The sequence below is a fragment of the Hylobates moloch genome, unplaced genomic scaffold (assembly GCF_009828535.3).
Source record: "Hylobates moloch isolate HMO894 unplaced genomic scaffold, HMol_V3 SCAFFOLD_3, whole genome shotgun sequence".
NCBI classification, from domain to species: Eukaryota; Metazoa; Chordata; class Mammalia; order Primates; family Hylobatidae; genus Hylobates; species Hylobates moloch.
This window is the reverse complement of record NW_026652278.1, coordinates 124,817,076-124,889,164: the sequence shown is the minus strand read 5'-3', so window position 1 is coordinate 124,889,164 and position 72,089 is coordinate 124,817,076. Positions and strand designations below refer to the sequence as shown.

At 33.7% G+C, this 72,089-nt stretch overlaps 1 long non-coding RNA gene across 1 annotated transcript; it reads right to left on the bottom strand.

Moving 5' to 3' along the window:
• Nucleotides 1-30,059: 30,059 nt before the first annotated feature.
• On the bottom strand, nucleotides 30,060-69,596 carry LOC131382972 (uncharacterized). Its single transcript, XR_009212609.1, has 5 exons — nucleotides 69,380-69,596; nucleotides 35,798-35,883; nucleotides 33,604-33,716; nucleotides 32,933-32,967; nucleotides 30,060-30,208 (listed from the first exon to the last, which is right to left on the bottom strand). It is a non-coding gene; the product is annotated as an uncharacterized LOC131382972 (long non-coding RNA).
• Nucleotides 69,597-72,089: the final 2,493 nt, after the last annotated feature.

Genomic DNA, 72,089 nt, shown 5'->3' with positions numbered 1-72,089 from the left:
TTAACCAAGTCTGCCTTTTTTCAAGTGTTTGGCCTATGGCTAAGTTAATATTTGTTCAAAATACCACTGAAAAAAGAAACAGCCACAAAAACTGCAGCCCAGATGCATGCCAATGGCAAAAATTGCCAAGAATTGAAAGCATGGTGCAAAAAATAATATCTCACAAATGAATACCTATCATCTGTGATTTTTATGCTGTTTATATTTACATGTGACCAGCCACCACGCCAAATATTGTATGAATTATCTGTAAAAATATAACTCAATAATAGAATACTCTGTCTGCAACTTACTGTCAAATTATTCATAAAGCAAAATAGTATGATAGTAAGTTTTAAATTTATGTATATGTGTGTATACATAATTCCCCCAGACATATGCATGTGAGAGGAAGAAGGGAGAGAGAACAGACATATGTATGGGAGAAGGTGTTAACAATGGGTGAGTCTGACTGAAATATATATAGGAGTTTTTAAGTTCTGTACATTTGAAATTATTTAAAATAAGAATTAAGAAGGAATGTTACTTGCAATATTTTCATTCACATTTCTGTATCTATGGATTATATATATAGATAATTATTGCACATATTCAACAATGTTTTGTAATCCCAAAATTAAAAATAAGGCTACAGTGAAGTTACTGTAAAACATATTGCATTGTATGATCCATAGCAAAATTTAGATCAGTTTCTTTTTTATGACTATTAAATAATCTACATTTTCATTCTTACTACCACATCCAAATGTATCAATGAAAGCACTTTATACCACTTAAACCATTTTTTAACAAGAAATTAAAGCAGAAGCAAAGGCAAATTATAGAGAACAAACACTGGCGACTTAATTCAAGACCTAACAGTTGATTTGTCCTTTACAGTCTTGATCTGCATTTTCCTCTTAGAGGAAAGAGAGTAAAACGAACCACATTTCACAGGCATAGGCATGATGAAGAAGTCTCTGAATATTTGCTTTCAGTAATACATTTCCAAAATTATTATCATAAGTATTTTGCATAGTTATTCCACCTAACAGATCTCTCAGGTATTTATCTGAATGTTCTCCATTGCTGTTTCCTCTGATTCTTTCAAATACATCATCTAAAGAAACACTTTTTTGCAAAGGTGAACTATCACTTCATATTCACTGCCTATTTAGCCTTGATGGAACATTAAAGTTATTTGATATGCTGCAGCTGTAGAAAGATAAACTAGACCACATAGCTTTATTTGGATAAAAATCCTAAATAGTTTTATTATCACTAGGTCTTCATAAAGTCACTATAGATATTGAAATAAGGAGCAGATTGTGCTATAAGGTTCTATTTCAGAAGTTACTAGGAAAAAATGCCATTTCCTTGCTTCAGAATATGCAGTTTGGTATGATGAAATATTTTAGAGTACTTCAAACTCTTTGTAAATATATTTAAATAATTATTTTTAATTATATTATTTAGTTTTATTAAGTTATTGTTTAGCAATAATTTTACATATGTATGGATAACATTTTGTGTTATTCAAACGCATGTATATTTAGTATTTCAAATGATTTTTACAATGTATTTGCAACATTAGCAAAACAAGTCTTTCTTGCAATACCTAGTAACTTATAATCCAAAGTAAAATTTCAAGAGCAATGATTTCAGAGCAGTATTCTGACATATCTGAATAGTACAACTAAGTAGCATATTTGACATAGCAAATTTTTAAATTAAATATTTCACATTAAGGTCCATATTATTTTGAATAATATGAGCAAAATTAAAAATCAAAATATCCCTCATTCTAAGATTTTCACTTCTGTCCAATTTTTCTGAAAATATATAGCACTTTTGAATAGTACTCCACCTTCAATTTATTCATTTTGCATTGTTTGTAAGAGAAAATTAATGAAATAAGATAAATAACCAGCAGTGAAAGTCTATTTAAATAAATAATGACATATCTATGCCATGGGATATTTTTTCAAATTTAATAAAGTAAGGAAAATTAAAGAAAACTAATAAGAAGTAATTTCTATCATATGTTATTAGGTAAGGCACAGAACTGAGTGTGTAGCATATTACCATTTTGATATTTATGTAAAACAAGAGAAGAGATAAAAATATTTCTTCTCACTACTATTGTTTGTATGCATATAAATATAAATATCAAGTAACAAATATGTAATATATTTACAGTATGTATTGCCTTGTATATTATTAGAATATCAATGGAAAAATCATAAACAATTTTAATGTGTTATCTATAAGAACTACAGAAGTAGGAGAAAAGCCCTTTATACTATACTACTTTTTACCTGTTATATCTCAAATAATATATATTACTTATTCAATAAAGACATATATAAACATGAATTAAAATAAATAACATTTAAAACTGTTGTCTCTATCATGTATTCATATCTGTTTAAATAGAAATAGATTAAGATAATGTTTGATATAGAAATATAGACACATCACAAAATTGATTACTCATACATTAAATTGCCAAATATTACCTATTCAACAGCATAAAAAGTGTTCTCTGCTGTCTACTGAACCCACATTTTTAAAACTCACATATTCAAAGCTAATAGTGAATATACAAATAATGTGATTAAATTTAATTGCAATAATGAATATGTAAATATTTATGAATAGATAAATAAATAATAGGCACAATGTAATTTTTGTTTTAATATTTAACATAAGCACATTTTCAAAGCTGAAACTTAATAAACAGTTATTTAAAATATTTCACTGCATAAAGTTTTATGGTATTATCAGGCACTAATTTTAATAAATTGGGCAAGAGAAATGAAAGCAAATTACTGGTTTATGCTCTCTAAATCCTATGTGAACTTGCGGAAATAAAGAAATACCTCAGAGACATTGCAGGTTCACTTTCAGACCAGTGCAATGAAGTAAGTATTGCAACAAAGCTAGTCACATTAATATTTTGGTTTCCAAATGCATATAAAAGTTGTGTTTACACTATACTGTAATTCATTTAGTGTACAATAGCATATATCTAAAAATACAATGTACAATGTTTATACCTTAATTTAAAAATACTTTATCACTAAAATACTTTATCTAAAAATCTAAAGCTCAAGGAACTAAATGAGATAAAATATATATTGGCTGGCACTAAGCTAAGCACAAATCATATTTGTTTATCTACATATTTGTATATGCATACTGTATTAATCTGTTCTCACACTGCTAATAAAGACACACCCAAAACTAGGTAATTTGAAAAGGAAAGAGGTTTAATTGACTCACAATTCCACATGCCTGGAGAGGCCTCACAATCATGGTGGAATGCAAATTAGGAGCAAAGTCACATCTTACATAGTGACAGGCAAGAGGGCATGTGCAGGGGATCTCCCCTACATAAAACCATCAGATCTCGTGAGACTTATTCACTATCACGAAAACAGCACGAGAAAAACCCACCCCCATGATTCAGTTACTTCCCACTGAGTCACTCCCACGACACTTGGGGATTATTACAATTTAAGGTGAGATTTGGGTGGGGATGTGTGTTTCTGTGTGTATAGTCATAGATGTGACACTTTAAAATGATTAAATGGTGTTAGCGTTAAAATAATTTTGGGAAAATTATATCTTTCCCACTGAAACAGCAGTTCCACAGTCAATTATAATTTCTTCATAAATATAGTACTAAAAAAGAATACTCTTGCAAATATAATACACATGTCATGGAAAAAAGATTAAGAAATTGTACTAATATGAGCAAAACGGCATGAAAGAAAGGCACATTATATTAAAAATCATTTATATAAACTGATGCATTTTGAATGTGAGGAACAATTTTAGTGAATACTAAAAGGGAAAAAATATTCCGCAAAAATTAAAGCAAAAGCATCTTTGGAGCAATTCAGGTTTGAATATTTAGGAACAGTGAAATGCTATGTTCAGCTGACCTATTAATTCTATTTTCAAATAACTTTCATTTGAAATACCCATGTTCACTTATTTGTACTTAAAAATTATTATCACAGGCATGCACTGACACTAACAGATGCAACGGGCTTCTTATTTCTTATTTTTAGAAGATCTAATTACAACATTGGCTGACAGTTAGCCTCTGCTAATCACAAGTTCATATAATTGAACAAAGCTAATTGAAGGTACCAAACCATGTCAGCATGCTGGCTAATAAAAAGAGGTTGAGACCCCCTTGAAAATTAAGTCAATGGAATTCAAAATGGCACTACGTTATTAATTAAATTCCAGATTATTTTCTTACTAACAAGTATAAAATGAAGCTACATTTGCTTCTCTTTTTTAATCCCATAAAAATATGTCTCACAATAATGTTTGGGTAGTGGTAGATTTAACTTTTAGATTTCTTATTTACATTTTTTAATAATAAATAAATTATTTTGATTGTTGTTGATATTCTACCATAAACTGTTTATGATTGATACATAAAAAACAAGGCAGTGCACATGTTTAAAACCTAAAATTATACCGTATTGACAAGTTTTTCCCCATTACATGCAAATATGTTACTTTCTCCATGTATTTCTCAACAAAATATTTTCAAAACTGTTTTGAAGTTGCTATTATACACATCTACTATTTTAAAAATTATTTTGTAATGCATGTTTAACATACTTATGCATAATAATTGGTGAGAGCTATTTTGACTGAATTTAGGCATCTGTATCCAGTATCCTTTCATTTCCAGTTAATAAAGTTTACTGAGGATGACATGTGGATATAATCTCAGGAGAAGGAAATAGGGATGGCTTTGCACTCTATTGTAATGGAAAATCATTTTCCAGTAAGACACTTATTTTTCCATAGGTTTGTTTAACATGGTCATCATGTATTAGTTAAAAATAGAATCTCTCTCAAATAATAAATCTAATGCATTTTATACTGCCTTACCAATTATCTTGCAAATGTTTTAATCTGTCAGGAAAAAACAATCCCTATAAAGATGGAGTTTAATTTATTTCATGCTTTCTAAAGAGTGAACTGAAAATCATTCACAGTACTATATATATATATATACACACACAGATATAATGTCAGAAAAATTTTGAACTGTATTTTTCCATTTTGAAGATTTATTAAAGATTTTAACTGACTTTTGAGTAAGAATAACAAGATTTTAATAATAATAATAATTGTGAAAGCCATAGGTCATTTGAAGGTAAAGTCTAGAGTTAGAAATGAGGTGTTTGAGGCTAATTACTCAGGAAGTAAGTCAGAGGGGGTAACATTCCCCACACCTATTGCCATCAGATAAATGAAGCTGTCTTCAGTTTCCCATCTTTCTCTGAGGTAGTCAATCAATGTTAATTGTTTCATTTTACCACCTGCTAAAGAAGTTGTTTTAGGAAAATGTTTCTCAGTTTCTCCAAAAGATCGTCTTTTTAAATTTTTACATACAGCATTTGAAAGGACAGAGAAGGTAGTTTATCCCGTAGAAATCACTGAACTGGAAAAAGTTTTCAAAGCCATCTTCTGCAAACTAGGTTACAGTTTGAGGCAGATCTCTACCGCATCAAGAAAAATGTGTTGCTGTTAAAGAACTAAGATAGAAACCTAGTTTAAAAGTCACATACAGCTGTGAAGAGATTAAAAGAAATATCAAACACAGTTGGCACAACAATAAATGTAGTATACCTATACACAGTTGGGTGCTAAATCTATTTTATATAACTATAAATTGTTAAGTATGGGAAGTAAATTATAAGTGAGTATGTCAAAGGAAATCACAAGTACTATAATTCTAGTTCACGGAAACTAGGTAAAAAGAATGCTTATTATTTGCTTAAAATATTAAAATAAAAGAGAAAAATGAGTGGCATCAGTGATTACTAACTCTAGAATTCTGAATAATTCCAATTAACTTGATGTTATAAGGGTCAAACTTCTTGCTTGAAAAATAAATTTGTGTTTCTTGAGCAAGCTTACAACAAACTCCAAATAACCTCTCATAAGCATTTTTAAACATCTATAATGCTCCTGGGAAATATGCAAAAACAAATGAATAAAAAAATAAAAACCTGCCCTAGAGTTTCTAATAGAGCTCCTAATGCAGCTCACTGAATAATGTAGAGTGTCACAGGTTAAACTGTGTCCCCACAAAATTCATGTGGTGAAGTCTCAACCCCCATGAACTCAAAAAGTGACCTTATTTGTAGATAAGGTCTTTACAGAGATAATCAAGTTTAAGTGAGGTTGTTAGGATGAACCCTAATCCAATATGACTTGTCCTTATTAGATAGGGGAAATTTAGAGAGCAACATGCACATACAAGGAAAACACTGTGTGAATGTGAAGGTGGCCATCTACAAGCCAACAAGAGAGTCTTGGAATAAATTCTTCCCTCACAACCTTCAAAAACTCCAAACCTGCCAACTCCTTGATTTCAGACTTGTAGCTTCCAGAACTGTGAGACAATGTATTTCTATTGTGTACGTTACCCAGTTTATGTTTGTTATTGAAGCCCTAGAAAACTAATACAGACAAAGCATATTAAAATACAAAATAGTAAGATATTTAGTATATCAGATGGTGAAAATTTAATTATAAATTGTATCACATAGCATATTTTGAGCCTCATCTTGTAAATTTCTCTCCATCTTTTGAAGGACAGATCAAATATCAGAGCTCCCATCAAATTCTTCTAAATTTTTTTCCATTCTTTTCCCTCCATTGTTTGTGCTTTTCTAATGGAACTCATTGTTATTGACATTAGTCATTCTTCCATGTCTTTTCTCCCCAGAAATATGTGAATTGCTGAGGGCATATACTGTGTGTAATTACATCTTTATATCTTTTATTGACCTTAGTAGAATCTATTACCATAATACGTGTATAATTTATTTATATAATAAATTTGCTCCAATCATACCAGATATCCCTTTTCAGTTAAAACTCAATTTCATCACGGAAAATTGTGCCACTATTTATATAAAGTTGTTTATTACTGTCCTCTTAAAATATATACTTGTTTAAAATGTTGTCTAGTATGCTTTAAAATGCTAATTCGAGATTTTAGTAAAATGCACAAATCTCAGACTTTCATTTATGGGAGCTATAAATTATGCTCTAAACATATTAATTTACTTCTAATTACTGTGATCACCATGATTTCCATATGGTTAATTTTAAAAGTGGATAACATAAAATAACTCTTCAAGTATTTTAATCAATATATGCCTGGAAGATACTGTTAGCTATTTAAATGTACCCAGTCCTGTTACTTTTCTTTTCCCTGGAAAAAAGATCCAAGTTTAGGTTCGGAATCATGCAATACCTCTACAGTCTATAATAGTGAGTATTTATCTGAGCTAACCATTTTCCATTATTTTTTACAGAGATATGCAGATTGATTTAGCAATTCATTAAACAAATATTTATTATACACTTGACTACGTGCTTGGCTTGGGATACAGCAAACATCCCTGGCCTCATTCTGTCCTTGTCCTTACTACATTCTAGTTAGGAAAGAAAGCAATAAACAGAACAAACAAGTATCTTAGTAATTACCATTCATAAATAGGGATATTATCTATTTAAAAAGTTAAGTAGAGAAGTAGGATAGGAAACGTAGGTGAGACCAGCTGTTTTGAAACTGTAGATAGGATGTGAATGGCCAAGAAAGGCCTCTGTGAAAGAACTATTTGGGTAAGATCTGAAGAAGTGAGGCAGTAAGCAGTGTGACTATTTAGGGGGCAATGGCTTTAGGAAGAAGGCATTCCTAGACAGTAGGATTTCTTGGCATGTTGGAGGATTAACAAGGAGGCAGAATGAATGAGGGATAGAATGGTAGAAAATGAGGCTCTTTAGGTAATGTTGGGCAGAAGAAAAAGTAATGTTTGTATAATGCTTTATTAGCTGTTTTAAGACTTTTTGTTTTGCTTTGTTTTAATGAATCAAGAATCCTTGGTAGGGCATGGAACAGTGGGCTGATATGGTCTGATTTAGGTTTTTCCCAGGACCGCCCTGGCTGCTTTGTTAAAAATAGACTAAAGAGGGCAGGATTGGAAGCAGAGAGAACAGAGATATTGACGGTTTGAATAGGAATAATAAAAGTAGAGGTAAAGAGAAATGTTAAATTTTGCATATATTTTTAAGTCAATTGCAATGTGATGTGGGAAAGGACAGAATATGAAAAAGAAATCACTGATAATTCTGAATTTTATGCCTGTACAACTGGAAAAATAAAGTTGCAATTTATTGAAATGGGAATATTGTGAAGGTAGATGGCATTGCAGTGAATATCAAATCAAATGAAACATATGAAACTTGACACAATTATTAGCCATACAAAATGGGATGTCTAACAGAAAACTGGATATGTAAATTTAGATTAAACGGGGAGTTACAATTTAAAGTTACTGGTGTGTGGAAGGATATTTTAAACCATGACGTTAGATAAGATCACCTACTGAATTTGTTCATGGAGAAAATGTAAAAGATGCAAGAGCTGAGTCCTGGATACTCTGAATGCTTAACAATCAGAGAGATGAGGAAGAACCAACATAGGCAAATAAGAAGGTGGTATGATTTGGCTGTGTCCCCATCCAAATCTCAACTTGATAGACCGCTAGCAAGACTAATAAAGAAGAAAAGAGAGAAGAATCAAATAGACGCAATAAAATATGATAAAGGGGATATCACCACCAATCCCAAAGAAATACAAACTACCATCAGAGAATACTACAAACACCTCTATACAAATAAACTAGAAAATCTAGAAGAAATGGATAAATTCCTTGACACATACCCCCTCCCAAGACTAAACCAGGAAAAAGTTGAATCTCTGAATAGACCAATAACAGGCTCTGAAATTGAGGCAATAATCAATAGCTTACCAACCAAAAAAAGTCCAGGACCAGATGGATTCACAGCTGAATCCTACCAGAGGTACAAAGAGGAGGTGGTACCATTCCTTCTGAAACTATTCCAATCAATAGAAAAAGAGGGAATCCTCCCTAACTGATTTTATGAGGCCAGCATCATCCTGATATCAAAGCCTGACACAGACACAACCAAAAAAGAGAATTTTAGACCAATATCCTTGATGAACATCTTGCAAAAATCCTCAATAAAATACTGGCAAACCGAATCCAGCAGCACATCAAAAAGCTTATCCACCATGATCAAGTGGGCTTCATCCCTGGGATGCAAGGCTGATTCAACATACGCAAATCAATAAATGTAATCCAACATATAAACAGAACCAAAGACAAAAACCACATGATTATCTCAATAGATGCCGAAACGGCCTTTGGCAAAATTCAACAACCCTTCATGCTAAAAACTCTCAATAAATTAGGTATTGATGGGATGTATCTCAGAATAATAAGAGCTATCTATGGCAAACCCACAGCCAATATTCATACTGAATGGACAAAAACTGGAAGGATTCCCTTTGAAAACTGGCACAAGACAGGGATGCCCTCTCTCACCACTCCTATTCAACATAGTGTTGGAAGTTCTGGCCAGGGCAATAAGGCAGGAGAAATAAATAAAGGGTATTCAATTAGGAAAAGAGGAAGTCAAATTGTCCCTGTTTGCAGATGACATGATTGTATATCTAGAAAACCCCATTGTCTCAGCCCAAAATCTCCTCAAGCTGATAAGCAACTTCAGCAAAGTCTCAGGATACAAAATCAATGTACAAAAATCACAAGCATTCTTATACACCAATAACAGACAAACAGAGAGCCAAATCATGAGTGAACTCCCATTCACAATTGCTTCAAAGAGAATAAAATACCTAGGAATCCAACTTACAAGGGATGTGAAGGACCTCTTCAAGGAGAACTACAAACCACTGCTCAATGAAATCAAAGAGGATACAAACAAATGGAAGAACATTCCAGGCTCAACTTGAATTGTATCTCCCAGAATTCCCATGTGTTGTGGGAGAGATCCAGGAGGAGGTAATTGAATCATGGGGCTGGTCTTTCCTGTGCTACTCTTGTGATAGTGAATAAGTCTCATAAGATCTGAGGGATTTATGAGGAGTTTCCACTTTTGCTTCTTCCTCATTTTTCTCTTGCCGCCACCATGTAAGAAGTGCCTTTCACCTCCCACCATGATTCTGTGGCCTCCCAGCCAAGTGGAACTGTAAGTCCAGTTAAACCTCTTTGTCTTCCCAGTCTTGCGTATGTCTTTATCAGCAGCATGAAAGCTGATTAATACAGAAGGAATAGCCTCAATGATAGAAGATAAAGCAAGAGTGTGGTGTATTAGAACCCAGAGGAAGAAAATGTTTACTATGTGAAAGAGTCATCCCTACTTTTAAATATTGTTAATACATCCATTAAAGGGAAAAGATCCAAAATCATTGGATTTGTTGTTGTGAAGATCATTGATGTCAGAACAAAAACAGTTCTGGCATCATGGTGGAGTGAAAGCCTGAGTGGAGTGGCTTCAAGAGGAAATGACAGGAGTGAAAATAGAGGCAGTGAATATAAATGAAGACTTCAGAAGATTTACCCAAGGAGACAAATGGAACTGTTAGTGGTGTAAGTGGGTTTACAAAATAAAAAAATAAGCATTTTTATAAGCTTGAATTTTTTTATTTGGATTTGTTTTTGTTTTTCTAGATGGGTAAAGTAACTTTTTGTTATTGGGGAAAATCTTGGGGAGAACATATATGGATGACGCAAAAAACAACAGTACCCTCCTGAGGTCATGCCCTGCTGAGTAGGTGAGAAAGTTGAGACTATAAATGGAGGATCTGGCTTTAGCTAGGAGAAGAGATGGCTCATACACAACAAAACATTGAAGATATACTATATTGGCACAGTGGGTGGAAAATACGGTGGAGAAAGCTGTGTTCTTTGTGTTTGGCTTTCCCATTAAGTAAGAAGAGAGATCATCAGCCCAGAGGGAAGATGGAGAGGAGTTGAGTGAAGTTAGAATAAAGATAGGAAGTTATGAACTGGTCATTGATAATAGTGGAGTAATAAGAGCATAGGGAAATACAGTAAAATTTCTGGGCAATTTTAGTTATTTAGATTTTAGTAAGATAATATTTATTTTAAATAAATATTAAAGTGACATTTTTACTGTTGCTTTGAGCTTTATCTAGCCACCTCCCTCTACTAGGTACTGAGAAGAAGTAGCATGAAGCAGGTTCACTGTGCACTAGTTACCAACATGTCTTTGAACATTCAGACAAAATGCAGTCATATACAACAAATTACATGAAACTGATTTATAATATCACTTACATGTAGGCAGCATGAGACAACAGAAGCCTAAGATTCAGGGAAAACTTGTCTCCCAAAGATCTGGAAAATGCTCTGCACAGATGGGGTTTCAAATGAGCATGCCCCACTTGTCACACAGCAGAGATTCCAGAGAGCAGCCTGCCCTGGGTCACGCAATTCTCTGAACTACAGGGTTGAAGGACATTGTGTTTCTGGAAGGGATCGGGGAAGGGACTGGAACACAACCTAGGCTGTTCTGGCCAGTTCCTCTTATCTTGGGATGTTGTACTCCCAACACAGTCTATTGTTATTTTTGAGAACCACAAGCCAGGAAGCAAGGGAGAACTGGATGGGCCAAAGCCACTTGGAGAACTGTCTTGCAAGTAGGTGAAGAGTTCCTTCAAACAATGGATATGATGGATTCAAGGAAATAAAAAGTATAGAAAGTCAAGAAAGATGATGGTAAATTCAAGGGAGGGCTAATGGCTTTCCTAGAAATTTAAGATGGGTAAATAGAAAAGTGAGAACATACAGGGAGTAATAAACAACGATCCGCTGCCAGATCAGCAGATTGAAGGTGCTGGTGAGATTGAAGTATTATTTTAATCTTTAGCAATCTTTCAAATCTTTTGCTATTAGAATACTACAGCCAAGGAGCTGAAATGATTGGTGGTAATGGTGAGAGTTTGAGATGTTTGACACTGAAATGATGGAAAGGTTGTTGCTGAAAATGACGAATTTGAGTTTAAGATGATGGCAGTGAGTGGACAAATTGAGTATCAAAGAAGACATAATGGGTTTGCTAAAACTCCTTTTATTAGGGAGCAGTTAAAAATAGCCTAACCTAGAAGCACAGTGGCCTCTGAAAACATGATAAATTTTTAAAATTTTGTCATAAAGTTGTTCTTAAATCTCCCTTGTTATTTAGTTATATGTAGAAGCCTTTCCGTTGTCTGCTGTTTTATTTCAGATATAGAAAATTTGTGCTCCTTTTCTATTCTTTCCTAGCCCAATTCGATAATGGATATATCAATTTCACTTGGTTTTTGAAAGACTTAATAATTGATTAGTTCTCTATTTTATATTATTTATTCACTATGTAATTTTCTACTTTATTTTCTTCTAATTATGTAAATTTTGATGAACTGTTTCTAATTTCTTGAGAAGAATATCTAATTTTCAATAAATTTTCACAAGAATTATCTATGTAGGCTTTTAAGATTTCCTGTTTAAAATAAATTTATAGATGTAAGCTATTTTGTCAAAAGGTATGCCTTTGTACATTTTGACATATTGTGAATATATTCTTAAATTGCCCTGCAGAAGTGACATTGCTTTTTCTATATCTCAAAAATACTGTGTAAATCATTATTGAAAAAATAAAAATATTTGCCAATATGATAAATGTCAATGAAGTTATATTTTTTATTTATTTAATTGTCTCTGAGGTGCAATATTTATTATGTTATGGCAATTTTATATAATTTTATAAATTATTTATTTTTCTTTTTCACTGTTATCCTTTGAGTTGTTCATTCATTTCATTGTTTTGGAAGGCATTTTTATTGATAAAGAATATTCTTCTTCATATACATCACATGTATGTTCTTCCAGTTAGCCATTTACATTTTAATATTATTTATGGTATTTTAATACATCAAATTAAAAAAGTTAAGTAATCTAATATTTCAATATTATTCATCTTTTCTGTTTTATACCTTTAAACTTATAGTTGAGATTATTTTCCACCTCCCAAAATATATACTAAATAGTAACCTACATATTTGTGATAAAATAGATTTTAGAACATTTGAAGTTTTAATTCATTTATTATGTCAGTTACATAGTTGTATAATCACAATAAATATCCGATATTTTCCTAATGTATGTTCCTTTCACAGTCCATGAATTGAGAGAAAAGTTGAAAAATGTTCATTAATTTAGAAAGAGAGGAGATGAATAAAAACTACCTTTCTAAAAGTAAATATGTGAGTCTTCTTACTTGTTCACATCTAGCATCAGTACTATATCTAGATGTATAATATATGGATGTAATTTCTTAGTAATCACTTATTACTAGTATCACTTGTACTGGAAGCACAATGGCCTTTGAAAATATGTTAAATTTTAAAATTTCATCATAAAGTTGTTTTTAAAGTTCTCTTGTTATGTAGTTATTTGTAGAATCCATTCTGTTGTCTGCTTTTTTATCTGTTATTATTATTACTCTCCGAGAATAATAAAAATACATGTAAAACCTAAACACAATCATACATATTATTTATAAGTAGAGAACTATAGATATTTAGTTCAATTTAAGACAGAGAAGTCCAGAAACTAACGAATGCTAAACTAGTTTAGTCAATATTCACTATAAAAAGTATAAAGTCTATGTGATTTTGAGAAAATATTTTCTGGTTTGCTTTTTGCTTTTAATATGTTTAAACAAATTCATTTTTAAAATATTAAAATATGCTTAGATTATTATAGATGTGCTTACTAGCTAAATTATTTTTATGTGTCCTTCACATTGTCTGCTAAATCATTATTAAATTACCCTATGTTTATGAGAAACTTACTATTAAATTATATAAAGAGAAAAAAACTAAGTATAAAACAAGGAGCTGAGATAACCTCATTTTAAAAGAAAACCTTATTTATTCAGGGCACACTAGACTTGTAAAACTCTGAGTTTTATCAATTGCCTTGTCTTCAATTTGGGGAAATCATATTATAAGAAAATCAGCAACAATTCTTTTCATACAATATTGTACATTGGAAACTATTTCATGAAACTAAAGACCAGTTGTTACACTCAAAATTAAGGAGATACTTTTTTTTATAAATTTAGAATTATATCTGGTTGTGCAAATTATTTTGCTGTATTACAAATGCACAAAATTGCAAATAACTTTTGCATAAATTAGCATAATCTTGACATGAAAGAAATGCAGTCATTGGGCCTAAATCTAACAAAAATAAATGTTAAGGCATAGTTGCAAGTGAAAATTAAAAATTACAAGATGAAGGACTTAAAAAGAAAATCTTACCCATATATTCACCAAATTCAAAATTTTATCAGCAATTCATTAGGAAATTCTTCTATAAAATGACTTTTTATCTCTACCACTCCACTGAACATATTCTTATATAATCAATGATACCCTAATTATCAAATAAAATTAACTGTTACTGGACTTATTTATAACATATCTCAATTTTGGTTATGGGAATTTTTTTAAAAAGTTTCCCTTTGCTTCTGGGATATCATTATCCCTAGTTCTTCTCCTATCCTTCTAACAATTATTTTGAGTTGCTTCACAATTTTCTTTCCATTGTCACCTGGAATCACATGGTTAATAAATGAAAGAAGGAGGCTACAACTTAATATTATAAATTCCAAACCCATAATTTTCCTCCTGGTCTAAATTGGCATGATAAACAGCTATTGTTTCTATTTCTCTGTGTCGTAGTTGTCATCACATTAATGCAGGCCATTTATTCATTTATTTAAATAGTGCTCACTGAAGACCTATTATGCAACTGATACTGTTCTAAGTATTACGGATGTATCAGCGAACTATGCAAACAAAAATCCTTGGACTCCTGGAATTTATATTCTAGCAGTTAGAAAGACAATGAATAATAGACATAGTAATAGATAATGTATGTTGCATGGAAGAGATGGTTTCTGTTGTGGGAAAAACACAAACTGCCAAGAAGAGTGATTGGCGAAGGAGTTACAATTCTTAGTGATCAGGGGGAGGCCCCCTTGAGATGATTGACTCCTGAAAAAAGACTTACAGGATAAGAGAAAGTTAATGAACATATCTAATGAAAAAAACTTTCCAGGCATTAGAAAGAGCTGATCAAAAGCACTAAGACCAAGAATCCCTGATGCATTTAAGAAATAACATGGAGGTCAGTGTGTCTGAAACAGAATGAGCAAGAATAATTCACAGTTTGGGGGCTAATTATGTAGGATATAGGAGGCCATTGCAAAACTTACAATTTTATTCTAAGTGAAAGAAAAGGTCTTAGAATGATTTTGAGGATGTATAATTAACATTTTAAATGAATCATTCTGGCTACTGTGTTGAGAATACAATGTAGAGGGGCAAGGATGGAGGCAGAGGGACAACAAAGGGGCTCTTCAAGTAATCAAAATGAGATGTTGCTGCTCAGAAGAGGCTGGTAGCAGTGGCATGTGAGCTGTCATCAGATTTTGGGTATACTTTGATTAAAGAATCAAAGTATATGTAAATGTAAGAACTATTATAGGACAATTCCAAATTAATGTTTTTCTGAGAAACAATGAGGGATTTAGAATCAGCTGAGACAGAAAACTGCGTCTGGAGGCGGTATTTTAGCTAGAGTATGTGGAGAAGACGCAGAGTTCAGTTTTTGACATGGTATGAGATAGCTACTATATAACCATGAGGATGCACAGATGAGGCAATTACACATAGGAGTATGAAGTTCAGCATAAATGTCTGGATACATGTGATATCATTCTTTAAGGTCAGATGAGGTCATGTTCTGAGTGTAAACAGAAAAGATAGCGAAGAGAATCAAATTTAAGACTGGGACATGCCCTCATTACTTCTCATTCGAACTATTGAACATCTCCTAACTCTTCATGACTTTAATCCCTATCACAACTAATCTAATCTCTCTACAATTATTATAATTATTTTTATACAACACAAATGTTATTGTACACCCCCGAGAGAATAAGAAAAAACAAGTACAAAATCGAACCTTGATGCATAAGATGCTTACGATTCCACGCCATGTTAATCTAATGTCTCGCCTTCTTATCCTTCTCTTCCCATACCATTCACCTGTACTTCAGTCATATCACACATATCAGAAATATCTCATATTCCTATTTCTACACATGCTATTCTATCTTAGAATGTCCTTGCTAAGAGTTGATTCAATAATAAACTCTTCATTCATGATTCAAGTGTCACCACTTTTTGGTAGATTTCCCTGACATCAGTAAATAAATTTGTTCTTAAGTTCTCCTATTTTAATAATAATTACATGTAGTATCTTAGTGAATACATGCATGTCTGTGTTCCCCTTGTCCTAATAATTTAAGATAAATTCTATATTGATTCAAATCTGTATCTTGAGCATCCAAAATAGCACACATAATATACTAGACACAGACTGAATAAAATAATAGTTAATAAGAAAACATTACATTATTGGAGTATGTATTAGTAATCAAATTAAAATTGCACAGAACCTGGTTATAAATATATTTGCTTATTTTTTGTCACATGATGTAACAGCAAATATCATTAATGTCTATGACTAGGAATGTGTACATTTTATTGAATCTATATACAAAGATTTTATTATCTCTTTGGGTAGTGAACCAGCAAAAGTAATCTGGGACTATGCTCATGCTGGAAGAACTACCTTATAACAGATGTAATATATCAGGAATGATTGATATAGTGAACTACATTTTTCTAAATATCAAGAATTAAAAGGAACATAGACTCAAATGAATAGACTGATTCAATATAAGACAAAAAAACATCAGTCTGTGTCAAAGAAAGTCTTTACTACAAAGCTATTTTCATCAGGTCATTTTTAAATGACAAAATAAAATTTATCATTTGAAAAATAATGGCATAAACAATAACTTTATTCTAACTGAGGATATTGTTTTCAAATTGTTCCTGATTAACCATGGTGGGGACTATTTGAAGAGACCAAAACAATCAATTTATTTGACAAGAACTATGAGTACTATAAAGTATTTGACAATATGTTTTGATATATTCAAAACTGTAGACGGATATAATAGCATTGCCAGGACCTGAGATGAGTTATTTCCTTTTAAAACATTTTTATATGCCATGTTCTAAAAACACATAAAATAATTTACCAAGAAAAAGTGTCAGTGATTTATTAGACCCAGTGACCACCAATGCTTTCAAATATTACTTTTTATTTTTTGGGAAAAGTACTTGAGTTGTTGTTATTGCATCAACTTTACTATATTGCATAAAATCATTGTTAGATGACTTTCAATGAGTGGCAGAATATCAACTAATTGTTTTTTAAAAGTCTCATGAAGGTCTTATCCATTCTTTCCTTTCTTCCCTGCCTTCCTTCCATCATTCATTTCATCACATACATACTGAACATACAATTTAGAATGCTCTTGGGTATGTAAACAAAATAGATGGCACAGTCCCACTTTGGTGAAGTAATAGCATACTTAAATATAAGGAAAAATATAAAAACACATTATAAGACAAAAGTCCTATAGTTAGGTACATAACAAGGATCATAGGACAAATATATTCAATGAGCTACCAATTTCAGTAAATGTGGATATCAATGTAGGATTAAATAGCAGTAAAGTCTTAATGGAAAATAAGAAATATATACGCTCTTGAATAATTGGTAAGATTTCTATATGAAGAAAGAGTATACCACACTAGGCAAAAGAAATTTGGAAGGTACATGTTTAAGTATAGTCATGCACCACATAACACTTCAGTCAAGAGTGGACTGTATATACCATGATGGTTTCATAAGATAATAATAATGTTGAAAAATTCCCCTCGCCTAGTGACATAGCTATTATAACATCAAAGCACAACACGCTATCTTTTCTATATTCAGATATGCTTAGATTACAGAAATACCATTGTGTTAAAACTGCCTATGGTATGCCACATACAGTAACAAATTTGAAACATTTTAGCATATAGGTGAAGGTAAAAAATGCACAGTAAAAGATTTTTTTTTAAAGGGGAAAATCAATTAAGGTTTGAAGAAAGGAGAGATAATCATCATCTTTAATTTGAGAATAAAAGATGTTAGACAAGAACAAAGTAAAGGAGCAAGTTTTTTGAGGTATGCATATTTTGAAAAATTGTTCAGGTGTGTATAGTGTTGAAAACAACATTCAAAAATTATCTGTCTTTGAATCTTATGTTGTATGAAAAAAAAGGTCTTTCCAAAGAGGTAATTAAAGAAATATTAGGTCAGAAATATCCTTTTTTGGTATAAAGCAGTTTTCCTTTTCTATGCAACTTAATATTTTTATTTAATAGTAATAATAATTATTATTATTTGAGATGAGATTTCACTCTATCACTCAGTCTGGAGTGCAGTGGTGTGATCTTGGCCTCCCAGGCTCAAGCAATCCTCCCATCTTAGCCTCCCGGATGGCTGAGACTACAGGTGCACATCGCCACACCTAGCTATTAATAATTTTTGTATGTTTTCTTTGTAGAGACAGGGTTTTGCCACGTTGCCCAGGCTGGTCTCGAACTCCTGGACTCAAGCGATCCACCCACCTAAGCTTCCCAAAGTGCTGAGATTACAGGCATGAGCCGCTATGTCCAGTCTTATTTTAATTATATCTAAGTCTTTGAAATTGGGTTTTCTAATTTAGCTTATGTCTTTATTTATTTTGAATCTATTTACTTTGTTTGTTCTACTGCCTAAAGTGTCTAGCATTTAAGTTAACCTAAATTTACTGTCCCTAAGATATGCTAAATTGAGTTTCAATCTCTATTATTGCTTTGGTATTACTGCCTTCAGTTGATAAAAATCAATTAGATTCACTTCAAAATGAAGGAAAATTTTATCTTGCAGTATCACATCAGGAAACCAATTTTTGATAAATAGTATTCACCTCACAATGTTGATCAAGGCAGAATATCTAACTGCTGAGAACAGAATAATATTTGTCAGGAAATTGATGTTCTCAGTAGAAAGCAAACAAACAAGACCCAAGAATTTGTGTACAATAATAAGGTATAACCATATACCTTTGCAATTATTTTAATCTTCTCTGTAGATATCAACTTGGGGTATTATCAATATTCTTGACTTTTTTTTACTCTACCCATTGATGAGTTGTGCTTATACATGAGGTATAAATCCCAAAATACATGGTGTTAGGTTCTACTCCTCATCTTCTTCCTCCTACTCTTTCTTTTACAATTTTGTTAGATGATCATTTTAAAACATTCTTGTACTTTCTACTTTTTAATTGTTACTTTCCTTTTTGGGTATTCACTAAATTTTATTTTTTAATCTTTGTATTTTAAAATCAATTTTATTACATTTTTAATTTCCAAAGGCATTTCTTGTATTCATTTAATGTTCCTTTTCTGTAGCATGGGTTGTACCTTTTCTTTTTTAAATCACTCTGAAAATAATAATTATTGTTTAATTTTAATATTATTTTGTTGTCTCCCCTTTATTGCTCTCTTTCTTTAAAATCACTTTCATAGCTTTCTTCAGTTCCATTCAGCAGATCCTCTCACATGTCTGTGGAATCTTTATTTACTATTTGCATTTAAGAATGATGCCTTAAAAAGCAGTTAGAAGTTCTTCCATGTAACAGAGATGCTCAATGACAGATACACAGTTAGAGACTGCATTAATCAGCTTGGGCTGTCATAACAAAAAACATAGACTGAGAGGATTCAACAATAGAAATTTATTTCCTGACAGTTCTGAAAGCCACAAGTCCAAGATCATGGTTTCCAGTGAGAGCTCTCTTCCTGGCATGCAGGCAGGCAGCCACCTTCTAACTATGTCCTCAAATGGCCTTTTCTTGGTACATGTACAGTGTGAGAGAGAGTGCTCTTGTGTCTTTACAAGAACACTAATCCTATTGGATCAAGGGTCCACCACTGTGATGTCATTGAACATTAATTACTTCTTTAGAGGCCCCATTTCAAAAACAGCCATATTAGAAAGGGCTTCAATATCTAAATTTTGACAGAACACAATGCATTCTAAAAAAGAAGATCAAGCATAAGGTGAAATTACATTTGGAGATTCCCAAAAGACATGTGTTTTCCACATTTAAAAGTATTTTTAAAAAAATAAAATAACAGAAAAAAGCATGATGATAATATTTAAGACAAAGCAGGATTTGTGAACATCCAGAAGGATGAGAACAAACCAAACCAAACCAAAACAACTTGGTGCTTTCCCAAAACTACAAAACTATACAGTTTAAGAGCTTCAATCATGAAAGATCATCTCAGGTCTTGCAGGCCATTATTAAGAATTGTACTGTCACTCAAGGAAAAATAAGAAAGCATTGAAAAGTTCTGGATCAATCAACCCCTTGGGAAGGTGCCATTTGTTTCTTAGCCAAACCCTGACGAATATACGAACTCATGATAGAAATAAAAAATAGTCTCTCTTTCCTTTAAACATCCAATATTAAATGTCAAGAGTGATACTGCAGAAAATATGTCATGGCTTTAATGAAAGAAAAGATCTCCATTGGCTATATTTATAGGACTAATAGGGTCATTATACAGAACTAGGGGACAAAAAAATAACTCACCACCACCACCATCTCTCACCCTGTACCCTTGAAGGTAAAGTCAGTTTCCTATCCTAACCAAAATTTCCAGCAGATTCTGCCTGTTAGGAATGTGGGAACAAAGATATTCATAAAGATTAACAGGATTTTGGAATAAGGAAGGGGAGGTAATGGATAGGGTTACAGGAGGGAACGGCGAAGAGAGAATGGCGAAGAGAGAATGATGTTATATAGCAATAAGTCAGGAGTCAGAATCTGCAAGGAAATTTGGTTAGGATAGGAAATTGACTTTGAAAGAAAACATGTTTTTTTTATTTTATTTTTACTTTGCATTGCTACTTGGTAAATGCTCTCCAGTTTCATAACACTTCAGTTAATTTTCCACATGTATAAATGTCTCATGTAAGTATTTTAGAAAATAAAAATCAAGGATTTAGTTGAGTTCCTTGTCTGGGTCGATTCAGTACTAAGAACATTTAATAGCCAGGTGAATGAGATAGGCTTGGGAAAAAGAGTGCATCAGACCCTGAGACTTTGGACCCTGGAGAATGAAATCCCTCAGGAAGTTATGGAACATTTAGGAAAGGCACTGGATTACCCACATGACCTAGGTGAACCAGCCTAAATCTTGAAAGACAGCTTGCGCTAGGATGAGATCTGAATTTAAAACAAATGAGTAAAAATTAAGTCCTTCTGTATTCTTGAGTACTTCCTGAACTTCTATTCTTGCATTGTCTCATGGACCTCATGAAAGCACATATATTTAGTTCACCAGTGTATACTTATGAAATGTACTCAGCAAATATTTGTTCAATACATAATTGAATACCAGTACCAGATTTATTACCCAATAATGTCACTTTCTCCATGGTCTTCTACACTGAGAACCATTTCTTAACAAAATTTCACCTGCCCGCAATCTCCCCCTTTTCAAAATCCAGAGAAGGAGAGGAGAAGCTGCTTATTATTCTCAAGCATTTGCACACCTTCAATACTCTTCACCTAGAATGTTGTTCAAGTGTCCTATCCTAATTCATCCAGATTTATCACCTCCTCCTTTATTCAGACTTCTGTTTCATAAGTAAACAGCTGTCCCAAATCATCTTCTAATCTCTCCTTCTTGTTGTGCTTTCCATTTTCTTATGAAAAATAAGAACATGTCGCCGGACGTGGTGGCTCACACCTGTAATCCCAGCACTTTGGGAGCCCGAGGCAGGTGGATCACTTGAGGTCAGGAGTTTGTGACTAGCCTGCAAAACATGGTGAAATCCTGTCTCTGCTAAAAATATAAAATTAGCTGGGCATGGTGGCGGGTGCCTGTAATCCCAGCTACTTGGGGAGGCTGAGTTGCTTGAACCCAGGAGATGGAGGTTGCGGTTAGTCAAGGTCGTGCCACTGCACTCCAGGCGACAAGAGCAAAACGCTGTCTCAAAAAAAAAAAAAAAGAAAGAAAAAGAAAAGAAAAGAAGAACATGCTTGATAGCTTACAAGCTTACAAGCCTCAGTTAAACAATAAACAAAATATCTCTGGATTTTGTTAATCTTTTCAGCTATATCCCTGCTCTGGCTCGTTATGATAAAATATTATGATAGAAAGAAAAAAAACTATATGAAATCAGCTTCTCAATATTTTAGATAGTGCTTATGTTTTATATGTTACTAGCCAATTATGAGTATTAAAACTCAACATATAGTCATTTAACAAAGGGCTTCTATCAGCCTAGTAATAGAAAGCTCAAGAGCATTGCAAATGTTCTAATGAGAGAGATCATGTACTTTGAAAACTTGACTAAATATATATACACTTAGAAGAGGTTTCATGAGAATCTGTTATATAAGCGTGTATGTGTATGACACTGCTGGTCCTTATTTCAGTCCAACTGGCCCATCTTTAACAAAAGACATTTTCACTTAATATTTACAACACTTGTCTAAGATTAGGCACGATATGCACTTCCGTTTTCTCATCTAAATCATGGAAATAACATCTAATTTGTAAGGTTTTCAATAAAGTGATGTATGTAAATCATCTACAGCACTGACATCAATACAAATTATTGTTAATTGGTTGATTCTATTTGTCTGTATTTCTCAATTATATAATTTAAGCCTCTAAGTATGGGATTTTTCTTTTCATAAATTAGATTTTTTAAAAAAAACATGTTTTAGATGTACAGACAAGTAAGGAAGTCTGAAACCTAGGGACAGATGATAATTTTCTGGACACTAAAATTTGGGAGGATATATAAGGGCATTTAAATATCTAGCTTTCAAACTGCAATTAGAGAAGCTCTAATATGTTAATACTGAATTACAATATTAAAGTAAGCATTTTAAGAATACTTAATTGTGTAGAAGAGGTTCATTCTAAGGATACTGATGATTTATAGCTTGAAGGCAATAAGACACTGAGATAGAAATCATTGCATGCCAGGGCCTCATCTGGAATAAAACGTCTCTGGGTATCTCAGCTGTAGCACTTTGTCACTCTTCCCTCTAGTGGCTGTAATGACAATTACATAATTGGTGTAGCTGCAACAACAGTTTAGACGAAGAGGTATTGTTACATGCTAGTTTCCTGGGGCTAAGGTTGTGATATAAACTTACAAGTTTATACGTTATAAGCAGAGCATTGATGCATTTGGACACAAACAACTGCTACAACCAATGTAGAACATTAAGGAAGAAGGTTAGAATTATTTCAAATTAATTGTGATATATATCTCACACACAAAAAAAGAGAGGCTTAAAAACAGAGATGTATTTGTTAGTTACACATCACTTCATTATACATCTCCCTATCATCTTACCTGGGGTATTTTTTACTGTTTCTTAAAACTAATCTCAAATGAGCCAAGCTAAAAAGTAATGTATTGCTAATATGCATATTAGGTAAAAATGAGATATGATTCCTTGCTTTCTAGACATTCACATTTTTAAAATATCAATTATTTTGTTTTCATCAACTATGTATTTTATAATCATAGTAAAACGTATTTACAGGATAATTTATATATAAAAGATCAGGAAATATTTCAACGTAAAAATTAAAAATCTTGTCCTATATTAAACCTAATAATATTGGAAATAATCATATACAAAAATGGGTAAATCGTGTCTGTTCTACATTTTTAAGTGATTCTAACGTACTTGCTTTTAGCCTACAGAGAGCTATCGAAAAGTGTCAAAAATTATGAAGTTTAAAATAATTGTAATGACAAGATTTATTCCATATTCAAATAAAATTTAAAGTATTGATTTCTTGAAGTACAAATATGGATTAATGAAATATTCATTTTCTCCAAAAGTAATCATTTTTTACTGATTTTAACAAATACATTTTTGGTAAACAAAAGAGAAAATTCAGAAAAAATATTTGTTATTCTCTCAATACTTTTTCACACATAAATACTACAGACATGTACACACCCACATATGCAACTAGATGACTTCTGCTACATTTCAATTAATATATATTTTGTGTTTTTAATATTCTTTGAAATTGTGGTTTATAATTAGCTGCATAAAATCTTACCATATGCAACTACTATGTTTTAACCAGTGTCTTTCTTTTGGACTTTGGATTTTTTCTAATCATTCACAAAAATTCTCCAATAGATTTTGTTATAAGAAATTTGTAAATGGTACCAAAATATGGTCTATTAAAATGATAAATTGAACTTCCAGTTGAAAATCGTTTGGGGAAAGACACAGCTAACAAAATAAAAGGGGCAAGCTAAAGATTGGGAAAAATATTTTCTAATAACATATTTGAGTGTCTAGGATATACAAAGTACTCTTGAAATCTACAATAAGGCCAGGAATAGTCTACACGCACTCCTGTAATCCCATCACTTTGGGAGGCTGAAGCGAGAATATCCCTTGAGCTCAAAAGTTTGAGACCAGCCTGGGCAGCATAGCCAGAGCGCATCCCTACAAAAAAATTTAAAAATTAGCCAGCTGTGTTGACATGCACCTTTAGTCCTACCTACTCAGGAGGCCGAGACAAAGGACTGCTTGAGCCCAGGAGGTCAAGGCTACAGTGAGCCATATTGTGTGACTGCACTTGCACCTGGGCAACAGAGCCTGACCTTGTCTCAAAAAAGAAAAAAAAATAAAACAATAAGACAACAAGTAACACTACAAAACAAAGAGTAAAAGATGTGAGCAGATATATCACTAAAAGAGATACGAATGTCAAATAAGACTGTGAAAGTATGTCCAACAGCATTAACCACTGGGCAAATGAAAATTAAAACTATTATGAGTGACCTACATACCTATTAGAATGGCTAAAAAAACAAACAAAAAAACCCAAAAACATAAACAAAAGTATTCCAACAGTTCCAACGGTCAATAAAGACCTGAGGAGTCTGGACACCGTGACTCACACCTGTAATCCCAGCACTTTGGGAGACTGAGGCAGGCAGATCACCTTAGGCCCAGTATTGGAGACCATCCTGGCCAACATGGTGAAACTGTCTCTCTCTCTCACAAAAACCCAAAACACAAAAAACAAAAACGTGAGGAACCATATCTTCTATATATTACTGGAGCGACTAAAATATGGTGCAGCCATACTAGAAAACAGTTTGGCAGTTTCTTAAAAATTAATCCTGCCCTTAATTTATGACCTAGCAGTTATGGTCTAGGGCATCAACTGTACAGATGTGAAAATTTACACCTACACAAAAATGTATATAGCAGCTACGTTCATAGCTGCCAAAAGCTGGAAATGGCTCAAATGTCCTTCAGTGGCTAGTGTTCTATGATAATTTTATTTTAATTTTTTTAAAATTATAACATATTCACTGCTTCAAAACAGCATCATTCTCAAGTTTTGACAATTATGAATAAAGCTGCCTTAAACATTCATTTGCAGGTTGCTGTGTGGACATAAAGTTTCAACATTTTTTGGTAAATACCAAGCAGCTTGATTACTGGATTATACAGTAAGATTTCCTTCAGCCAGAGAATGGATAAATAAGCTACAATATACCCAGACAATGCAATATTATTATGTGCTAAAAAGAAAGGAGCTATCAAGCCATGAAAAGATATGGAGGACATTTAAATGCATATTACTAAGTGAAAGAATTCACTCTGAAATTCTGGAAAAGGCAAAAACGTGGAGACGGTGGAAAGAACAGTGGTTGACTGGAGTTAAGAGAGAAAGAGAGATTAATAGGCAGAGCACAGAGGATTTTTCAGGGCAGTGAAAATCATATTTCACATATCATTATTCAAACTCATGGAATGTACACTGAGAATGAACTTTGTAGACCACGGACTTGGAGTGATGATGTGTCCATATAAATTCATCAATTGTAACAAATGTATCACTCTTGTAGGGAATATTGATTATGGGAGAAGCTATGCATATGTGGCAGAAGGGGGTATATGAAATACCTCTGTATCTTCCCCTAATTTTTAAGTGAATCTAAAACTGCTTAAAAAATATTTAATGAAAACTAAAATTTCTAGTAAAGTGCAACTCAAGCTAAAAACAAAACAAACAAAAAACTTCGCATAACATTGTGTTAAAAAAATATGTGCATCTCTCATTGTTATCTACTGCCTTTGGATAATTGCAGTCAGTGTGTCAAAAGGCATTATAATTTTTTAAATAAAAATATATTTGTTGGGAAAAGTATACTTAATCAAAAGTACATGAGATTGCCCGATTCCTATACTTTAGCCAATTCCAAAGTGTTTATTTTTTGCCAAAACCTAGGCAAAAATCAAACTATATTTACTTCTGTCTAAATTTTCATTCATTTGCTTACAACTGAAGGTGATATCTGTTTTTATATTCTGGTTCATTTGTATTATTCTTGTTATTTTCTTTCCCTCTGTAACATTTTATTAAGAATATTTCCACCCTACAAGAATTTGATATAATTGATTTGCTTGGCATTGCTTTTGCCTCCAGTGGTCAGGAAATTTTAATTTATTTTCAGCCATTCACTAAATGAAGATGTACAATTAGACTGCAACTTTGAAGACATAACTTCCAGCATGTTATTAGTCGGTTATGTCTCTCTCATCTGCTTAGCTTTGAATAACAACAGTGCTGTGAGCTGTGACTACTGCACAAACTGTGAAATTACACTGTGAAGCAAATTTGATTGTACTGAAAAGACTCTCCACAGGACAAAAGCATAGATCTCTCTTCACACAATTTTGGACTCGTGCTAACGACTCATAGGGTTACAGAACAGCCTCCAAGAAATGGTGTAAGAAGCCTAACGAATAAAAGGCACATACTACCTTACCGAGTTATGCTCCAGAGCATTTTAGCACCTCGATCATAGAGTGGCACGTAAAATCAAAATTCTGATTAAATTGGTGTACTTTTTTACTCCTGAGACCTAGGACTAACTTTATTCTGTAAGATGCACAAGTTACTAGAAATTTTCCTCCTGTTCATTAAAGTAGGTTACATATTTGTTTAGGAAAGAACTGAAGTTTTCCTTAAATATCATTTTGAAAATTCTGTATTACCCCCAAACATATCTACAATTTTTATTTTAATAGAACTCTTATTGCATATATGTGTGTGTGGTTGTGTGTGTGTGTGTGTGTGTGTGTGTGTGTGTGTGTACTCTGAGAGTAAATGACATAAAACATTAAAACTGAAGACAGATACCTTTCTAAAGTCCTCGAGTTTTGATTCTTGGAATGACTATACATCTGATTGGAATGCTAATTTATTAACATATAAGATATAGATAATATGATATAATATCATACAACATATTGCATTTAGATATACTAGAATTATTGAATTTTTTGAGGTTTTTGAGAAAAGCAGAGGAGCTTTTTTAGGGTTTGCGGTAACAATTTAAAATTAAAAATTGTTTTCAAGGAATCACTACTATGAAAATGGGTTTTCATAGTTTCAGGCTTTAGTTTCAGCAAAAGTTCACATATTTCCCATACTACTGTTTGCAACATTTGATATTTTTGTTTATTAAGGTAATAGGTATTGTTATCATAAATAAAGCCAAGCTGGGCACGGAGGTGCACACCTGTAGTCTCAGCTACTCATGAGGCCTGAAAGTGGCTTGAGCCTAGGGGTTCAAGTCCAGCCTGGGTGACATAATGAGACCCTCTTTTTCGCTCTCTTATTTTTTAAGGTAGGACAAAAATTATATATGTGAACTCTCCTGTGACTGGTGTTTCTTTTAAGAAAAATACAACCTTATAGAGGTAATTTAAAAGTGATTTATAAGTATGCCCATCATTAATTAGTTATAACTCTCTTAAAATAATTTTTGGAAGATTAATAATTTGTTCCCCAGATGATAGAGATAAACTAATACCAAAAGTTTTCCTAATTGTTTGAGTTTGGTAATTACATCCTCTGGAATAAAATGAACTGTAGAAAGAGATGAAGTTTGCCTGCCCTGTGCCAGGGTCCTCCCATGTCTACCCTCTCCTCAATCATGTTCAAGATTTCCACCTCAGATTTTATGCTGAGCAGATCCCCAAGTCTATGGTTCTCCTGGTGCTTTCTCTAACACCAGCACAGTCAAAAACCTATTCAGTCCTTATCACCATGTTTTCACCCTGCAGTGGAGATTTTTAGCCTTCTGATATACCCACAAATTGCGTTAACAGTGGATTCAAGGGCAAATTCATGAAACACCCAATATTTTAAATTTGCTTTTATGAAGTCAACAATTCTACCTCTGTTGCTGTAAAAGTTGATATTCTCTCTATAAGTATCTATAAAGCAAGTTCCATGCCACAGGTTGGATGCCAATTTCCAATGTGAGTGACCCTTCATAGTACATGAAGCTCTACAATAACACACAAGTGATTGCTTATGCTTGATAAAATTATCAACAGTAACTTAAAATAGCGTTATTATTGAATTTCGAGGAGTTAAAAGTTCAGTAAAGAAAATTATTAAACCTAAGTTTTTAGTTAATATACAAAATAGAGAAAGGAAAAAGTTAATAAATTATATAAATGTTAAAATGGATAAGCTCATTAAAAACCCATTACTTCTATTGCAATATCAGTAGAAGCTTAATAGGTTGTGATTATGGGCCAATTTTCCAGCTGAGGCTTCTTGTTCTTGCAAAATGTAAACAGGAAGAGAAAGCAGTTTGACATCAAAATTGTGGTACAACCAGATTTCATTCCGATTAAAAAAATAAGCTAAGTCTAAGCACATTTTTTATTAACCTGTAGTATTTTATATTAAAATATATATGTAAGATTTTATGTGTACAATTTGTATGTGTGTGTGTGCACATATGTGGCCACATATTTTTATGAAAGATGTTTTGCTACTTTGATTATGATCTCCATGTAGAAGAAATTCTTAAAATATGGATCCTTTCTTCCACTATTTTTCAACCATTGCTACTTTATCAGATTTTGGAAGTGCTTATTAAATTGCTTCCTGGACACAAATTCTCCATTAAGCATTGCTTAGAACAACAAAACAAAAAACAAAACATTTTCATTGCTTATAACTGTATGGAACACTCAGCTGCTGTCATTTTTTAGACATTTATAATTGAACCAAATTTATGGAATCTGATTCACTGAGCTCTTAAAACACTCTGTCTCCCTAGCTTTTGATTCTTTTTTAACCCCAATATAGCAACTCAAGAGGATCACTTTTTAAATATTCCCCCAATATGGTATCATCACCCAACAACCTTACTTTTAAAAAGAGTAGCACTTTAATGATAACAGATTGTCAGTGCCCTATTATTTTTATCAGCCATCTTGACTCACCACTTAAAATTTAATAAAATCCATGGATGATATTGAATATATTTTAAGTGTACCAAATATAACATTTATGTCAAAGCTTCACCATTTTAAATATCTTCATTTTGTCTGATAAATGATATCAAAACTGATTGTCACTTTCTAAGTCTTTTGGATGTTTTTTTTTTGTAACCTTGAATAAAATGTCACAATATGTTTAAGCTGCTCCTATCATCACTATTATCAAAACAACGGATTATGGAGAGGATGTGATAACTTGGTACATCTCTATTGTTTAGAAAATTCTTATGAATATATTTGCAGAATTTTTGAAGTCCAGCATAAAATCAGACTTTTATTTGGTAAAGAGTACATGGCATTTTCTGAGCATCAGTTAATACAGAAGATGAAACAAGCCAAGCAAGAGATTAATACAATTTAAATACTTTAAATGCATTAACAATCATGAACAGAAAAGAACTCTTCTAAGCCGATCTGCATATCCTCAAGATTTGAAAATATTCTAAGGCTGAACAAAGTCTGTTGTATAAGAGTAGAAAATACTACAGATATTCCACTGTCATAATATTGTTTATCCAGTTTATATAGATAGACATGTGTTACAAAAGTACACATAAAATGGGCAAGTAGAAATATATAATTTTGAGAAGTCAGCCTGACATTACAGGCTAAAAATAAGCCAAAGGAGAAAAATACTGATATATAGCTCTCATCTGACCCTGAACATAGCATATGCTACTCCAAAGAAACAAGAAATTAATGGTTACTATGGCTGTATTATTTATTTATTTATGAAACATACTGCTAGTCAATATAATAGGTAAAATTGCTCAAGATGTTTTATCCTGAATTGCAAATCTTGAGGTATTTTATGGTCGATGTTAGAAAATAGAGCTGCACTTGTTTACCTAGAGATTACTGGAATCTATGGAAAAATGAGATTCTTATTAAAATGAACAACTTTCATATTTTTAAAAAGGATTTAACTATATTCTACAACTAAATACATAGCTAAGGCAAAACGACATAAAATATTTAAAATATTAAATGGAAAACAGTATGTTTACCATGAATATATTTACAAATAGAAATCAGGTTTTGGTCATTTTGCTGTGGCAAAATAGCATTCAAGGAAAAGCTCTACAGAAATCAAAAGGGGATTTTATATTAATAAAAGATACAGCCAACCATTATTTCAACCAAGATGACATAATAATCGGCTATGCATTTTAAAATAAAGCATTAAAGTATTTTAACATTTTTAGAAATAAAAGATTTTTTATTTTTTAAATTTTAAATTTAAAAATGTTAAATATTAAAAATGTGTAATTGTATTTAAGAAATTAATAGTCTTTTGTATGGACCAATCAAGTAAACAGAAAATAAGGACATACAAGGTATGAATTAGCTCATTAGGATTATTTTGTTTTTCTATGTATAATAAAAACAAGCATAACTTTGTATACATATGAATTATATATATTTATATATATAAAATGTTTAATCACCTACAGAATATTCACATCATTAGACAAAAAAATTGTGTATTTTAAGAGGTAGAAATCATTCCAGTTATGCTATATTACAAATATTAATATTTTCCACCTATCAAAAGAAATGATGAAAATAAATCCATAAACTAGGAAATTATTTATAATGTCTTCCAAAACAAATTATTAAATTAAATGGAAATCAAAACTGATGGCTACAGGAGACATTTTTCAGAGTGTAGGAAGCAACATGGTGTTTATTCCTTGTGTTGGAACTTTACATATATTCTTACTCAGTGTATAAACATGGGTAATTTACTTATTATATAAAGTAGTTCACTGAAAGTAATTATCATAATGTTTGTATAAAAAAACCTTAGAAATATATAATTATTAACACATTTATCAGAGAAAAACATATAACCTTAAGAATATTAATTTAAAAATAAGGAAGACTGGAAATAAACATTCAACTCAAGTACATTTAAAAAAATACGTTAAAAAAATTGAATTATTAATGAATATATAAACCAAATTAATGAAAAAACATGACCAAATAACCCACTGATTTGAAGAATGACATTCACATCTCTTTCTGTGGAAACATTAATAAAATGAACAACTAAGAAACTCTTAAATCTAAGAACAAAATTCACTAAGAATATGTTAGATGTGAATATATAAAAATGCTTTATCTTTTTTATATGTCAACAGCAACACAACCAAGAGTATGATGGGGAATAAAAGAATACATTCACGAAAGCAATGACTGCTATAAAATATTTAGAATTAATTCCAACATGTAACTTGTGAAATCACATCTAAGAATGTGAAACTTTATAAAGAATACATATCAAGAACTGATGATATGGAGATGCACACTAAATTCCAGAACATGAATTATAAATACTTTAAATATTTAATTCTAGACTAAATTTATTTATATACTCAAAGCAAACTCAAAAGAATTTTTAATAGAGATGGTTAAAATGAGTTTAAATATCATAAAAAATGAATACTTTCAACAGCGTCCTTCCAAAATTAAATATAAACTTGAAGAGAAAGATACCTTGTTCTGCTTAATGTGAAACAGGGAATTATTCTATATAGTAATAAGAATTACAACAAAAATATTTGTCTTGGAATAGTCATATAAATCATAGCAAAACTGAGCAATTTTTTAGATATTTAACTTCAGGGGATATTTTAGATCAGTGGAAAATAAACTTCTGTTCAATAAATGACTGTCCTATTTAATTTGGAGAAACAAATTTAAACTCACAAAGTGCACAAAAGTAAATACCAGAATTTTTATTTTATATAAATAAAACAAAAATTATACAGAATTTAAGAGTAATTATATGAGAAATTTTATAATCTTTGTGTGAAAAAGATTTTTTTCTAATTAAAACACTATATCAGGCCGGGCGGGATGGCTCACGCCTGTAATCCCAGCACTTTGGGAGGCCAAGGTGGGCGGAACACAAGGTCAGGAGATCGAGACCATCCTGGCTAACAAGGTGAAACCCCATCTCTACTAAAAATAAAAAAGTATCCGGGCATGGTGACAGGCACCTGTAGTCCCAGCTATTCGAGAGGCTGAGGCAGGAGAATGGCGTGAACCCAGGAGGTGGAGCTTGCATGAGCAGAGATGGGGCCACTGCTCTGCAGCCTGGGTGACAGAGCAAGACTCCGCCTCAAAAAAAAAAAAAAAAAACACTATATCAAAATTCACAAATGGAAACAAATTAATGTAGTTGATTAAATTAACAATTCAAATCTTTATCAGAAGACAGATCAAGTTAAATAAAAAATAAGTTAAAAGCGAAATAAAAATTTAAGGTTTGAAAAAATATTTAAAACATGAATAACAGCAAAAAAAACTAAGAAGTATACCATATAAATTCTTTAGCACATCAATAATGTAAACATCTATACACACACATGCTCATAAAGCAGCAGAAAAAATCTGGAAGTATAAATATCAAAATGTTAACTAATAACTTCTGCAAGAGAAGTGATTTGTAAAAGATAATAAAATTAAGGGCTTTTAATTATTAGCTTTCTGGTCTTTACGTTTTTTTTTTTTTTTTTTACTTAGAAGACTGTGACTATATTAATTTATTTTGTACAAAATTTAGAAGAAAAGTAGTATTTACCATTAGAAATTGGAATGTGTAATATGTGCATTGACCTGGAAGAAAAACATAAAACAGGAAGCCACTCTTTAGCATATCAAAGTAAAATAACCAAACACCTAAGATAAAGCCAATGCCTGGAAAAAAGTTATGAAAACAGACAAATTACAGTGATGTCAGAAATATGGCAGAGCAGGAGATTCTGTTCTTAGTTTCACTCCCTGCCCTCCCCCACCACACACACAGAAAAAGACAAAAGAAAAAAAAACTATGATTAGATAGCCATCCATAAACAAAAATAGCTCTGAGAGAACTCAGGAGTCTAGTTACACAGTAGAGAAGAGAAGAAGCATGACCACACGGAAAGGGCATATAATATATATAATGGTATATATTATATAATGGTATATATATACACACACACTATATATATATATATGATCTATCAAGGAATGTTATTCAACCTTAAAAAGAAGGAGATGCTGTTATTTGTAACAACAAAGAAGAATCGGGGCAATTTGTACTAAGTGAAATAAACGTGACACAGAAAGACAAATACTGCATGATCTCATATGTGGAACCTAAAATAGTTTAACTCATAGATGCAAAGAGTAGAAGGATAACTTGCCAGGAGCATAGGGGATAGGGTGGGTAAGAGGGAAATGAGGAAATATTAGTCAAAGGATACAAACTTGCAGTATAAGTTGAATAAATTCTGGAGATCTGATGGCTAGGGTTAATAATGATGTGATGTATACAGTTGCCCCTCCATATTCATAGGTTCCACATTTACAGATTCAACCAACTGCGGATCCAAAACATTTGAAACAAGAATAAAAATAACAATGCAACAAAAATTAATACAAATAAAAAATACAATGTAATAATTATATTTATATAGCATTAACATTTCATTAGGTATTATAAGTATTCTAGAGATGTTTAAAGTATACAAGCAGCTATGCGTATGTAATATGCAAATACTACACCTTTTTATATAAGGGTATTGAACATATGTGCATTTTGGTATCTGTCAAGGGTCCTGGAACCAATCCCAATGTTCAATACCAAGGGAGGATTGTATTTGAAATTTGCTAAGAGAGTAAATCTTATATATTGTCACCACACATGTATACACAAACAGGTAACTATGTGTGGTGATGGGTATGTTAATTACCCTATTGTTCTAATTATTTCACATTGTATATGTATATCAAAACATCACATTGTACATCATATATATACATATCTATATACACACACACACACATATATATAAAACTTTTATTTTTCAATTATACCTTAATAGAGCTGGAAAAAAAATCTATATCACTTTCCCATTGTCGGATGAATACCTATTACTTCATCTTTTTCTATTTAAACATTCTATTTTCAAAGATAAAATCAAAAGCAGAGCTGCATCGAAGCACTCTCTGTGCCAAGTTTCTTTGGGGTTATAGTTGGACATCTTCCTAGCTAATGGCCATCTAGAGAGCCCTAAGGAAAGCTTCAGAAATACATAAGGAAATGTATTGTGGTGGAGAGGACTAAAAAGAATAGAAAGAGATCATATAAAATATTTCCTAGCAATTTATTTCTTGAAGTTATATTTAATCAGTGACATTATGTTATACATACACTAAAAGTATTTGTTAAAACATTAAATGCACATATGTATTTTCAAATTTCTACTTAAATGTGGAGATATAAAAATAATGCTTTGATATATGATCTCTTTTTAATATTTGCTAAAAACTCTTTGCAAGAAGTATCAGGTGTGTAGATCAGAGAAGTGATAATTAGCAAGGTTTCTACTCTACTTAATCTTACACTTCAGCTGCATAAAATGAGGCATTAGCTTTCTAAATTTATCCAAATGAACATCAGACTAAGTTATAAAATGCAGAAAGAAAATGCCATGAGAAAGTTGGTGAATTATGTCAAATTTCACTGCTGAAATACACATAAAGATTATATGCTATTTCAATTTTATTTTATTAATCTCTTTCGTTTAATGGTTAGTTTGGAAGGAGGAGCATCTGGATGTAATGAATTTACATGTATTGATTTCTCTTCTTCCAAATATATTGTTCATATAACACAAAATGAATCATTTTTTATTTCTTGGAAAGAGTGCTGCTGAATATGCAAACAATGACACATCTTTGAAGTAACAGATTACAGGAGATTACTGAATTTTAAAAGCAAGGCTAATATAGACCCTATACTATGTACAACAAAGGGCCAAAGATGATTGAGTCAATTTCATCCTGTGGAAGGTATCCTCTTATCTGTAGAATTTCAACCTTACAAATTCTTGCTACAAAGAAAGATCCCAGTAAAGAGATGATACATTTCTAGAGTTCTAACCTAGAGATAACAGCTCTGGGTAGGAAACTTGGCTTAAATTTTATACATAATATTACACAGCTTTCTCCCTTATGATATGTTCTAAAATAAATTCCATCTACCTATACATTTATTTGTTTATTCACCACATATTTTAAGCAGCTATTAAAGGATATGGATGAAACAGGTATGGTACTTGTCATCAAATATCTTGGTTTAAAGGGCAGAATCATCATAGAATTGTTGACAAATATAAATCAAATCATTAATAAAAATAACTGTTGTTATTTAGAATTAACATATACTGGTATTTTGCCAAGCATTTTGAACACACAATTTAAATATGTGTACTACTCTCTTAGATGTGAGTGAAGAAAAACCAGCACAAAATCATAGCTGAGATCACCAAACATGTAACAAACATAAGAACTCAAATTTCTGCTTACTCCAACGCCTGTGCTTAACCATCATGTTAAGTTCCTGTGCCAAAATAAGATAGCCCTCACCTAAAAGACATAATGGCAACATTTTTCTTACCTTCTCTCTGAACTGAGAGCAGTTATGACCTGCACTATTCATCAAGATCAGCATTCTTGCCTGGGATCCCTCGCAGCACTGGTGACCTTTAGTAAGTCAAGTACATTTCAGTCATCTCATTTTTCTCAAAATGAAGTTATGTCTCTCTTCATTTCCCTCTTTGCATGATTAGAATTTATAAAGTAAATAATTTTTAAATGTCAGGTATCTGTTGCCAGTCATAATAATAAATTGCTTGCAGACTACATCCCCTACATCCCCCTACCATCCCTATTTTATTATTATTATTATTATTTTAATTTATTTTTGAGATGGAGTCTCACTCTGTCACCCAGGCTGGAGTGCAGTGGTGTGATCTCCACTAACTGCAACCTCCTCTTCCCGGGTTCAAGCAATTCTCATGCCTCAGACTCTCAAGTAGCTGGGATTATAGGCGAATGCCACCATGCCTGGCTAATTTTTGTATTTTTGGTAGAGACGGGGTTTTGCCATGTTAGCCAGGCTGGTTTCGAACTCCTGACCTCAGGTGATCGATCCACCCACCTCAGCCTCCCAAATTGCTGTGATTACAGGCATGAGCCACCGCACCGGCCCCTTATTTAACTATTTTATTATTTAATTATAAAGCAATAGTCAGCCTTCCCATTGCTTTCCAAGGTGTTATTAAACACCATTTTTCCACACAATGCATCTGTAATATACACTTTACTCAAGAAAGTATTCATATATTGCTCTATTTTACTATATAATTGGTGCATTATACTGTATTGACTCTTTCTGCCCTTAAATCATTATTGATCAGCATTAGTGTGTCTGTTCTACTTCCACATGGTACTATATATGACATTTAAATAACGTTTTGTTAATATATAATGAAATAGAAGGTGGTAAAAATCAGTTATCATATTTTTTTCTTTTTGTTTTCTTGGATATGAATTGCATTTTATTTCAGCGTCTCACTTTCTGCCTCTACTGCAGACATTATGCCGACTTTTAAGTTCATCCTGTATATAAAAATTTATTTTTGAATGGGGGCAGAAGTAAAAGAAGGAGAGAAGAGACTAAATGGGATTTTTTTTTTTTACCATTTCAGAAAAGGCACAAATGCTTCATATTTCACTCCTAGTTTTCATATCATAATAGCTATGCTTTCTTACATGTATGTAATACAAAAATTATTCTGATCTGCAGAGAGAAATCTTGTGTACATGACAGAAATGATCCTCTTTTCTTTTTCAGGGAAAAAATTTGAGTTTCAAGGAGATTCTGGTATCGACTAGAGCTCACATCTTATATGATCTTGGACTCATGTCTTTTAAGGGCAAATTGACCAAATGTCTACTCTTAACTCTCCCCAATTCTACATTTCTGCATCCTTTTTAAAAAAAGTTTTAGTTTTATTTCCAAATATAACATAAGCTTCCCTTATTTTTAATCAAAGTAAAAACAAAACAAAAATGATTGCTTAGTTTTGGGAATCAGAAAATCTTAGATTCATATCCAAACTTTTTACCTAACATAATTTGGCAAATTCTAGACGTTTATGCAACTCAGTTTTTTCAGTTGTTATAATAATGAAACAAAATAATGTATATAGACCAATCTCACACATTCTCAAAGATATTACTAAAAATTATATTTTAATACAATAATCAATCTTGGTTTTGTTTAGTTAGATTTTTGCTAACTTTAGACTTGGATAATATAAGTTACTTTTCATTACATTTGTTTATGTTTTTTGTTCTTTGTTTTTTTTTTTTTTTTTGAGATGGAGTTTCACTTTTGTTGCCCAGGCTGGAGTGCAATGGCACGATTTCGGCTCACTGCCACGTCTGCCTCCCGTGTTCAAGTGATTCTCTTGCCTCAGCCTCCCAAGTAGTTGGGATTACAGGCATGCACCACCATACCCAGCTAATGTGTGTGTGTGTGTGTGTGTGTGTGTGTGTTGTAGAGACGGGGTTTCAACATGTTGGTCAGGCTGGTCTCAAACTCCTGACTTCAGGTGTTCCACCCCCCTCAGCCTCCCAAAGTGCTGGGGTTACAGGCGTGAGCCACCATGCCTAGCCTTCATTACATTTCAAATAAAGAGACTAAAAGAAACATTCTCTGTTATTCCTATCAAATATAGGAATCTACCTTACTATATTTAGCACCTTTATTAAAGTCAGTTGGCCACTTTTAAGGCTACCAATTACATTTAATAGCTATCAAACGTTTATACAAAACCCCCGATCAATCATTATGATATTAGTCACATATATTTAATCCAGCACTCTAGATTTCATACTTGAGAATATTGCTCACTAGGAAAAAGTGACTCTAAGCTTTCAATTTTTTAAATTATGTTAGTTTTCTCCAGAATATTTATGCTGTGAATAAACCTTGGCTCTTTATAGACATTTAGGGGGTTTTTTTGATGAAAATAATAAAAGGAAAATAACACAGTTTAGTTATATATTTACCAAAACATACAACAATGTAAGTAAAAGTTCTAGCTAATTCAAATGAACTTGATGATCTTTATTTGTAAATATTCTTCTACTTTATTAGAGTACTACTCTAATAAATAGGTTTTTCCAGCTCCAAGTAGAACCATCACTTTTGAATACGTATATATGTCAACATGTTACAAAAACTCAATGTGCCTACTTCAAAAAGTTGATTCTTTATCCCAAAGAGAAGTGAAAAAGTTATTTTCATGTAAACTGTACACTCATGGATTTTAATAAATACAAAAGTACTTAGGATAATTGCTTGAAAATTCAGTCTTACAATAGTAAATTAAAATCAAAACAAAATTATTCTCAATTGATCTTCTTCTATCATTCAAAGTAAGAAATATGTAAATAACATTAAAATTTAGCATTTCTAATCCAAGACTAAAAGAAAACAAGTAGGAAATAGGAAGGAAGATATATTTATTATGTGCAATTATTTACAGTGTATGCACCTGGAAAAATTACATTTATCTGTGTTAATTTTAGGAGAGGTTTATGTCAACTCCCCTGGGATAGAGTTACACATCAAGTGCAATATCAAGCTAAGGCCAAGTATTTCAATCACTATAGCCGAAGTAAGAACTATTTCCTAAACTAATATATGCTCCACAATGCCTCATAACACAATAACTTTTAGCTATAAAAGTTTGTAGTTCAATATTCTCTATTATAACAGAAATAGAACCAACTATAGGTTTCCCATTACTCACATGTACAAAGAGACTTAGAAGGTAAAAGGTCATAAAAGATCATCTTGAAAATATGATATAATCTCTGAGAACCCACATTTTCAATCATCCTGCTGGATAAACAAAACTACTTATAGTTTTATCAAAGATTGCCATGATTCCAAATCACCTCCCTGCCAATTTATATTGACATTTTCACTCCTGAAGTACTAATTTCTGAAACAGACAGAAAATAGATATGCCAATAGACAGATAATCAAATGTCTTCCTGATTATCTAAAGTGTGATGCTCATAAGCTGTGGGTTAGTAAAACTACTAGCCTTTGAAAAATTCTCAAATTTATTCGCACATTTTTTAGAACAAGTTTGGGAGAGCTTTTCTCCACTCCTACAAGCTAGGATATGGTCATGGAAGAATAATGGTGGTAGGAGGAGCTCTAAGGGGCCATAGGAAAGTGAGGTAAGGGGGTAAGTAGATGTAGTTAAGGGGTTCCCTCATATAATCATGATTGCTGCTCACATCTCTATTGTCTCTGTGCTTTGTATCTGCTGGCATATTCAATGGCTTTTTCTTTGTTACTGTGTGCGAGTGTATTCATCCTATCAACAACTTTCGGTGGACTGCTGACTTGACTTCCATCTGTCCACAAGCTGCTTCCTATACTATTAGCACAACTTCTTCAAGCTTTTAGATATGTTGTTTTTTCCCCTCACTACTCTGGTTATCTGGATGATAATCATCTCTTCTCTGTTTTAGAGGGAGTCTCCACAGCATGCTTTAGGTCCATAGTGACTTAGTTCCTTTTTACACACACCATATAGACATTTCCTAGAAGTGTTAATTAATGGAGGATGAAGGGGAGAGGAAAAAAAAAAAAAAAAAACCTGTTGGTTGAGTTGAGCCAGAGACACGTAGATATTGCTTCATATTATCCCTATTATCACCCTCTGAGATTTATGCTGTACTGCACAATCTGACCCACTCTGTCAGATGTCTTCACTTGTGGCAAATTTCTCCTAATAAATTATTTATCTCTCCTACTCCTCCTCCCATCAAATATATGCCTGTATATTGGAATCCCAAACATAAGCCAAAATCAATTTCTCTTCTGCAAGATTAGTGGTTTACTATATCAAGGGATATTAATGAGAACTTTGTTTAGTGGTCCTGAAGATTCCAAATAGTTCAAGAATCTCATCAAATAGAACAGAATGCTTTTCTTGCCCAACTATATAGGGGATTTCAATGCACAATTGCACAATTAGGCACAATGCCTAAATGTGCAAGCCAGCCTAATAGGGTTTAAATCAATCAAATATTTACTTGTCACATATGATGACAGAGGCACTTTCTTAGGCACTAGTGATATTATAGTAAAAGACAGACAAGGTCTCCACCCTCAAAAAGTTTATGTTTAAAAAGTCACATCTCTAGCCAAGAAAAAGTATCTTTCAGAAAATGTCTCATTATTTGACTTTATTGGTGGTATGACTGGTGAGATTATTAATCTATTGATTTTCTATTTAAATAGCCATTAATCTATTGCTACCTATTTCTTTTAAAAAAATGAAGTTGTTACTATGAAGGAAAAATCAGGAAAATATTTACCGAGTCAGAAATGTAGAGGGAATATAATTGTATATACATATATATAATTATTTGGTTCTTTGAAACCTTATGGAAATGAACGCATTCACCAGAAAATATGAAAGAAATGCCAGATTTGTCATTAATATGATGTTTATTTTTAGAAAAATAAATTGGTGAAACCATCTTCAATTCCTAATGTTTTTATAAAATATTAATCCAAAACAGTATTAAGAGAGTTTAGTGTTAAATGTTTTTTCTTTATATTTGTTTTCCCTCCCCTACTGAATCTCTTAACAAAAGCTATAAAAATTTCTGATAATTTGTAATGAAAAACAGCAGGAGGTAACGATTCCTCTCAAGCTCCAAATTCAAATATGCAGTTACAGTCAATTCATATCAAATTTAGTCAACTCAATTTAGGATTTTCTCAGTCAAATGGATGATTTCAATGAACTTGAATACAGGTTGCTGTTGTTTATTCCCTAATCTCCTGCCTTGTTCACACTGTTAACACTCATTTTTCCCATTTGTTTCTTTGTTAAGGCTGAACAGGAAATGGAAGCATCCCATTTGCCCCTTAAAGGTGTGCAACATCTGACTCTTTCTGTTCCTCTCAAAAAAATAAAAAATAAAAAACCACTTAGGGAAAGTTATGTTAGGAAGCATACATACAGATTTGATTCTAAATAAGTGACCTTGAACAAGTCACTTAATCTCTCTAAGTCTTCTCATCCGTAGAGCAATGATAACAATAGAAAGTATTTTATAATATTATTTTAAGTATTATCACTTCAAACAGTATCTGCTACACAGAATGCATTTGTTACATTTATGCTTGATATATTATTAAAGAGTATCATTAGGAAATGTAAAATGTATTTATATAATATTCACAGTTATTATATTGATGAGTGAATATCACACTTTTTTTCATGAGGAGGAATCTGATGCCTAAATGTATTAAAACTCATTACCAGCATCATACAAAGGATGTCAAAAGTCAAGATTTGAACCCATATTTTCTGAGACATCAAAGCATAAGCCACTCATCTCAGTTATTGTTACTACTACTGAATATGGTCCCTCAACAATAATTTGCAGATAAACAACCTCTGCTAACCTGCCATTTATGTACATGTAAATATATTTTGTTCCCAAATATTTAAAACGTTTTTAAATAGAATGATAAAAGCGGCAATCTCCATGTAATCATACAAACCCCTAAAAATAAAAAGATAATTCTATTTTATAAGGACTGTGATTCACTGATTTAATAGGTGATTCAGTTTGTTATAAATATTCTAGGTGATTTATTTGTCTTTTTTTTAGGAGGGAAGATAACCACCTTCTTACAATGGTGTAAGGGAAATTTTCCTTATTTGTTCAATCTCCACTCTGTGACTAAAAAGGGGGCTTGCCATAGATGTAAGGTAATACATGAAGAAATATTTTTTCTTTCTCCTATAAATATCAAGTTTCTCTTTCTCCCTCCCCCAACACACATGTGCACACACACGTATATATCTATGCTCATTTATATGCAAATATATGCACATACCCACACACATATACATATACATATACATACATGTGTAAGTGTATGCATATGCACCTGGGTAAATATAATACCTGAAAACTGAAAATTTCCAAAAAAGGGAAAAACTTTTTATTTTTATTTTTTATATTGCACTACTTTTATAGTACACTTGCAGGTCTTTACTATGGCCATCCTATCCTTTGTTCATACACAAAAATTTTAAATACAAAAATATACATCTTTCCAATAGAATGTTCTTGAAGGAGGGCTGTACTTGAAACTGAGTTACAATCCTGTCCCTACTATGCATTAGTTTTTGTATTGCTTACCATCATTGGGTTATTTTTGTGCCTTATTTGTAAAGTAAATATAATGACATCAGTAAGTACCTTGTAGCATTTTGTGAGAATTCAATTAGTATGCATAAAATTATTAGAACAAGAATGGACACGATATTTGTTTCAAGCATACTTTCCACTTTCCCTAGATTTAATTTGTTACAGCTGTTATATGACTTCTATGTGTGCAAGTTCACTATCATCATTTCCACATCTTTGTGTTTTTTTTTTTTCTACCTACATCGTAGGAGAATTTCTCTTTTGATTACCTGGAATTACTTTTATTCCTTTTTAACTCTGTCATGAATATCAATTTCATTTATTTATTTATTTATTTTTGCCTTTGTCAGGCAGTGGGTATCAATTTTAATGCATGTGCAATCCTTTCTTCTTCCTCCCATGATTCACTTTTTATTTCAGTGTATTGTCATTTGTCTAATTTGGGTCCCATTTATTCTCATCTTCTTTTCGCTTGTATCTTTCTTATCATTATTTCATATAACTTTACCTTCCCTTATGATGCTGCAAGAAAGTGTTTCCTCATACCTATGATGGTTGTCTTTGACCAGGAAAGAAATTTTCTGATCAAATGTTTGCTAACAGACAATAGGCATGGATTTTTCCTTGGGCTGTCTCATTTCTACATAGGAGCTGGAAAACTAAAGAAACTAAACAAAACTAAACATCTTTTCATGTTGGGGGTGGAGGACCAGTTCATTCACACCTTCTAGTCCACTTCCCGTGCCCTAGAAGTTATAGAGGAATTTTACCTATCTTGGATGGTTTAAGATTTGCTCCTGCTCCCACAATTTCTATTATTATTTATAAAATGAATAAAGTAAAATTTACAATATCCAACATGTCATTTACCAAAACATTTTTTTCTTTTCCACCTTTAGTTTTATTTATGAAGACTTCAACAAATGCTCCTTCCATCAGACTGTAAAGATAATTACTTCAAATCGCCAAAGTATTATCTGTCAATTTCAAAAGGTAATATCTCTGATGAAAAGAGATGATAGCTAGAAATTTTAATTGACCAAAACCCTGATGTCTGAGACAATGAGTAAGTTTCTAAGAATCTTTCAATTTTCCTAAGGTTAGAAGGTTTTGTGCTGTTTCACAGGCAGCACGATAAGCCTAAACCACTAAACAATGTTCTCACTGTAGCAAAATAGGCTTTGTATTATATGGCCATTCCCCTCTTATGTGAGAAACAGATGATTAGTTTCCTTGTTATAAATTACAAGATTATATTTTTATTAATTTTTATTCTAGATATTTCAGTGAGAAACTGAATAAACTCTATTAGCAACCCTATCCCATGTTGATATATCTCTCAGAAGTACTTCAGAGTTCTGTGGCTACTGGATCATATAATAGACTCATGCAAATATTTTTCTTAGCAATTATTTTGTTTTGAATAAGTAACATTTCTGACAATGTGTTTTCCCTATCTGGAAATGAATTATTTAAATATGCTAATAATAAATGAAAATGGTAAAATATTTCATAAAAGTTATTTGGTTTAGTATTTAACTTACTAGAAAAATGAAAACATTTGCTCCTTAAAATTTATTCACTTTTTCATTTTGTAAACTTCCAAAATAAGTTTTGAGATTTGAATTTCTCTTGCTTTTTTTTTTTGAGTCATAATAATCCTTCAGAAATGTGAAAAATCTCATGGTCCGCAAAGATTTCAATTTTACAAAGTGATAAAGGCATGAAAAGTTGAAATAATGAAACATATGACTTGCAGTGAGAAAAAGACTTTTTTTTAACCACATTTTTTTTTAAGATCACAACGACTATATTAAGGTGGAAAAACTCCTCAAGGACAAAAGAGAAGACTGATTCAATGCTCCAAAGCCATATATTTTTAATAAGTTTTATATAAATCCTAAGAAACTGTTTTATACATTAATAAAAGTGTTTTCTTTAATAGAAACAATGCACTAGGGCTTTAGATGGTCTTTTTCTTGGAAGGCAGCTCTGCATTCTTAAATAACTTCCCTTTCAGGCAAAGATAGCCATGGGATATACTCACAAATGAACACATTATATGTACCATGTGAAAGCCAAACTTGGTGTTTTGTTCATTGAAAATCATGAAACTGTCATTAAGTTACCTTAAAAGCTTTTCTAGAAACATAGTCCCTCATTGACTTACTAAAAAACAAGTGATATAAAGAACCATATTTATATGGTTCACCAAAAGTGAACCACAAATTTATATAAAATCATCTTCATAACCTCCTAAATTTTCCATTGAGGACTACAATACTCCCAAAATATTTTGGAAATTTCACATAAAAATTTTTGTCTAAACTACATGTTACAAAGCTAAACTACAATACAGTAGCCGCATTATTTCCAGAATAAACTGTTTTCTTTTTATTCCTCATGATCTAAGCATTATGGTTGTAAAACTACACCTACGTAATATAAAATTTATTTTCAGGCGCAGCTCTACATGGCGGTTTTAAGAAAATCATCTGTTCTCCCATATGGATCCCAGCTTTCTCTTGATATATGCTGTCAAGAATCGGTAGGACCAGCCTCTATCTCCCTGTTCTATCATAACTCCTAGCTATAAAAAGGCCACTAATAATCAGAAACATAATAAAAACTTAAGTCTAGGAATTATATTTCAATGCTTATAGTTTCCCCAAATCATCACAAATACTTATCACAAAATTCTGTCTGTGAAAAATAAATGTTGTGATGAGAATAAGGTAACATGGTTCCCTTATTTATTTCTCTACTATTGTTGGCTTCTTTCCTGAATAAAACAAGTCTAATGAGAAAATAATCACTAATATTTACCCACAGACACACACTCACAAATAATATGTGGTACCACTTGCAAAACAAATCAAGAGCTGATCTTCTTGGTCCTATAATCACTTGAATGATAATGTTAATTAGACTAATATAGCACAGTAAACACAAATTGTCCTGAAGTAAGGTTGTAAGGCACACTTATGTTTGTGGTTAAGGGTGTTCACAGTAGTATCAATATTTAATTGTTCTTTTCGGTTATTTGCCCAATTCCTTCTCACTACTTTCAGATACAGAGTAGGTCATTTGGTAAGATGGCGAACAAACACATTTGTGAGAAATTTCCCCCCAAAAGTGATTCACCAGGAGGTAAGAAGTTTCTAGATGTCAGGCAGCAGCAGCTCAGAGAAGTACCTCAGGGCCCAATTCTATAAAAAGGGTGTGAGTTGGATGCCCCTTACACCCCAGCAATGTGATGCTTTGAGGAATAGTTGCGGCCATACATACTGAAAATGTATGATGAGCATGTAGGTATGTTAAGAATGCTTTCCACTCCAAGAGAAAGCCTTCACACCCTGCAATGGCCATGCCTGAATTTGGAAAGGAAAAGGTATTAATGCAGGGTGAAAAACTGTTTGTGGGTAGTGTGCCTGAGCTTCAACAGAGATGATAGGAGACCAAAGAGTCCAGCATATGCAAGAGTGTTGACCTATGAACCATCTGTATCAGAATTGCCACTTGAACCAGATTTCTGGGGGAACATCCAGGGAATTTTTAACAAGAATTCCAAATAAACCTTGTGTATAATGAATTTTAAGACCAAGTGAGTGGATTAGCTTTCACTGCTTGGTATACTTGAGCCCAGTAGGTTTGGGCAAACAGGGGAAAGGGAGCCTCAAAAGAAGCATATTTCCCGCATATAAGACTGATGAATATCTACTCACTTGTTGCTTGGAAAGTAAAACTTGATGCTCCATGTATATGTTCAAGTGTGTGGAGCAAACCTAAGTAATTTGTATCCATTTATCATCATGAACATCTTCATCACTGCTCCACAGCACTACCATTTAAAACACTATTCAATCTTGTTTGACTTGAGAGTTGATACATATAGAGATATATGTCTACTCTCTCTCTTTCTATATATATATATATACACACACACACACGCACATATTTAGAGAGAATTGGAGATAATTGGATATAATTGGGTTCTGTTTCTACATTGTATGTACATAATGTATATGTTATATAATATGTATATACATATTTATGCAAATGTATACATGCTTATATCTATTGCATATTCAATAGTCATAAGATGATATTTTATCAATATATACATCTTTAATATGTGTATATATAACACATATGTATATATAATACATAATATATAATGAGACATGTCACCATATATATGAGACACATGTATACACACACATTATCTATATACAATGAGAAACAGAGCTCCAATTATACAGATTCAATCCCTATCTCAAGGTGCAACCCAAATTTCAACTCCTCCATGAAGCTATCAGCTAGAAGGAAATTCTCCCTCTTTTGAACTCTAGTAATGCATTATCTAAATCTTTCATGCAGTTTTATAAGCTGTTACCAGAATTTATCCACCACAATGCACTCTTAAAGCAAGCAAGACCCACCTGAAAATAAGCAATATACGGAAGCTGGACAAAGGTTTGGACAAAAATGAAACCCATTCCTGTCTCATTAACAAATTATATTAACTAATTACGAGTGAAATAACCAAAGGACAAGCAGACGTAATTGCCTAAGTGAGAAGTTTCAGGCATTGGAACCAAGGACTTAGAAGAGACAAACTGGAGATGATAATGCAGATCCAGTGTTCATAACATTTCTTTCCCAGTCTCAGAAAGGGTGGGCCAGAACTAGCATAGTTTTAAGATAAACTTGTCTCAACTGTGTTGAATGGTGGACAAGGACAAGTTATTATTATTCACTGGAATCTGGGACCAGGATTTCCATATGCTTGAGGTGCAAGGGAGAAGTCTCAGAGAGATAAGCTATCATGAGTCAGTTTATCAAGATATAACTTTTTGGCCATTAAATTGTATAAAATTATCACACTCTTAATTTGAGAAACATGGTATTGAAAGCTTCTTTCTAAACAATTATTGCTAATTTGTTAGCAATACTAAACTAAATCTTCAAAACTAAATCTCGCTTTAAGACTTAAAATCAAGAGAACTAAGAAGACAATTTGATAGCTAGAATTTGATAAGACAAAAACTTATCACTTTTATCTTTTCATTACATTAAAATTATGATTTCCTTCTGATTAAACCCCCTTCATACTGTCCTCAAGGTATTTAGTACTACGCATTTCACAACAAATATACTCAAATATATTTTTAAATTAATGATTAAAAACAATGTTTTATGAAATAAATCTCTTCCAAAATTCCTCTAATTATACTGTAACCAAGTCACAGACAAGGAAAGACATATACTACTATTCCTAATCCTGTCTTATTCAGTCAGAATAAATATATAATTTTTAAGTCTTATTTTAGAAAATATCATCTTCTGATGAATATGCAGTAGATATAAACAATATATAATATATGTATATGGATATTGATATCCCTTCTATTACAGAACCATGGCATTTTCAATTTAACATATTATAGTTTTTTGATCATTTTATTAGCTTTCTATAAAAGTTATTGCCTGTTTTATTATGAAAATGTAGTAAAAATATCTTTGATAAGATATGGATGGGTAGTAACTTCTTTGAAGAGTTGTATTTCCTTCTATATAACTTAATTTTTAAAAAATTAGTTATCCAACATCAATTTAAAAAGCAGATAATATTTAACGTATAGAGGAGCGTATGTTCAAAAGCCCTTATGTGAGTCAATTATTTAGAACTTAGGAAACTTAAAATTACAGAAATGATTATTATATACTAGTGTCTACTCTCAAAATGTTATTAATGTGAAAAATATACCAATAATGTAAATTCAACTATACCTCCCTGAATGAATTTATAAACCTAGCCCCATGGGAATGGATAAGGGAGGAATTTGATGATCCTATCTTAAATGTTATCTTCCCACCCAATTCCCATCTCAGGTGGCAGTATTCCTGGCAGCATCAATAGACAGAAATTCATCTTTTGTGTTAAATACTTCTGGTAGCCAATGGTTTATTAACTCTTATTTTCATAGCAAAAAAATAAATGGTTTTCTGTATATCTATACACACCTGCAAAAGAAATCTTTGCTTCAGTCTCTGATACGTGTTTTGCAAAAAGTACTTAACAATGATTTTCAATTATTTACAAAACCCTATGAGGACAGAAACAATGGTAGCTGTAACATAGCTCTTAACATATTGCCTAGCAGGTAATACATAATAAGTGTATGTTGAATGTATACATGCTCGATTCAATTAATAAGTAAATGAATGAAAAATGTAGGGGAATAATTAAAATCATTTTGATAGAAAGTTAACTGTTATTAAATCAGAAATTTATTTACTAGTTTCCTTAAGTCAATACATTTGTTAATTGCCTGTTATGAGTGAATAAAATGAACCACAGAGAGAAAGCTGCACCTCTTAGCAAACAAAAAATTAAAAAGTCATATTTCTCTAAAAGAATGTTACATGTTGAGTGTCATTTCCTTTGAAGTATTTGCTCCCTTCTTGACTCATATACATTGCATGTATTTCATTGACTTTCAAGCTTATTAGTGCTTTAACTATGTTGTAAAATGGAAGGAAAGAGTCCCATGTGTTTTCTAACTCGCTACACTTTGCATACCCATCTTATAAAAGCATACTGATAGTGTTTCATTTTAGATTGAATACTGCCACAATGGACACAGCAGCATTGTTTCTGAATCAGCAGTAACAGGAACAGTATTGCCATTAGTGTGACAAGGGCTAAAGCAGTTAGTTTTAAACTTGATGTAACAGCTGTTCCATCCATTTACTAGATCATGTTGATACATTTCTACATCCTTTATGTGTTTGCAATGGCAGATGCCTGTGTGTTAGCCCTAGTGTTCTTGTCTGGCACCCTGACTTGTAACCATGCATGCGAAGGATGCATTATAGCCTTAAGGGACTGATTATCTCTATGGTCACATCCCTCCATGGTACTGTATAATTGTTTCAACTGCAAGTAAATTCCTGAAATGCTTAGTATGCACACAGGATGAGGGTCTGCTGGACCTTCCAAACTGCTAGTGATTACACAATGGGGAAAGGAGGCCCCTTTAGAGGCATTAGGTTGTAATGCGTTCTTTATGTGCTTACCTATGAAAACACAGATGGAGTTGCCCAAACTAACATGTGAAATGACAGCTACTGGGAAAGTTTATGCTGACTATATAGTGAAGAAGAGTTATCTTCAATAATTAGTACTATATATTAAAATACAAAGGAATAATTGTATATACCATAAATGCAATATGGTCTGGCTAGATAAAAATAGACACTGCTTTGATATTTTTGCTGTTTGAAATTTAGATGTTAGTCTTTTATTTACTTTTTAATTACTTAGTATGTGTGATATGTATAGTTCAGACCTCCACCATCTGTTGATGGCATTAAACATCATGAATTAGTTCTTCCTTCCTTCCTACAAATGTCTTTCTTTGAATTTAAAATATTATTGCTGTATTTGAATTCTTGACAATAGGAAGAAAAATAAGCAAACTTACTCAAATTAAAATATTTCCTTCTGTTAATCCAATCTTACTTAAACTTGACCAGATGTTTTTAAAGTTATACATAATTATTTTTGAACAAAAACACAGTACTTTTCATTACTAGACAGAACCTGAACCTGATTGTCTTCTAATTAACCTGATTTCCTACCTCTGGGAAAGCTGAGCCATACTTACCTGGTTTCACAATAAAGTTGGGATTGACTTAGAGTATCAATGTATGAAAGAATAGCACTTTGTTAAAGATCTGAAAAAAATAAAGTATTGAATGGATACAACTACATTGGTGCTTATATCTGGAGTTAATAACTCGGCCAAATTAACGGGGCAGATAAATTATTGAGAGTTGTAAAATTCTGTTACGCTCGTGAAATAAAAGATTATTGTTTTAAATTTAATCACCTGGGTATCAGTGTGTATCATATATTTTAAATCAACATCCATGGGCTATAAATATTTTATTAAATATTTTAAGAATACAGGAATATTTAAGTGTAATAGCATCTTTTGACTGAATAAATGTTTCCACTTAATGAGAAAATGCATTGGCACCATTTCTGGAAACTGCCTACTTTTCTTTTCAATTCTCCTGCTGTTCCTACACTTCAATATTTTCTTTATAGGCACTAATTTGTATGCCAGCGTGGCACTGGATTGACAGGTAAATTACCCTTTAAAAACATTAGAATATTCACCAGATAAACTATTATACTAAAATAAATCACAGAGCTCAGTTTGTCTGACCTTAGTCATGAAAAATATTATTTGTAATTCTACAGTGGAAATGAGCATAAATTATAACATCATTTAAAAGAGAGATTTCCCATCCCCTATGAAACAATACATAAGAAAGCCAAACTCTGAAAAAGAAAATAACTAAGCTCTGATTCTCCCCTTTTGAAATCAGTATACACAACCTCAAATTAACTGCAAAATCTTTGTATATGACCCAGGAAATAAAATATACACCAATTGTTACCTTTGATCTTCCAAAAACCTCTATTTGTGGATTTGGCTGTGGTGTGTGCCAAATATAATTTGGGGTTTGTACTAGATTTTCTTTCCCTTGTAACATGTTTTATTGTACTTCCAAAAGAGATTCACAACCATGCCTTCTTAAAGCAAGTATTAGACTGGCAATTAGAAAGTAATACATTAGATTATAGAGGTGCTTCAGTTTGGTCACAAATAAAAAACCTGAAAGATTCTTTCGAAGTTTCTATTTAATTTCTGGAGAATTTACGTTCTTTGAATTATTGAAGAAAAGTTGTGATAATTCTTTATAGTCCTACATAGTTATATTTCTATAAAATTATAGTTACATTTATATTTACATAAATGTATTTATATAAATTTCAATAATACTATTTATAAAAATTCTGCTAATTAGATTTTTTAATACTTGCTAGGTGCCTTTACATATATTAAGTTACAACAAAATAATGTGATAAGTAAAATATCATTCTCACTTTATTATACAGAAATCTACAGCTCAACTGAGGTACAAAAACAAGGTAATGTAAATTTTGGACTTTTTGTATTCTACAAATAATTATTTATATATATTGGCTGAAATGTAGTACTGTGTCTACTAATGATAAATCCTATACTAGGTAAGCCATTTACAATTAAAAAGTGAGAGATATCCATTCTAAAACCTTTAATTTAAAATGTACACATATCTATATTAGTTTATTTAATACTTTTACTTAATCACTTCATAATCATTTATCATCTTTCACATCTCTCTTCCTAAATGTAATTTAGTATAAAGAAATAAGATTGATATTAATACAGTAAAAACACATCATAGTTACCTATGAATTCCCTCAAGTGTATTTCCAAATTATGTGAGTAAACATGAATACAGAACCATATATTCATATATATTATGCTCATAATACCATTTTGCTTTAAGTAGAAGTAAATCGAGTATATGTCAGACACAATGATCCTGACCCTGTTTCTAACAAGAAAACTGGACTCAATCATTTCATCTCCCATAGAATTGTATTTTCACCTCTATTAAATATGGACAATAATTAATTCAATTTTTTATTACAGCAATATTATCAAAACACTGTCTGTTTTTAAATATCAACTGTTGTTTACATGTTAACTTTTTATACTTACAAAAAATTCTCTAATTAGTTTTACTCAAAAATTATTCCTCTACATTTTATTTGGAAAGCTAATCTTTGTAGAAAGTGTAGAACTAGAGTATAAAATCATTTAAATATTAAAAGTATAATACAGTGTTTCATTTTACAATTCTTAAAGATGCAAATTAATACTAATCTGTATAGCAATTAACTCTCATAAGGACATGGTTTTTATTCACAGTACACTGATAAATTGTGTCCAGGTAATATTCATGTGAAAATATTCACGGACTAGTGCTAATTAATTGTTTTAGAACATTGCTTATGCTTTTTGGATGTGACCATGTTAATATACACAACCAGCCCCAACTCCTGTGACGAAAGGGTAGTCTCTGCAAAGTACCTCAGGAGTTCATTTGGGACCTCTGAAATAGTATATCTCAGGAAAAAAAAATAAACTAGAAATATAGCAGCCCTCACAAGGACTGAAACCCAGTTTTAAGCACCTTAATTTCTCATTTTATTAAGGTGATGTATCTCTAGAACAGCAGCCTCCCTAGGTGCAAAAGTAATTTCTTTCTGGAGATAAGTCAAAACATCCAAAAGCTCTAATAATTTTAATAATTTGTCATACACAGAATCACATAATATAAAAATTGTCAAATAAAAAATAAGAAAAATAGAAAACAGTCAGTATAAACCGACCTAGAAGAAATATAGATATCAAACAGAGGTTTTAAATTGGCTATACCTAATATGTTTAAGAATATAAATGACAACATAGACAACTCTGGAAAATACCAATAATATTTTTTTAACAATCAAGTAGAAGTTTTAAAAATGAGTACATATAATGAATAAAATTTGGAATTCATTGCATGACATCACCATTAGATTATCCAGCTAAATTAGTGGATAACAAATAGTTAAAAAATGTTCAGAAAGAAAAACAGAGACATAAAAGGACAGACAATATACCAAGAAGTATGCAATGAAAACAGTGCTGCTTGGTAAAACATTCCAATATACACTTAATCAGAGTCCTGAACATATAAACGTTAGAAAATTACAAAGTAATATTTGATATAATAACAGTAAAAAATAGTAAAAGTAAAAAATTGAAGACAGTCATCAAATCACAAAGTCAAAAAATTGCAAAATACAAATGATAAATACAGAAAAAAACCACACCTGGACATATCACAGTGAAACAAAGAGAAAAATAAATAAATAAATAAATAAAACCTACAGGCAGAAGATAATAACATTGTATATTCAAGGTACCTATGGAGTACAACTGTCACCTAGAATTCTATACACATCCAAAATTTGCTTCAAAGCAGAAAGCAGATCTTGTCTTGCCACTGCCCGGGAGACAGATACAGCTTCTGTTCATTTCAATATCTGAGCAGATAAGACAGCACCAGAGTAATTAAAGCAGCAAGTGTCACAACCAAACTTGCCTCTAGGCATTGTTTCTGTTCAGTACATTGACAGAGGGAGGGGCCAAGATGGGCTACTAAAACCCTCTGTGTGCACCTCTGTCATGAAGAGGAAACAAAAGAGCTAGTGAACACTGACTTGGCAAGCCGATCATCTGAGAAACCACATCGAGATCCATCGAGGCAGCAGTGGGACAGAGAGAGCAGAGAGGAGCCAGGCTGGGCACTGGCCTGTCTGGGCTGGCCAGGAGACCCTCTCCAAAATAGGAAAGGGTGAATGAGTGAGATCTTCTCTACAGGTACAAATGCAAGACTGAGAATGAGAGAAACCCCCAGCCACACCCCTCACCCCACCCACTGAGCTTCTAGGCTGAGGCAGAGAGCCACTCAGATGTTCTGCGGAGGCAATTCTCAAGTCTAAGGGGACCTCTATATGCCTTGGGTCCCAGAGTAGACAAGCACCAGCGCCACAGCCCCAGGAGAGGCTGCAGTCAAGGTGCCTGAGAGAAGTAAGATTCTTCTACTCAACTTCACCAGACAGGGCTTGGCACCAGCTTCCAGCCCAGTGGAGCCTCTTCTGCCTGACCTCAGCCTGCAGCTGCAGCCTCCTGTTGTCCTGGGAAGCATCCAGATGGCAGGGTGGGCCACCTCACCTACCCAGCCATTGGTAGCCAGGTGGGCAGAGCCTGCTAGAGTTTCTGGCTCAGTGGTCTGACTTCTGTGTGAACTCAGCAGGTGGGCGCAGCAGCCTCCTCTTGTCCTGGAAAATACCTGGATGAAAGGATGGGCAACTCCACCCACTCTCACCACTAATAGTCAGGTGGGCAAGGCCTGCTAGAGCTTCCAGCCCAGCGATCCCTCTTCTATGTGGACTCTGCCAGCAGGCACAGCCTCTTGTCCCAGGAAAAATGTGGGCAGCAGGGTGGGTGACACCACCCACCTCTGACTGCTATTAGTCAGGCAGGTAATGCCTGCTAGAACTTCCTTCCCAGTGTTCCTGCTTCTGCTTGAATTTGCTGAGGGCTGTGGGGTCCTGCTGTCCCATAAGCACCCAGACAGGATTGGAAACACCACCATCCCTTGCCTCTTGTAGCCAGATGAGTCACTCTCACTAAAGCTTCCAACCCAGTGGTCTCACTTCTGTCTGAACTCTGTGGACTGGTGCAAACCTGTGTTCCCGAAGGAAGCACCTGGACAACAGATTAGGGCTGACCTCGTAAGGATACAGCCTGTCTGCCAATTGTGACCCCTGCCAGAGGGAGCCCCATGGACTAGAATACCCAACAAAGAAACATGGGCACAGAAACGGCAATCGGAGGGGGCCCTTTGAAGACGCAGGAATGGACTAACACTGAGGCTAGTTTACAGAACTCACCTTATACCACAATGAAACCCCAAGGGCATCAAAGAAGACAAAAACCAAAAAACAAAACAAAACATACAAATTTTGGCACAGCAAATTCAAAGACTGAAGGAATACCAAGTCACACAGATGATGAAAAACCCTGTACAAGAACTCGAGCAATTCAAAAAAGCCAGAGTGCCTTTTTACCTGCAAACGACTGCACCACTTCCCCAGTAATTGTTCTTAACCAGGCTGAAATGTTTGAAATGTTCTAAATAGAATTCAGAATATGAATAAGAAGGAACATCATTGACATTCAGGAGAATGTTCAAACCCAATGCAAGGAATCTAAGGAATAAAATAGAACAATACAGGAGATAGAAGACAAAATGGCCATTTTAAGAAAGAACAAACTGAACTGATAAAGCTAAAATACTTACTTCAAGGATTTTATAATACAATTGCAAGTATTGACAGCAGAATCGACCAAGCTGAGGAAAGAATCTTAGAGCTCCAAGACCAGTTCGCCAAAATAATTGAGTCAGTCAAAAATAAAGAAAACAACAACAACAAAGAATAAAACTCTGAGAAATATGGGATTATATAAAGGAACAAAATCTGTGATTCAGTGGTGTCCCTGAAAGAGAGAGAGAGAAAGCAAGTAAGTTCGAAAACATATTTATAGGTATTATCCATGAAAATTTCCCCAACTTTGCTAAAGAGGGCAACATTCAAATCTAGGAAATGCAGAGAACCCCTGAGAGATGATCATCTCCAAGACGTCGTACCACGTAAACCAACCCCAAAGCTAGAAGAAGACAAGAAATAATCAAAGTCATAGCTGAACTGAATGAAATTTAGATGTGAAATAACATACAAAAATCAATGGATCCTGAAGTTCGTTCTTTGAAAGGATAAAGTAGATCGATAGATGACTAGCTAGACTAATAAAGAAAAAAAGAAAATGCAAATAAGCAATATCAAAAAGGACAAAGGAGACATCACCAATGATGTCATAGAAATACACAAAACCCGCAGAGACTACTGTGAACACCTCCATGCACACAAACGAGAAAAGTCAGAAAAAAATCAGTAAATTCCTGGAAACATACAACCTCCCAAGATTGAACCATAAAGAAACTGAAACCCTGAACAGACCAACAACAAGTTCTAAAATTGAATTAGTAATAAAAAGCCTATCAACCAGAAAAAGCCCAGGACCTGATGGATTCACAGCCGAGTTCTGTCATATACATCAAGAAGAGCTGGTGCCATTTCAACTGAAACTATTCCAAAAAAATTGAGGAGGAAAGACTGCTCCCTAACTCACTGTATGAGGCCAGTATTATCCTGATACTAAAACCTGGCAGAGACACAATAACAAAAACAACAAAAAACTTCCAGCCAATATCCTTGATGAAAATAGATGCAAAACTACTCAACAAAACACTAGCAAACCAAATCCAGCAGCACATCAAAAAACTAATTCACCAGGAACAAATCAGCTTTATCCTTGGGATGCAAGACAGGTTCAACATAGGCAGACCAATAAATGTGATTCACCACATACACAGAACTAAAAATAAAAAAAAAAATAAAAAAGACCCTGCATAATCATGTCAATAGGTGTAGAAAAGGCTTTTGATAAAATTCAACATCCCTTCATGTTAAAAACACTCAAAAATCTAGGCACTGAAGAAACACAACTCAAAATAATAAGAGCCACCTATGACAAACCCACAGCCAACATCAAGCTGAATGGGCAAAAGCTGGAAGCATTCCCCTTGAAAAGAAGAACAAGACAAGGGTGCCCACTCATACCACTCCTATTCAACATAGTACTGGAAGTCCTAGCCAGAGCAATTAGGTAAGAGAAAGAAATAAAAGGCATTCAGATAGAAAGAGGGGAAGTGAAACTATCTCTGTTTGGAAACAGTATACTATATCTGGAAAACGCCATAGTCTCTGACCAAAAGAGCCACAAAAAGAATAAAATACCTAAGAATACAGCTAACAAGGGAGCTAAAATAGCTCCACAATGTGAATTACAAAATACTGCTCAGGTCAGGTATGGTGGCTCACGCCTGTAATCCCAGCACTTTGGTAGGCTGAGGCGGGCAGATCATGAGGTCAGGAGATCAAGACTATCCTGGCTAACAAGGTGAAACCCCATCTTTACTAAAAATACAAAAGAAATTACCTGGGCATAGTGGCATGCACTTGTAGTCCCAGCTACTCGGGAGGCTGAGGCAGGAGAATCGCTTGAACCCAGGAGGCGGAGGTTGCAGTGGGCTGAGATCGCACCACTGCACTCTAGCCTGGCGACAGAACGAGACTCCGTCCCCCCACAAAAAAAGTAAATAAAATACAATAAAATAGAAATACTCCTCAAAGATATCAAAGATGACACAAAGAAATGGAACATTTCATGTTCATGGATAGAATTAAGATGGTTAAAATGACCATACTACCAAGAGTAATTTCTAGATTCAATGTTATTCCTATCAAACTACCAATGACATTCTTCACAGAATTATAAAAACAATTTTAAAGTTCATATGGAACCAAAAAAGAGCTCTAATAGCCAAGGCAATCTAAAGCAAAAAGAGCAAAGCTGGAGGCATTATGCAACCTGACTTCAAACTGTACTACAAGGCTGCAATAACCAAACAGCATGGTACTGGCATGAAAATAGTCACATAGAACAAAGGAACAGAACAGAGGGCCCAGAAATAAAGCTGCACACCTACAACCATAAGATCTTTGACAGAGTCAACAGAAAATATCAATAGAGAAAGGACTCCCTATTCATGAATGGTGCTGGGATAGCTGGATAGCCATATATAGAAGATTGAAGCTAAAACCCTTCTTTATACCATATACAAAAATGAGCTCAAAATGGATTAAAGACTAAAATGTAAGACCTAAAATTATAGAAACTATGGAAGGGTACCTAGGAAATACCATTCTGGACATAGGCCCTGGCAAAATTTCATGATGAAGACACCAAAAGCAATTGCAACAAAAACAAAAATTGACAAATGGGACCTTGTTACACTAAAGAGTTTCTGCACAGCAAGATAAACTATCAACGGAGTAAACGGACAGCCTACAGAATGGGAGAAAATATTTGCAAACTATACATGTGACAAAGGTCTAATATGCGACTCTATAAGGAACTTAAGCAAAAAACAAAAAACCTTACTAAAAAATGAGCAAAGGACATGACACACTTTTCAAAAGAAGACATATATGTGGCCAACAAGCATATGAAAAAAATGCTCAATGTCACTAATAACTAGAGAAATGCAAATCAATACCCTAATGAGATAATTGTCTCACACCAGTCAGGATGATTATTATTCTAAAGTCAAAAAAATAGCAGATGCTGGCGAGGTTGCAGAGAAAAGGGAATGCTTATACACTGCTTATGGGGAGGTAAATTAGTTCAGCCATCTTGGAAAGCAGTGTGGTGATTTCTCAAAGAACTTAAATCAGAATTATCATCACAACCAGCAATACCATTATTAGCTATATACCCAAAGGAATATAAATTACCTTACCATAAAGACACATACACACATAGGTTCATCACAACACTATTCACAACAGCAAATTCATGAAATTAACCTAAATGCCCATCAACAGTAGACTGGATAAAGAAAATGCAGTACATTTATCCCATGGAATGCTATGCAGTCATAACAAGAATGAGAGCATATCATTTGCAACAACATGCATGGAGCTGGAGACTATAATCCTAAGCAAACTAATACAAGAACAGAAAACCAAATACTGCATGTTCTCATTCATAAGTGAGAGCTAAACATTGAGTATACATGGAAACAAAGAAGGCAACAAAAGTCACCAGGACCAGCGTGAGGGTAGAAGGTAGGAGGGGGGAGAGGATCAAAAAACTATCTATTTGGTACTATGCTTATTTCCTGGGTGACAAAATAATCTGTATACCAAATCCCCATAACACACAATTTAACTATATAGCAAACCTGCACATGTACCCCTGAACCTAAAATAAAAGGTTAAAAAAAAAAAAAAAAGCAAAAGAAAGTGGCAAATAACTTAAGATGCTTCAAAAATTTTTCCCACTCTTTGGGTCATAGCATTCATATCATTTGTCAAATGTGTGATAGAATTTTTATATTAGCAAACATTCTTTATAATTCCATGGTAATCTATTAAGGAACCACAGCAATTGAAAACATCAGTTATTTTCTTGCTGTATTAATGCTAAAGGGACGTATGGAAACAAAGTAAACTAAAATAAGAGCTTTGGGTTCATGCTTTGCTTCAGAGACACATTTAAAAAATTCATGGTTCAGCAAAATGCTTCTGTACTTTTGGAATCCAAATTTTCTGGATATTTTAATCTTTTAGAAATTTAATATTTGAGAAATCCAATTTATTTGTAAATATAATGGCCCTAAATGATGGCTACTTTCTAGTGTATTTGGGAAGAATATATAAAATTGTAAACAAAGGTTTTTAGCATCATGATTGGCATAAGAACTCAATAAATGTTAATTCTCTTTTTCTCCAGTTTACTGAGAATAAATCCAATGCACAAAGAGTTATAGAAAACAATGAAAAGTGAGTTTAAAATAATTGTAATGTCTTATCAAATTTGTCTTGGCTTATATTTTAAGAAATAAATTATTAAAGGCACAAAAAAGCAAAATAAATAGATTTTCAGACAAACGAAGGATGTTTTAGTATATGTATTAAATTTTAAGAAGTTAAAGATGCATGTTTTAAATTACAGATTAGCTCCCTGAAAAATAGTAAAGTAATGCATAATGAGCTTCTGAGAAAAAAGTAAGTTAATAAAAAAATACTGGATTAATCCAAAAAAAGTAATAGAGAGAAATTTATATGAAATAGAAGAAAAATAGAAAAACAACAATATAGTGCATTTAAATACATACACGCACACACACACACACACATATTAATAATTAAATTTAATGAAAACAATGTAAATAGAATATTTAAATGATAAAAGTGTGGCAGACGAGATAAAATAATAAAATCCAACTATATATGTGTAGGAGACATAACTAAATATACGCATAAAATATTTGAAAGTAAAATTTTCAAAAATATATATTATTTCAACCCTAACCAAACAAACCAAAACATCTTGGTGCATATTTACTAGTATATATTAAGTATATATTATAATATGTTATTATATATTATATTCATATAAAATAAGTTATTGCATAGCAAAATTATTAGTTACAATAAGGTTCATTTAATAATCATAGAAATGTCACTCTACCATGAAGATATAAAAAATTCCAAATAAGTAAGCAGTCACTTCATTGTTATTCTTTCCCATATGACAAAACCACCTCAACAGTTACTGGCTTTAAATAATAATTTCTTGGCTGGGCACAGTGGCTCATGCCTATAATCCCAGCACTTTGGGAGGCCGAGGCAGGTGAATCACAAGGTCAGGAGATCGAGACCGTCCTGGCTAACACAGTGAAACCACGTCTCTACTAAAAATACAAAAAATTAGCCGGGCATGGTGGCGGGCACCTGTAGTCCCAGCTACTCGGGAGGCTGAGGCAGGAGAATGGCGTGAACCTGGGAGGCAGATCTTGCAGTGAGCCAAGATCACGCCACTGCACTCCAGCCTGGGCGACAGAGCGAGATTCCATCTCAAAATAATAATAATAATAATAATTTATTATTTTTCATGATTCTGAAGGTTGACTTAGCTCAGCTAAGTGGTTTGCACTGAGGGTCTCCTATATATGATCTGCAATCAGATGGCAGCTAGTGATGAAGACATCTGAAAGTTCAACTGAACTGAATGTCTCAAGTGGCTTATTTGCAAGACTGGCAATTATTCTGGCTACTTCTTTGAAGTGTATTTAAGTTTGTACCACTGGAGGATTTGCATATGGCCTTACTAAGGTCTTGGTCTTCTTACAGGATAGTGGCTGGGTGAATGTTCCAAGATTTTGAGGTACATGCTGAAAAGCTTCTAAAGATTAGTCTTGGAAATCCCAGAGCATCACTTTCCTGGCATTCTACTGGTCAAGCAAGTCACTAAACCAAGATCAGAGTAAAGGAGAGATGGACTAGAGTCCTCCTATTGATATGAGAAAAATCTGATGTGTAGAGGGAAGGAAGAGGTTGATTGTGATGTCTTCGGATACTCTCCCTGCATAGAACGTAACAACATAGCTTCAAACTATATTTATAAAAACTCATCAAAATATAATGAAAAACAGACAATCATAATCACATTATAATCCATGATGAAAACAGAAATATTTTTTTCCTTTCAAGATGAAACAAGCAACCATTCTATCCAGGATTTTACTGAAAATATCAACTAATGAAGTAAGATAAGAACAAAAAATAAAATAAGCAAGAATTAGAAGTGATGAAATAAAATATCCATGATTTATATAAGACAATTTTATGTACACAGAAACTCTAAACGATTCTAAAATAGACTATTACAATAATGTGGTGTGTATAGCTCATTCACTTGATACAAAAAAAATCTGAATTTTATCACTATGTTTTGTTATAAGTAAAAATTAAGTGTAAAAATTCTACCATTTACAATAGCATCAAAAAAATTAGATACTCTAATAAATGAAACAAGAATGAACTCTATGCAAATACAATGTGTAACACATAAAATATTGAAAGAAATTTAAATCAATCTAAATAAACAAGGTATATTCCATGTTCATGAATTGAATAACTCGTACTGTTAGGACATTAGTCTTCCCAGTTATTTGTAGATTTAATGAGCTTCCAATCAAGTCATTAGTAGGTTTTATTATAGAGATCAACCGGATCACGTTACAATTCATGTGGAAGTGCATACACATTTTGCTCAATGTTGGCCAAAATAATTTTAGAAATCGAAATTAAAATTGAGATTTTAAACTATTGACTATCATTTTATTATAAAATATATTAATTAAAATAATTAATAATTATATATAAAGCTATGTAGACCAATATAACTGAAAACAGTGTTCAAGAACAGATGAATATGGAAACTTGATTTTATGAGAAAACTAGCATTATTGAGAAGTAGAAAAAGAATAGTCTTTTTAAAAATTGGCCAGTATCACTATGGAAAAAAATTAGTTTTCATCTCTGAAGGAAAGCATACAATGAAATTTATAGAGGTAGATTATAGACCTAAAATTTAAAGTTAAAAAAAGAAAGCTTTGAAGAAAAAACGCAGGAAAATATATTTATTACCTGAATTTTAAAAATGCTCCTTAATCCTGATACATAAAGAACTAACTATAAGATAAAATACGTAAAAATTGAACTACTAAAAATTCCTGTACAAAAAAGGCACCATTCATGGCTGGGTGCAGTGGCTCATGCCTGTAATCCCAGCTTTTTTGAAGGCCGAGGTGGGAGGATCACAAGGTCAAGAGATGCAGACCATCCTGGCCAACATGGTGAAACCCCGTCTCTACTGAAAATACAAAAAAATTAGCCAGATGTGGTGGCACATGACTGTACTCAGGAGGCTGAGGCAGGAAAATCGCTTCAACCAGGCAGGTAGACGTTGCAGTGAGCTGAGATCGTGCCATTGCACTCCAGTCTGATGACAGAGCAAGACTCCATCTCAAAAAAAAAAAAAAAAAAGTCACCATTCAAATAACATAAAGGTAAATTATATAATAGAAGAAGGTATTTGAAATACATTTTTAAAAATTGTATCACAATATATTTATCAAAATCTCATAAATCAAAAATAAAATACACAATCAAATAACAAGATAATGGACAAAAGACTTAAACAAGTATTTCACAAAACATAATAGCTAAATAACCAATAAATATTAGAAAACTGTTCAGTGTACATGAGAACAATGCAACTTAAAACCACACATGTTTACATATAAACACACACACGAGTAGAAAAACTCATGAAAACAACACCACAAAAACAAAAGCCTGCAAATCCTGTGGAAGATGTGGAGCAAAGGGAACTCATATATTGCTGGTAACAGTGTGACTGGGCCTAAGCATTTTGGAAAACAGTACCTACTGAGGCAGAACGCACTTAAAAACCATACATATATGTAGCTAAGATTGTTCGAGGCAGAACAATGCTAATCATGCAAAATGAGAAATAACCCAAATATCCATCTGCACTAGGATTGATAAATTGCAGTATATTCCCACCGTAATTACTATGAAGAATTAAAATCAATGAACTAGTTTCATATAAAACATGGAAAAATATGGGCAAAACAAATTTAGATAGAGACACACAGTAGTACATACTATAGGGTTCCACTTAAATAATGTTCAGAAATATGCTAAACTTAAAAGTCAGGACAGTGTTAACCTTCCCTAAGTATGGGAGTGATTGATGGGGAGGGCAAATCAGGGGCTTCTGTGTGAAATAATAGAGGGGTATTGTTTTAAGTTAGTAAGTATTATGGTGTTTGTTACACAACAAAATAGAACTGATTCACCACATATTATGTTATGCCCTGACTCTTAGAATGGAACTGTCTTTAAGTCTATCCCTGGCTAAATACAAAGATCCCATCTGCAAGTCTGAAAGAACCACCATTATAAAATGTGTTCAGAATATTGAATGCCAGGGATTTTATTTTCTTAACATAAATGTTCACTTCATATTTGAGCAGTCTTTTTTTTTTTTTGAGACAGAGTCTTGCTCTGCCACCCAGGCGGGAGTGCAGTGGCACGATCTTGGCTCACTGTAACCTCCACCTCCCAGGTTCAAGTGATTCTCCTGCCTCAGCCTCCTGAATAGCTGGGATTACAGGCGCCTGCCACCAAGCCTGGCTAATTTTTGTATTTTTAGTAGAGACAGGGTTTCACCATGTTAGCCAGGCTGGTGTCGAACTCCTGACCTCAGGCAATCCACCCGACTCAGCCTCCCAAAGTGCTGGGATTACAGATGTGAGCCACTGCGCCTGGCCCAGTCTTAATTAATGCAAATATTATCCTTCTGTTGAAAAGTAGACTCCATAAGTTTTACTTATTTTTCCTAATTCTGCATTCCAGCAGCACACGTGAAAAGACAGGTTTGTCCTAATAGGACATTCCCACGTATGTGAGAAACAAAATGTTAAATTTATTTTAAGTATTTATATCTCTATGTCTTCTGCATTCACATATAAAATTCAAGTTTAGCATTTCTGCTAATTTCATCAGCTAAAATTTTCCAGAAAGAAGAAATTTTAGTGAATCCCTGCTAAAAAATGTCAGACCAAAAGGATTAGTACTGCCCTAGGTTTGAAAGGTCAGTGGGTTTGTTAAAAAGGGAGGGAGAATGATTTCCTGAAGCAGTCTTCACCATCAAAAATGCCCTATCTGGTTCTCAGAAACCAAAATCTCCAGACTGCTCACAAGGCAATATTTATAAATCTTTTATGACAGGGTCAAGGCTAGGGTATTGCAATACAAGCTATCATCACTGGAAATAACATATAGGCCTTGCTGAAAGCTATCGTGGTTAGCCCAGCATACATTGTTGTTACAGGAAGTCAGGGACCCAAAATGGAGAGATTGGCTGGAGCTGTGGCAGGGGAACATAAATTGTGAAGATTTCATTTTAATATGGACACATATCAGTTCCCAAAATTAATAATTTTATAATTTCTTATGCCTGTCTTTACTGCAATCTCTGAACATGAATTGTGAAGATTTCATGGACATTTATCAGTTTACAAATAATACTCATAATTTCTTATGCCCGTCTTTAATCTCTTAATCCTATTATCTTTGTAGCTGAGAATGTATATCACCTCAGGACCACCATTGTACAAATTGATTGTAAAACATGTATATTTGAACAATATGAAATCAGTGCATCTTGAAAACGAACAGAATAACAGCGACTTTAGGGAATAAGGGAAGACAACCATAAGGTCTGACTTCCTGTGGGGTTGGGCAAAAAGAGCCATATTTTTCTTCTTGCAGAGAGCCTATAAACGGACATGCAAGTAGGAGAGATATCACTAAATTCTTTTCCTAGGAAGGAATATTGATAATTAGTATTCTGGGAGAAGAATTGCATTCCTGTGGGGAAGTCTATAAACAACCACTCTGGGGGTGCCTGTCTTATGCAGTTGAGATAAGGACTGAAATACGCCCTGGTCTCCTGCAGTACCCTCAGGCTCACTAGGGTGGGGAAAAAGCCCACCCTGGTGAATTTGAGTTAGACCGGTTCTCTACTCTGGAATCCTGTTTTCCATTGTTTAAGATATTTATAGAGACAATATGTGCACAGCTGAACATAGACCCTCATCGGTAATTCTAATTTTGCCCTTTGCCTTGTGATCTTTATTGGCCTCAGAAGCATGTGATCTTTGTGACCTACTCCCTGTTGGTACACCCCCTCCCCCTTTGAAATCCTTAATAAAAACTTGCTGGTTTTGCAGCTCAGGTGGGTATCAGGGACCCACCAATATGTGATGTCACCCCTGGCAGCCCAGCTGTAAAATTCCTCTTTGTACTCTTTCTCTTTATTTCTCAAACAGGCCCACACTTAGGGAAAATAGAAAGAACCTACTGTTGAAATATTGGGGGCGGGTTCCCCGGATACATTGTAACAAAGCAGTATCACCTCCACTAGTATTTTCAAACACCTACATAAGAGCCTTGAGGACTATTATAATTGAATTCCACCTTCTTAAGAAATACCCTGGCCAAGCGCAGTGGCTCACGCCTGTAATCCCAGCACTTTGGGAGGCCAAGGCAGGCGGACCACAAGATCAGGACATCAAGACCATCCTAGATAATAAGGTGAAACCCCATCTCTACTAAAAATACAAAAAATTAGCCGGGCGTGGTGGCAGGCACCTGTAGTCCCAGCTACTCGAGAGGCTGAGGCAGGACAATGGCGTGAACCCAGGAGGCGGAGCTTGCAGGGAGCAGAGATTGTGCCACTGCACCCCAGCCTGGGCGACAGAGCAAGACTCCATCTAAAAATAAATAGATAAATACCCTATAATTAATTGTATAATGACTCATTGGAGTATATTCAAATAGTCCTCAGAGAAATTAAAAACCTGATCATATTTTTAATATTTTTATCAAAAAATGCCTAAATTAATGATTAAAGATCATATACATAATCAATTTTCAAAGAAAATACCTTTATATTGTTGCTTGAATAGTTTTTATAAAATCATGCAGCCTTGATCCCATATACATAAAGTAAATAAAGTGTATATTTTAAAAGCATTGGGAAAAACACGTCTCAGAACAATTTCCACTTCTGATATTAAGCAAATTTGACACCATGAAAATTGTTCTGATTCAAAATGCCAAAAACCCTGAATTGAAAATAACAAAGCTTTTTTTAAAAAAGCATAGCTGTACTCATAAGTTGGTTAAAAAAAAAAAAATCCTCTGAGCCCCAAAACGGAGAGGATACTGGAAGACAGAGTGATAAAGTGCAACTGAACTACAGATGTCTTGGGAGTATTTTCTGATCTCAGAACCAAAAGGCTTGCAGTTTAACTACTTTTCCAAGAACTGGAGACAATACCTTGAGTCTACAAAAATGTGAGGTTAAAACTGAGACCTACACAAAACAAAGATGTTAGCCACAAGGGTACCAGGAAAAATACGTCCAAGTGGTATCACTAGAACTCTTCTGTTTGTACTGGCTCTGGGTGGGAAAAATATCGGTCATGAAAACTTGAAAACTTTGCCCTGACTTTATGCAGCTTTAGAATTTGAGTTTAAAGTAAGAATATATTATGGGAAGGCCCAAACTAAGCAATTACTTTAAATTTCAGTAAGATATTGGCATCTCAATTCATCTGAAAATGCAGCTTTTCTCTGAAGAGCAGGCTTCACAGGATTTCTACAGATAACATCTTGCCAACAAGGCTCATAATCCTAAATCATCAAACACACAGGGAAGCAGCCATGAGTGAGAATCAGTAGAAACAATCCACAGCAGAATTAATCTGCTCAAATAATTTGGGTTTTTACTATTCACACATAGAATATAAATACATATATATTAATGTTTAAATGAAATGAAAGGTTAATTTATCTCCATCATTTAAGAACAAGATATTATCAAACAAGTTTAAGTATATTTGATACAGAATTAAGTGCAATTTCTAGATTTTACAAATATAATCATTAATGATAAGAATCCAGTGTGAAGTTAAGCAGTCAAGTAAATATGGATAATGAGAGAATTAATGATACTGGATGCAGATGAAGAAATAACTCAAGTTTGCTGCATTCTTTTTACAAAAAGCAGAAATAAGAAGTGAAAAAACAATAGTGGATGATAAATTGAAACGGTCCCAAATTTCCCTTATTAGACTTCAAAAGAAGAAAAAAGGGAAAATGAATAGGCTATATTTAAAAATGTAATGACTGAGAATTATCCCAGAACTGATAAAAACAAGGCACATCCCAAACAAAACATATTAATTTTTTTTTTACTAAAGAAGATTGTATTTTTTACAGATGACTGAAACAATATGCATTCAAATTCTTTGCTATAATGTAACCATACCACTCTTCCACTAAGAAAGAAATCAAATTCTCTTATCCTTGAATCTGGGGATGCCTTAACATTTGTTTGTAACCAACAGGATGTAGAGGAGATGATGCTACTTGACTTCTGCAGCTTTGTCCGAAAAGGCCATTGCTTCTTCCTCTCTTTAAATGCTCGCTCCTGGAAGCTCCCCCTCAGAAATCTCCCTCTTGGAACTCAGACACATGCTGAGACACCTACCCTAAGCCACATGGAGAAGCCACAGGTAGGTGCTGTGCTTAGCTGATGAAGCATCCAATGTGCCAGACAAATATGTGAACAGGCTCCATGAAGATTCCAATCCTCCAAGTTCAAGTCTTCCCTGCTGAGGCGCTAGACATTTCTGAGCAGAGACAAGCTATCCCTGCTGTGCCCTTTCTGATTTCATGACCTATCTATTTCCTGAAAACATAATGAAATGGTTGTTTTATGCCACTATATATAGGACACTAACTGGAGTATTTACCCTTACCTAAATACGTGGCAATTTCACTGAAGAATAACAAAGGAAATTAGATGATCTTACAAATCTATCTGATAATTTGCTATTCAAATACTTATTTTAAAAACTATATCAAGAATATGCAGAAAACAACAAAAAAGCACAAACCTGATAGAAAAAAATGTACAAAACTGGCAAAGGTCTTGAAAAGAAACTTAAAATCCATATGGTCAATAAGCATTAAATACTCAATTACATTAGTCATTGGGGAATGTAAATGAAAACTGTATGTAATACAACTCACCATACCACAAAGGCTAAAGTGAAAAACACCAAGTGTTAGTGATATATAAAGTAACTGGAACCCACACTGTTGGTTAAAGTATAAATTTGTACAACTCTTTCAGGAAATGTTTTTGAAGTGCTTACTAATGTGGAATATGCCCAAATTGTAAGCCAGAGAATTCAACTTTTAGCCATAATAGCAATAAAATTATGTACGTGCATTAACCAAACAAAAATAAAACGTGCTAGAATATTCATAACTGTTATTGTGAACCTAAATGTCATCAAAAGCAAAATGGATAAATATACTTTAATATAGTCAGTGTAATACTATATAGTAGTGAGAATGAACAAACCAGCACAAATAGATGTACATAAATATTACAAACACAATGTTTAGTAAAAGAAGACAAACATGAAAGAGGATGTATAGTGTAAAACGTATAGTATACGATTTGCCTGCAAATCGAAAAGCAGGCAAAAAGTAATATAACTTTATTACAAGACTGAGTTCTATGTACCTTTTAGAGGAAAGGGGTTAATAATGCTAAAGGGGTCCAAGAGCAGAGGTTCTGAGGCTGAGGGTGTTGGTAATGCCCTGTTTCTTTGTGGATGGGGGTTGATTATTTTGTGGCTCAGAAATGATACTTCAAAATGAAAGCCACAAAATTCACCTCAGAAGCAAAAGTTTATCTCTGACCTTCACTTGCCCTCCTGTCTCTGGCTCCTTATTGTCCCCTGAGGCTAGCCACAGAAACTATCATCCCACTTCCCCAAGGCAGTTATAGAAAGTGGAATGAAAATGTGGTACATATATACCATGGGATACTATGTAGCCATTAAAAGGAAGGAGATCATATCCTTTGGAGGACATGAGTGGAGCTGGAAACCATTATCCTCAGCAAACTAACACAGGAACAGAAAACCAAACACCGTATGTTCTCACTACAAGTGGGGGCTGAACAATGAGAACACATGGACACAGGGAAGGGTACAACAAACACAGGGGCCTTTGTGGATGGGGTGGGGAGAGGGAGAGCATTAGGAAAAATAGCTATGCATGCTAGGCTTAATACCTAGGTGATGGATTGATAGGTGCAGCAAACCACCATGACACACATTTGCCTATGGAACAGAGCTGCACATCCTGCACATGTACCTCAGAACTTAAAATAGAAATTAAAAATAAAAAAAAAGCTAGAATCCCTCTTCCCCAAAGCCAGTCATAAAACTTAAAAATAAGAGTGTAACTTACCCCCACCTTTCTGCGTAAAGCTGGCCATAAAGAAATTATCTGACCTATTGAGAGGTGACAGCATGCTGGCAGTCCTCAAAGCCCTGGCTTGCTCTCGGCGTTTCCTCTGTCTGGGCTCCCACTTTGGCGGCACGTAACGAGCCCTTCAGCCCACTGCTGCACTGTGGGAGCCCCTTTTTGGGCTGGCCAAGGCCGGAGCACACTCCCTCAGCTTGCAGGGAGGTGTGGAGGGAGAGGCGCCAGCCGGAAGCGGGGCTGCGCGCCGCGCTTGCGGCCAGCTGAAGTTCCGGGTGGGCGTGGGCTTGGCGGGCCCCGCCCTCGGAGCAGCCGGCCGGCCCTGCCGGCCCAGGGCAATGAGGGACTTAGCACCCAGGCTAGCGGCTGCGGAGGGTGTACTGGGTCCTCCAGCAGTGCCCACCCACCGGCACTGCGCTCGATGGACCTTAGCTGCCTTCCCGCCGGGCAGGGCTCGGGACCTGCAGCCCGCCATGCCTGAGCCTCCCACCCCCTCCTTGGGCTCCTGTGCGGCCCGAGCCTCCCCGACGAGCGCCACCCACTGCTCCACAGCGCCCGGTCCCATCAACCACCCAAGGGCTGAGGAGTGCGAGGGTGCGGCGCAGGACTGGCAGGCAGCTCCACCTGCAGCCCCGGTGCGGGATCCACTGGGTGAAGCCAGCTGGGCTCCTGAGTCTGGTGGAGATGTGGAGAAGCTTTATGTCTAGCTCAGGGATTGTAAATACACCAATCAGCACCCTGTGTCTAGCTCGAGGTTTGTGGATGCATCAATCGACACTCTGTGTCTGGCTGCTCTGGTGGGGCCTTGGAGAACCTTTGTGTCCATACTCTGTATCTAACTGATCTGATGGGGACGTGGAGGACTTTTACGTCTAGCTCAGGGATGGTAAAAGCACCAATCAGCCCCTGTCAAAACAGACCACTCGGCTCTACCAATCAGCAGGACGTGGGTGGGGCCAGATAAGAGAATAAAAGCAGGCTGCTTGAGCCAGCAGTGGCAACCCACTTGGGTCACCTTAACACACTGTGGAAGCTTTGTTCTTTCGCTCTTTGCAATAAATCTTGCTACTGTTCACTTTTTGGGTCCATGCTGCCTTTGAGCTGTAACACTCACGGTGAAGGTCTGCAGCTTCACTCCTGAAGCCAGCGAGACCACGAGCCCACCGGGAGGAATGAACAACTCAGCACCGCCTTAAGAGCTACAACACTCACCGCGAAGGTCTGCAGCTTCACTCCTGAGCCAGCGAGACCTCGAACCCACCAGAAGGAAGAAACTCCGATCACATCTGAACATTAGAAGGAACGAACAACTCTGGACGTGCCACCTTAAGAGCTGTAACACTCACCGCGAGGGTCCGCGGCTTCATTCTTGAAGTCAGTGAGACCAAGAACCCACTAATTCCACACACACTATCTTGTTTTGATTGTAGGTCATAAGACTCTCATTCCAGAGAGGGCCCTGCCCCATACCAAGAAGGAAGGAATGCTGCACAGAGAGGCAAAGAAGAATCTAAACAGACAACCTAAACCCTTGCTGAGTTTCTCCATTCAGTCTTCTAGCATTCGATCATACCATTTGGGTCCAATATTATTTCTACACAGCTGTCCATACTTTGTCAACCCTAAGCAAAAAATGGACAGTTTCCCGTATATCTTTGGGTCTTCATTCTGAAGGCTCCCGTGTCATGTAAAACTACGACCAGATAAATTAGTTTGCCTTTTCTCCTACTAATCTGCCTTTTGTTGGCTGATTTTCAGCAAACTTTCAGAATGTAATGGGGAAGTTTTCCCTTGGCCCCTACCATTACTTCAGTTTCATTTGTGGAGATTCATAGTTGTAAATTCTAGTATGTGTATGTTTTTGTATATTTAATATATTTCAATTTAAAGATTTTAAAAATAAGAACAATTATGGAGAGAAAAGGTGGATATCCTACAAAAGAATGAAAATAGCAGGAAGCCCTAGTAAAATTACACATTTTCAAAGAATTAGAACAAAATAGATGCCCATCAAGAATTTTATGGCCAACTATTCAATAATGAGAGTGAAAAAAATACAAAGAACCAACATGGAGAACACATATCCAAAATAGGAATTCCTAAAGTTTTCCAACTCTGAAGGAATTTTTGAAATACACAAATACACAAATTTATTTGTGTATTTCAGATACCAAAAGTACTGCATCAGATGTACAGTATTTTTGGCATCTCAAATACACAAATAGATACCAAAAATATGAATCAGTATAGCGTAGTAGTAGAAAGACATATGGGTATTTAAGACAATTGTTAGCATTTCAAAATGCAATCAGGGTTAAGAAGGGTTAGGATTAGCAAAATCCCAGATTTAAATTCTAAGAATGAAGAAATGGTAACGTTTAAATCCAGGTTGTCAGCTACTAATATTTTTTATATTCCCAGGTGTTTATTTCTTCATCTCAATTAGATTGCAAATTTCTTAAAACCGAAGTCTTTCTTGTTTTGGGTTTTTGTTCTTTTTGACTTCTTGGGCAGTAGCATAGTGGTTATTTCACCTTCAAAAGTGATTCTGATATTGAGATGTAATTGTTTGTTAGATGGTGCATTTAATTTAGTTGTATTATTTCTGGCCATTTTTTTACTTGAAAATTTAGAAATTCTCTAAACAAATATATAATTTAAAAATATTAATGCAAGAATAATGGTATCATGTACT